Genomic DNA, 72,089 nt, shown 5'->3' with positions numbered 1-72,089 from the left:
ATTCCTTCCCTGAAGCAAGGATAAGTAGATAAGTTGTTCCCTTAAGGGCTGATTCTGGGTCTTGAACAATGTGGCGCCACACCCTCTCGTGGCCTGAGAGGGGTTTAGTCATAGTAGGACTATGATCTATTGTTCATTAGATGGATCAGTGGTACTTAAGGAGTTAGATGTAACTACAGGGGCAATTTGTGAAGGGGCATCGTACTGTTGATTGGATATTTAATTTCAGAATGAAAAGTTCAATAATACAAGTGTTGGCGTCAGATTAATTTATTGAGGATAATTATGTGAATTAGAAATCAAATTTGAACACAATACTTGTGATAGACAATTTGCGGTTTTTCTTAACCGAGGACTATCCTCCCATTCCTCGCTCTAACACAAACCGAAATGTTCGGGATATATATGACAGATGGGTTAAGGCTAATGATATAACATGTGCTTATATCCTTGCCAGCTTATTTGATGTGTTGACAAAATAAGCATCAGGATATGAGTACTTCCAAAGAGATTATGGAATCTCTGCGAGGGATGCCATTAAGCACGTTTACAACAGTCGCATCAAAGTGGGGACCAATGTTTGTGAACATGTCCTAGACATGATGGTCCACTTTAATATAGAAAAAGTAAACAGTGTTGTCATGAATGAGAGAAGTCAAATTGGTTTTATTTTAAAATCTCTTCCGAAGAGTTTTCTGCAATTTTGAATGCATTAATGATAAAATTTGACTATTATACTCATTGAGCTACAGGCTTACCAGATAATGTTGAGAACAAAGGGTCTGATGCCAGAAGTAAATATTACTACTGCCAAGAAATGAGGAATGTCCTCTAAGCCTGAAGTTGCTTCATCTTCAAAGAATAAAAGTATTCTTGTGAAGAAAGGTAAAGGGAAAGGGAAGAAGAAGCCTACTGGATTGAAAGACAAGGATAGCGCTGCAAAGGGAAATATTTCCATTACAATGAAGAAGGGCACTGGAGAAGACACTACCCTCAATATCTTGTCGAGAAGAGAGCAGAGAAAAGGTAACCAGGCTAACTTGACCCTGGGACTATTTGCAGCTCATCCAGTGGGAGAAGTTGCCACTTGTTTTTAATTGTTAAAACTTGTATAGAACAAATTGTATATTTTTGTGTTAAATGAAGTGTTCATTTTCAAAAATTATATTTGTTCAAGCAACCTCGGTTGAGAATCAAATTGCTAAAAGCCATTTGTAGATATTCAGATATCTAAATGGCTAGATCAAAGTATAGAAAGTTTAAAGATTTCGAGATCTGACTGTTACAAAGAGTTGTTGAGATAGGTCAGATGCATCTTGCTCAAAGAGTTGAGAGTACCCTAATTTAGTGGGAGGAAAATGTGCTAGCCATTATTGAGATTAAGATGCAATCCCATATAGTTTTATCTAAAGCCTATTGTATACTAACATGTTCACAATAATTCTCTCGGCTAAAGTGTTTGAGAATTACCTAGTAGGACTAGGAATACCGGATAATCTAGGGTAAGTGGGAGAAATATCGGGTATAGAGATACCAAATGATAAAAGATAGGTATGGGATGCCCTAGTTCATTGTATTTCTCTATAAAACTCAGAAACTCAGTCTTATATATCAGATGTATAAGTTACCACTGGAGTTTTAGTCCAAGTGGGAGTTTGTTGGGTTTTATGTCCTAAAACTTGTTGTATGTAAAAAATGGAGCTTATTCTGATAATTCAATAAAGGTGTTATTGAATAAACCTATTGATTGATTAGAAATCCAATAAATCTAAAAATCCCTTGACTATTGGATGAGTACTTGAACTTTATGTGGAGATATAAAAGTGGATCAGATTCGAGTAAATAGTCAAAATGATCTATAGTACATGGATAAGGTTGGGTACCTTATTCTGGTAACACTATTGGATACGGCCTACTCTGCAGTTGTTACAAGAAGTTGTAAAGTGCTACAAACGAAGTGATCCTAATTCATTCATGTTGGACATGAAGAGTGGAGGTGTCCTTGTGCAAAAGAGTTTGTACAAGATTGGACCACGAAATGAGTCACTCTTACTTTATAACGCTGTTTACTGTTTAAGACTGACTATTTCAAAGTGATGACCTAGGTAACTTGACCTTAATCCTGAGCTAACTATGAACTCCTGTTTATCTAGAATCGCCCTTAGATTTGCATAGATGAGGGTTGGCTCAACAGCGCTGGCTCAATATGACTGCCATTTCAGGGGTAAGACTGGATAGATAGCTGGGGACATAGGGTGCAAGAGGGAATTCACTCTTATCCGCTTTAGGAATAGTAGAGAGGTTGTTTCCTTAAGTGCTAATTTTGGGGCTTGAACAAGGGATCCCGCCCTCTCATTTGGTATGAAAGGGACTCGGTTTTGTGATTGGATCACAAAACAATTGTTCATTAAGGGATCAGTGGGGACTTAAGGAACAAGAGGTAATTTCGGGGGTAAAACAGAGATTTGACCCAACCGTTATTACGAACAATTTGTGAAGGGTTAACTTACTAATCATGGTTATATCGAGTGGACATAATATATCTACAGTGAGGGGAGTTCAACTGTGGTCTTTAGTGGAGTGACCCATTAGTTAACAAATGGGGGTTAGATCGGTCTAATGAGTTTAGCCAATTAATCTCGGATTGTTGGAGCCCATGATCTGTTGGTCCATGAGGTCCCCTTACTAGCTCGAAAATGGATTAGCTCTAGAGTAGCATGATAAGTTAATTTGAAACGTTCAAATTAAAATCAAACGAAATTGGAGAAAATATATTTAAATATGATTTAAATATATGAAGATGAATTTGTGTAAAAATTAATTTAATATTGGATATTAAATTAATTAGAATTATTTAAATTGTTTAAATAATTATCTATTAATTTTATTAAAAAATTAATTTATGAAATTAATTTGTAAAATTAATAAATTATGATTTTAGAAATAAAACATGATTTTAAAATAAAAAAGGATTTTGAAAATTGAAAAATTACACAAAACTTGAAAATGGGTTTTTCATGTTCATCTTCAACTTGCTCACAAGGAACCCACCACCTCTTCTTTGATTTACTCCAAGCATGAGTTGCATCCCATGCAACACTTCTCTTTGCATGATAGTTTTCAATATATTGAAGAGATTGGAATGAAAAAAAAGTAGGAGGAGCCGACTAAATTTTTGCTGAAAAATTCGGATGAAGAAAGTGTTCTTCAATGGGTTGGTTCAGTGAACTTTCTCCATATTCCCTTTGGTTCCAACTTATTTTGAGTCCCACAACTCAATCTAGAGCACCAAGAGGATAGTAGGGAAGATCTTGTGGTGGTCTACACAAGGATTTGAAGGATTTTGTAGCTGAAAATGGAGATTTCGTTAGTTCGGTCAAGGTATGTTCATGAAACCCATTATACTTTGTTTTAGCATGTTTTTTTTTTCAACCAAAATTAATGAATTAGAATGCTTATGGATCATGTTCCCTTCCGCTGCATGCTGGTATAGATCCAACAATTCAAATATATTTTCTATGAATGATATTCATAGTTATTAAATTTAACAAAAATATGATTTATATTAAAAATAAAGAAAAGAAACTATAATTTATATTGCATGTGATACAATATTAAAATTATAGGTTATATGTTATATTTTATATAACATATAGTTTAATATAAATATAATATGATAAGTTAGTTATCATATTTATTTATATTATTTTATTATTTTTAATAATAAATTCATATTTTCTCTCCAACTACTTTAGTGGGTGGTTATTGGGTTTTGTGGCAAAAAGAAATAAAAAGAAAAATAAGTTTTCTTCTTCTTACTACATGACATAACACCTACACGATAGAAGAGATTGCCATCCGATAGAGTTTCATAGAAACGTTCTGTGTTTCTTCAATCTTCTTCCTCCTCTAAACTCAAACAAACCCTCCAAACCAAAATAGTCAGAGCTCACCACTCCTGGGTTTTCACTGTGATAGTGTCTCCGTTTGGTTCGTGAAGTTCTTGAAGAAGGTCTTCATGTTTTTGCTGAGTTCGATGCTCGTGACCATTCGAAGGATATACATGAAGAAAGTTTCTTCAAAGATGATATCTCTTGAACCCTTTTTCTTTATAAAAAGCATGCTGTAATTTATTTTGAATGTATATCTTGTATGTTTACTATAAAATTAATTTTCAATAAAAATGAAATTTGAACGATCCGCTTTCGCTCAAGGATCTCCTGTAAAACGAGTTCCTTCATAAGTACCACTGATCCCTCTAATGAACAATAAATCATAGTCCAACTATGATTAAACCCCTCTCGGACCAGAAAAGGGTGTGGCGCCACATTGTTCAAGGCTCAAAATCATCTCTTAAGGGAGCAATTTATATATTTGCCTCTACATTGGAGAATGAGTGAATTTCTTCTTGTGTAGTTGTGTTCCCAACTCCCTAATTAGACGAATCCTCAAAATGGTTGGCTTGTTGAGTCGGCGATTTTGCCACTCTCACCCATACAAATCAAAGGACCGCCTTTATGGGCAAGAGTTCATAACTCACTCAGAATTCAGGTCATGTTACCTGTGGTCATCCTGGTGAAATGTAAGTCTCTATTATGAACAATGTTATATAATAAGACTAAACATTTTGTGGTCCAATCTTATACAAAGTCCTTTGTATAGAATATTCCCGCTCATATGTCTCCACATGAATGTTTAGGATTGGATCATTTTGTAGCACTTTACAACAATTGTAACACCTACAAAGCGGGCTATACTCATAGTGTCACCAGGATATCCAACTTATCCATCTACTACAGACCAATTAGGTTATCACTTAAACATGATCCACCCGTATGTCTCTATATACATGTTTAAGCTACAAGATAACCCTGGATGTTAGTTTATTGGTTTGTGGTTAATGCAACTAATTTTGAAATAAAACATCAAATATCTTATTACATAAATAAAATGTTTGTACATTACAATTACAAACTATAGGAACCTATGAGATTTAGGACATCAACCCCAACACTTTATATATTTATGTATAAGTAAAGCATAAATTTAATATAACTTTCTTGCTATATTTTGATTAAAAAAAGATTATTAAATAATTATATAACTGTATCCATATTAGTTAAGTTGTTAATTTAGATTAATTAGTATATCAGTTTTTTTTTGGACGAGTTTTTTTCTTTCTTTATTGTAGAGCACGAATGTGAGGGTTGTTTTGAGAGGAATATCTTTTTTTAGTATTATAGTAAGAGTTATAAACAAGTATATTTTGATATAAAATAGACATAAACTTTAAAGGCGAAAAATACATTTCGTCCAAAATACAATATAGAAAAAAAAAAAAAAAAAAAAAAAAACCGTCGGGACAACCTATTTTGACGGAATCTCAACCGTCGACTTTATCATCGAGAAAACCTTCCCAGGCCCAAGAAAGCCTCATTGTCGGGAAAAAAATATTTCTCGATGAAACAAGGATGGAGGCTTTCTACTAACCCTAAATGAAACCATTAGCAAAAAGTATTTCTCCCGATGGTGAAAATGATTTTTATCATCAGGAGAAGTAAACTTTTGCTAATGGTTCCTTTTAGTGCCGGGAGATGGTTACTTATCCCGACACTCAATCTACGATTTAACCATCGACAAATATTATCTTGACCTATTTAGAGTTACCTTTGCCAACGGTGACCTATTTTAACATTGGAAAAAAGGTAAAAAAAAGCATGAAATTACACTTTTTCCCAACCCCTATACCGTTAAGATTACATATTTAGGCGCGAAAATATCTTCTTTCTTTATTTACTAAATACTATATCTATTTCTTTTTTATAAATGTCATACATGTTTGAATCTTACAAATATCAAATAAACTAAAATAGAAACGGATAAAATTAATTAGATGTCTACAACATTAAATAATATCCACAAAACATGTTTGAATCTTACAAATTTGTCAAATAAACAATTACTAATAAGATTTGTCTTGAACATAACATAATATCCACAAATTCTTAACTTCGAAATAATATTACATAATATTCACAAAGTATCTATAAAATAAAATTCTACAACCTAATTTAGCTCGTCGGGAGATACATCTTCAACATAAATCTCGAGATACCTATAAAATACAAATTTAAATAATTTTAATGCTCAATATACCATATACCAATCTCAAAATGAATATAAAACTTAAGACTCAACTAAGAACATTAACAAATTGAAACAAACCAACTCATATTTACATATTTCATTCTTAAACTCAATGTAGAACTTAAAACTCAACTTAAACTTAAACATAATTATACATACATTTACCCCTATACCAACTTTAAATCCAATATAAGAACATTACCCCTATACCAACTTTAAGTCCAACATAAAACCATAAAAACCTCTTGGCTCTGAGAATCCCATGACTCATGAACCAAAATGCTTTGATACTACTTGTTAGGGATAACGACCCTCTAACTTGTTGGGGATTAATGTCCTAAACTCTCATTGGGTCCTATAATTTGTAAACAATGCATTGAACAAACGTTTGGAATGTAATAATATATGATATTTTTTTCATTGTTGTTTAAGAAACATGAGATGTTTTAATTGCTTTACCACAAACTAATAAACTAAGATCCCTAGTTGTCGTTGTAACTTAAACATGTATGTAGAGACATACAGATGGATCGTGCCTTAAGTGATAACCAAAATAGTTTTTAGTATATGGATATAAGAGGGAAACCTTATCCTGGTGACACTACGGATGTGGTCCGCTTTGTAGAAGAGTTACAAGTGTTGTGACTTGCTACAAATGGTCTGATCTTGATCATTCATGTGGAGACATGCGAGTGGAGGCGTCCTATACAAAGGAGTTTGTATAAGATCGGACCACGAAGTGCTATAGTCTCATTATATAATGTTGTTCATGATAGAGATTTCATTTCACTAGGATGACCATAGGTAACATGACATTAATCTAGAGTGAGTTAGGAACTCCTGCATTTGAGGGCGGTCCTTTTATTTGAATGGGTGCGAGTGGCCAGATTGCCAACTCAAACTTACCACTTTGAGGATTCATCTGATTAGGGAGTTGGGAACTCAGCTACACAAGATGAAATTCACTCCTTCCCCAAAGCAGGGGTAAGTAGATAGATTACTCCCTTAAGGGCTGATTCCGAGGCTTGAACGATGTGGCGCCACACACCTTCTCATGGCCCGAGAGGTGTCTACACAAAGTAGGACTATGTTGTATTGTTCATTATAGGGATCAGTGGTACTTAAGAAGTTAGATGTAACTATAGGGGCAAAACGGTAAATTGGCCTAGCTGTACTTACGAGCATTTGTGAAGGGTTATCGTACTATTGATTGATTATATCCGATGGACACAGAAATATATCTATGGTGAGAAAAGTGCAATTGTCGGTCTTTAGTGGAGTGTTTGGCAGTTAACGGATGGTGGATCTCATGGCTAAAGAGTTTAGTCAGCTATTCACATACCATTGGAGCTTCAAGCCACAAGTCCATCAAGTTCCCTTGGTAGCTCAATGGATTCAAGTTGAGAATCGGATTTTGGGTCAGTTTGAAGTGTTCAGATTGACAAGAGGGAGTTTGATTATTTATGATATGATTAAACTGGTCAATTATATATGATATAGTTAACATGATGTATGAGATACATTAATTGGATGAAAAGGATATAAATATGATTTATATCTAGTGGAGGAGAAAAGAACTATGGTTTAAATGTTGCATATGATGTGATATTAAAACTATAGGTTATAAATATAATATGATAAGTTAGTTATTATATTTATTTATAATTAAACAATTATGAGATAATTGTTGGTGGTTTTCCCTATAACCGTGCGTGAAAGTGGGAGGTTGCATTCAGTTTTTCATAACTGAAGGATAAAATGAAAATAGTTTTCATTTTGTAAAGAGATCGAACAACCGCTTCAGATTGGTACACTGTCCATCATATAGTTAACGAGAGCCTATATGATAGCTAAACGATCAAGCATCCGTCTATACGATAAACACAAAATCTCTTCTACTTGATGAGATCGAGAGAAAGACAGAAGAAAGGTTCTTCAAAGGTGAGTCTATTCTGTGATGCATAACTTGTATATATGTTTGTGAATGCGGTATTTCTGTCATAATGAATTTGGAACGATCTTACTTGGCTTTGCTTTTGGAACCACCCCAAAAGGCCTTATACCAATGGAGATAGTTGTTCTCACTTATATACCCATGATCACTTCCTTCTCTAACCAATACGAGATTTTGTTTGCACTTCTAACAATCCTCCCATCGAACAAAGTACCATATTGAGCCTCCCCTCAAACAATTCCATTTCACTCCCAACCATGAGAGTTTGCTCTAAATCCCAAGGCACCTCTCGTTCATCTTGGGTCACTTGCTCTTCATCTCAGACACGATACTTCATCTCGAGTCAACTTGCTCTTCTATCCCAAGGCACATCCCATTCATCTCAGGGAAACTCCAAATAGAGCACACAAGCAAGAGCACGGATCACACTTGCTCTTGTCAACCAAGATAGAGCACAGACAAAGCTCACTAAATTTCTTTGTTCATTATCTGAGGATATCACCCACGTAGCTAGGTTTTGATCAAGGCTCTGATACTACTTTTTTGGAATTTATAATTAGATATAAATAAACTGCGGAAACTAAATTATATCTAAAATTCCGACTTCCACAGGTTAAAGCCAAAAATTAACAACCATAAAATTACCAAAATAATTAAGAGAAGGGAAAAGAGAACGACACAAAAAATGATACTGGTTCGCTCCAAACTCGAGACTATGCCCAGTATTCTGCAACTGCAGATTCTACTATAATGAAGATTGCAAAGTTCCAAAACTCACGCTACAAATCTCTCTCAAATAACCCACAAATTATTTAATTCCCTATACCACAACTCGGTATCTTTGACTTAAAGTTAAAGAGAAACCCCAAAAAAAACTTGAGAAAATACAACTTGTATTTCTCGCAATTGCCCCTCACAGAAAAAGTGAATAAAAAAAGTCCCACCCTGCCTAGAAAAAAGTTGCTGCCAATTTCTCCTTTTTTTTTCTTTTTTTTTTTTTTTGCAGCACCGTTTGCTTCTTTATAATTTTGGCCACCACCCCTTCCTTTTTTTTCCCATGGGCTTCACACACATATAATAAAAACCTAATAAAATGTGTATAATGGGCCAAGCCCAAGAAGTCATCCATGACAAGTATGAATTTCTCCTTTCAATTTTGACATTTGGTCAAAATTATATAAATGTATATAGATGTATATATATATATATATATATATACGCGTGTGCTTCTCCATGGAGTTTTGTCTCCACAATCCCAACATTCATTTTAGCCTCAAACTTAATATAGCATATTCTCATCTCGAACTCAATATAAAACTTAAAACTCAACTTTAGAACATTAATAAACTCAATATACCATACACTAACTATACTTTACATAACTATTTATGTTGTTACCATAATTATAGGATAACAACATACACAGTCTTTTAATTAGTTTACTACGAAAGTTGAAGAGCTCATACGTAGTTCGGTTTATCTCTTGTGATTTCATGAGTTGTAAGATCATAGCTTTCACATCATCCTCTTAGTTTGTCTTCTTTCTTTCAGTTCGTCCAATCTAGCCAATCTAGCCTTTAAGGATTATATCTCTTGTTGTTGCTCCTCTATAGCTTGTGAGGAGGATGCACTCGACAATAATTTATTTTTTCTTAATTTTTTAGACTTCGGTGCCCTACCAAGGCCCATTCCTGTGACCAACACCTGCTCGTATATTTCTTCTTCTGATATTGGTTCATACCCTTCCTGGGTGGAAGCTTCTCTCAGCTCGACCATTTGATTCTACATCCATAATTTAAACAAATAATTGTATGACAATTGTATATAAATAAAGTTACATTGAGAAATAAAAACTTGCGTATTCATCATCAGCGGTCTGATTAACAAACTAGTTGTCACTCTTAGAGTACGTACGCTTAAGTAAGTCTGCTAGGTCCATTGCTTAGGTAAGTCTGCTTAACAAACTAGTTGTCACATAGAAGATTATTAATAATACTTTCTTACAAATCAAATATACAAATATTTTATTTCTACTATAGATTCTCGTATGCGTATGAAAGTCTTAGAACCAGCTGAATGAGTGAGCTTTAGAGCTACCCGATTCTTTTGATTAGTCTCTGCCACTTTCTAATAAAATGAGAAATTAAGAGAAAATGAGTAATTGAAATGTAAGTAAACCGAATAAACACAAATGTTCTTACTTTTCATTCAATGGTTCAAACTTAGTGCATAAAAAGTGCCAATCCTCAATGACATTTTTAAGTCGATCAGATGGATGTGTTCGTGCCTCTTCAGGACCTGAATATTTTTTATAGTGTTTGTGTAGTTCCGACCTATACTCTTTAAACAAAATTTCATCTGTTCATTGATGAAATCATTGACCAGTTGGTTGGACAAGTCAAACTAAAAATGGTTCTAAATTTTTTTTCTTTTTTAAAAAAAAAACTAATTAGTATTCATACACACACATATATAAAATCTATAAAATATTAAATAACCATCTAACCATGAATCGACTTTTCACAAGCTCTCTAGATTATATTGGTACCTCTCTCTATGTTCCATAACGAACAGAAAATGATTCTTAAACGTTGGTACCAATGACATTGCTAAACTTTGTTGCATTATCACAAATTGGTTTCTTCCATATACGGTCGATCTCGATAGGAATTCTCCCAAATGCTTGGACATGTTTATCCAAATCAATATTCTTAGAGTATCCACATGCCATCCTAGTAGTCATAGAATTGGCCTATGAAGAAATTATACGTTCGTTTAAATACAAATTATATAAATTATACGTTGTTTAAACATTGGTTTAAATACAAATTATACAAATTATATGTTAGTTTAAACATTATCATAAGAAAAAACATCTTTAAACATTGTATTACATAAACATCTATCAAAGTCTCTCTCATATTTGGATACCCCTTCTTATTCCATGCCATGTAAAGTTGTCACATTTATAACTAAGGTCTTTGAGTTTACAATCATCAAGAGCACTATAAAAACTTTCCATTAATGATCTTTCTGTCAAAGGACCCCTAAATTTTTCGTGGTCCCATAGAATTTCATTGAAATCGCCTCCTAATAGCCATAAAAAATTATTTGAGTTATAAAGGTTCATTAATAAATCCCAAGTTAAGTGTTTTTTATGAGTTTCATAGTATCCATACACACCAATAAAACTCCAACTAAGTTCGTTCCAGTCAATGGTAGAATCAATGTAATTATGTGAATGGGAAGAATATTGACAATAACATTTATTTTCTAGAGTAAGCTAAGCCCTCCTTTAGCTCCTAAGCTTTTAACCGTTAAGTAACCCTCAAAATTGCAAGCATTCTTAATTTTCATGGTAATTTATTTACCACATTTTGTTTTTGAAAAGAAAAAAAATTATAGGATCTTCTTGTCTCACCAGGGAATATAATGATCGAAATGCTCGAGGATTCCTTAAACCTCGAACATTCCAACATAATATTTTCATGGCTACGGGAAACTAGCCTTTGCCAAGTATAATAAAGTATTAGAGAAGTTACCGTTATTATTTCCTTCCCGTCGAGATTTTTTCGAGCTGTCAAATATAGTAGAAACCTCTTTTCTTTTAAGATTTCTTGGAGAACTAGGCATTGAGTTTGAAGAGATGTATGATTTTTCTCTTATTTTCCCATTTTTTGGGGAAGATGTTGGGAATGTCCTAAAACTCGCAGTTCGTAATTTTGAAAACATATTATATTAATCAATAAAAGTATTATTGAAATTGCATTCCATTATAAAATCCAATAAACAAATACAAGGCTATAGTATGAATACTTTAACTTTATGTAGAGACATAAAAGATGATCAAGTTATAGTATATAGCCTAAAAAGTCTATAAGTATATGGATGAGATTGGGTACATTGTCCTGGGGACACTATGGATGCGGCCCACTTTGTATACTGATACAAACGATGTGATCACAAAATTGTTCATGTGAAGACATGCGACTGGGGGCATCCTATGCATAAGACTGGACCACGAAATAGTCACTTTTCTTTATAAAGACTGTTTACTATTAAAACTAACTATTTCAATTCGATTACATAGGGTAACTCGATCTTAATCTTTAGTTAATTACAAATTCCTGTTTATTCGGGATTATCCTTTGATCTGTATAGATGAGAGTAGTTCAACAACATTGCTTAATAATCCTCCCATTTTGGGGATAAAATCGAATAGATAGCTGGAGACATAGTTTTGCAAGATGAATAGGGGAAGTAATTCATAGTAAGTGAGTGAAGGAAATATGTCAACATATCCTACGGTCTCTTCCATTAGTTTGAATTGTGAGATTCTTATGTTGAGCTTGCTGTCGTTTTTAGGCGACAATAGCTAGTTATTTTAACGGCAATCCCCTTAGAGGGTTGTAACGTAGGATTCGGAACAACCCAAATTTCATAAATGAATAAGGTTTCTTAGTTTCTGAACATTGTCTTCCAATTCAAGTGAATAATTATAACGTTTTATGAAATCTGAAAATGGAGGGTCACACTTATTGACCAAAAACGGTAACTAAATGACTATAGGAATAAGAGTTATTCTGGATATATTATTTGGTCAAGAGTGTCTTACTTTAGTGAAAGAGTATTTGACTGCCCCTCAGAAGCATCTATTCTAACTCATTAAAATATCGTTGAAAATAAATAAAGAAATATGAGTACTCTATTACTTTTGCTAAAATTTGATTTAGATAGAATTTACTCATAGAATTTTGTTTATGTTTCAACATGTCAAACTCGATTATACAACTCTTAGCCTTCGATAAGTTCAATGGAGAGAGTTATTCAAATTGGAAGTCAAACATAAACACAATACTAGTAGTTAATGATTTGAGATTCATTTTAACGGAGGAACATCCTCTTTTTTCCAATCCTAATGCAATCCAAAATGTTCGGGATATCTATGACAAATGGGTTCGGGTTAATGAAAAAGCCAAAACCTATATTTTGGCAAGCATATTTAATGTGCTTACCAAAAAGCATGAAACCATGGTCACTGCTAGAGAGATCATGGAGTCATTGCAAGGGATGTTTGGATAGTTGTCCTCATCAACACGACATGATGCTATCAAATACGTTTAAAATTCGCGTATGGTCCACTTCAATATAGTGGAAGTAAATGGGTTGTCATAGATGAGAAGAGTCAAGTTAGTATGATAATCGAATATTTTTCGAAGAGTTTTCTAATCTTCCATACAAATGCTATAATGAATAGGATTGGCTACAACTTGATGACTCTCCTGAATAACTCCAGACTTATCGATCTTTAATGAAAAATAAAGAAGGGGAAGCAAATGGTTTTTCCCAGAGGAAATTTCATAAGGGTGCTTCATCTAGTTCAAAACCCTCTAAAAAGAAGTATTGATCTTCAAAGGATAAGAGTATCAAAATGAAGAAAAAGGGAAAAGAGAAGAAACAGACACCTGCTACTAAGAGCAAGAAAAAATCTGCAAAAGGAAAATGTTTCCATTATAACATTGACAGGCATTGGAAATGTAATTGCCCTAAGTATCCTGCGGAGAAGAAAGCTGATAAGATAAATCAAGGTAAATTTGATTTACTTGTAATAGAAACATGTTTAATGGAAAGTTCTCACTCAACCTGGATACCGGATTCAGGTGCCACTAATCATATTTACACTTTCTTCTAAGAAACTAATTCCTGGAAGCAGCTATCAGAAAATGAAATGTCTTTGAAGGTGAGAACATGTGAAATCATTTCAACAAAAGTAGTGGGAGACATCAAGTTATATTTTGGAGATTCCTACATTTTACTAGAAAATGTATATTATATACATAAAATGAATAAGAACTTAATCTCTATATTTTGTTTACTGGAACTTATGTATAAAGTCACTTTTGATGTAAATGAAGTGTTAATTAGTTCAAAAGGTGTTCAAATGTGTACAACTAAATTTGAAAATAACTTGTGTTAAAACCAACTGAGGCAAAAGCCATTTTAAATATAGATATGTTTAAAACAGTAGAAACTCAAAATAAGAAAAGAAAGGTTTGTCCTAACACCTATATTTGGCACTTAAGACTTGGTCATATAAATCTCAATAGAATTGAGAGATTGGTAAAAAATGGTCATCTAAATCAGTTAGAAGACAAGTATTTACCTCCATGTGAATCATGTCTTGAGAGAAAAATGACTAAAAAATCTTTTTCAGAAAAAGGTCTTAGAGCCAAAGAACCTCTAGAACTTATACATTCAGACATTTGTAGTCTGATGAATGTTAAAGCTCGGAGAGGATTTGAATATTACGTTAGTTTTATTGATGATTATTCCATATATGGCTATGTTTACTTAATGAATCATAACTCTGAGAGTCTGAGACTTTTGTAAAGTTTAAAGAATATAAGAGTGAGGTTGAGAACCTATTAGGTAAAAGGATAAAAACCCTTCGATTAGATCAGGGTGGTGGGTATATAGATTTACAATTCCAGAACTATTTAGTAGAACGTGAAATTCAATCCCAACTCACTATACCTGGTACACCACAACAAGATGGTGTAGCAGAAAGGAGAAATCGAACCTTGTTAAACATGACTCGTTCAATGATGAGTTATGCCCAGTTACCTCAGTTCTTTTGGGGTTATGCGTTACAAGCTACTGTACATATACTGAACATGGTTCTCTCAAAAAGTGTTTCAGAAACACCATATGAGTTATAGAGAGAACGTAAAGGTAGTTTACATCACTTCATAATTTGGGGATGCTCGACACATGTGTTGGTGAAAAACCATAAAAAGTTGGAACGACGTTAAAAAATATGTCTATTTGTAGGACACCCTAAAGAAACAAAATGTGGTATGTTTTATGATCCTCAAGAAGATAAAGTATTTGTATTGAAAAATGCTACATTCTTAGAAGAAAATCACATAAGAAATCATCAACGTTGCAGTAAACTAGTATTAGATGAAATGTCCAAAGAATCTACAGATAAATCAACAAAATTTGTTGATCGAGCTGGTCCTTCAACAAAAGTTGTTCCTCTATCACATCCTTTTCATGAGTTGATAATGGCTCAATGTAGTGTGAGGGTTATACAATAGCCTGATCACTATATGGGTTTAATAAAAAACTCAAGTCATCATACCTGATGATGGTTTAAAAGATCCACTAACCTTTAAACAGGAAATGAAAGATGTAGATAGAGATCAATGGATAAAAGCCATATACCTGGAAATAGATTCAATGTACTTCAATTCTATCTAGAAACTTGTAGATCAACCAGATGAGGTAAAACCTATTGGTTCCAAGTGAATCTACAAGATAAAACGAGACCAAACTGGTAAAGTGCAAACTTATAAAGCCAGACTCATGCCAAAAGGTTTTACCCAAAGAGATGAGGTAGACTATGAAGAAACCTTTTCTCCTGTTGCCATGATTAAATCTATTAGAATACTTTTATCCATTCCTACTTTCTATGATTATGAAATCTGACAAATGGATGTCAAGACAACCTTTTTGAATGGCCATCTTGACGAAAGTATTTCTATGTCTCAACCAAAAGGGTTTATTGAATAGGGTTAGCAGCAAAACGTTTGCAAGCTTAATAGATTCATTTATGGATTAAAACAAGCATCTTAATCCTAGAATATAAGGTTCGACACTGCGATCAAATTTTTTGGCTGTGAACAGAACATTGACAAACCTTGTGTTTACAAGAATATAGTCAACAAGACTGTAGTTTTCTTGGTCCTTTATGGTTATGATATCCTGCTCATTGGGAATGAGACATGATTCCTTGCTGACATAAAAAGATGGCTAGCATCGCAATTCTAAATGAAAGATTTGGGAGACGGCCAATATGTTCTTAGAATCCAAATTGTTCGAAATCGTAAGAATAAAATGCTAGCGCTATCTCAAACATCTTATATTGAAAAAATATTGTCGAGATATAACATGCAAAATTCCAAAAAAGGTATGTTACCTTTTACACAAAAAAATCATTTGTCTAAGGAACAGTATCCTAAGACACCTCAAGAAGTTGAGAAAATAAAAAGAATTCTTTATGCATCAGCAGTCGAGAGGTTGATGTACGCTATATTATGTACACGTCCTGATATATGCTTTGCGGGTGGAATCGTTAGTAGGTTTTAGTCCAACCCTGGACATAGCCATTGGATTGCTGCTAAGAACATCCTCAAGTATCTTCAGAGAATGAGAGACTATATGCTCGTGTATGGTTTTAAGGATTTAATCCTTACGGGATACATTGATTCTGATTTTCAGACTAATGTAGATTCTAGGAAATCTACTTCAAGATCAGTATTCACTCTAAATGGAAGAGCTATAGTGTGAAAAAGCATTAAACCGAGTTGTATTGCTGATTCCACGATGAAAGCTGAATATGTAGCTGCATGTGAAGTAGTTAAAGAAGCAGTATGGCTCAGAAAATCCCTAACAGATTTGGAAGTGGTTCCAATATACATCTACCGATCACCCTGTATTTTGATAACAGTGGAGCAGTTGCTAACTCAAAGGAACCTAAGGGCCAAACACGAAAAACATATCGAGCGAAAGTACCATTTCACCAAAGAGATTCTACACAGAGAAGATGTGACAATCACAAAAATAGCCTCTGAAGATAATCTTGCTGATCTATTTACGAAGGCTCTCACGGCTAAAGTGTTTGAGAGTCACCTGGTCAGACTGGGACTATGAGCTTCATAAATCTAGGGCAAGTGGAAAAATTTCGAGGGTATATAGATGTCCTAGTTTATTATATTTTCTCTTTTCTCAACATTGTGTATTTGTAACCCACTGGAGTTTTAGTCCAAGTGGAAGATTGTTGGGAATGTCCTAAAACTTGCAGTTCACAATTTTGGAAACATATTCTATTTATCAATAAAAGTATTGAAATTTTATTCTGTTATAAAATCCCATAACCGAATCCAGGGCTATAGTATGAATACATGTAGAGACATAAAAGAGGATCAAGTTATAGTATATAGTCTAAAAGGTCTATAAGTATATGGATGAGATTGGGTACCTCGTTTTGGGGACACTATGGATGCAGTCCACTTTGTATAATGATAAAATCGATGTGATCCCGAAATCGTACATGTAGAAACATACGAGTGGGGGCATCCTACGCAAAAGACGTTTGCATAAGATCGAACCACGAAATAGTCACTTTTCTTTATAACGTCCGTTTAATGTTAAAACTAACTATTTCAATTCAATGACCTAGGGTAACTCAATCTTAATCCTGGGCTAACTATGAACTCTTGTTTATTTGGGATTAACCTTTGATTTGCATAGGTAGGAGTAGTCCAACAACACTGCTCAATAAGCTCCCATTTTGGAGGATAAAACCGAATAGATAGTTGGGGACATAGTTCTACAAGATGGAATTTGCTCCTACCTATTTTAGGATTAATAGATAGGTTGTTCCCTTAAGTACTGATTCCTGATCTTGAACAAAGGGGGGCACACTCTCTCATGGCCGAGAGAGACATGGTTTATTAGTTGGTTTATAAACTAATTGCTCAATAGAAGATCAGTAGTGACTTAAGGAGCAAGATGTATTTATAAGGGTAAAACGATAATTTTGACCTAACTGTAAATACGAACGACCTGTAAAGGATCGATTTACTGATTATGGTTAAATCAAGTGGACAAAAATATATCAATAGGGAAGAGAGTGCAACCATCAAGCTATAGTGGTGTGTCTCGATGGTTAACGAGTATTGATTAATTTGGATTAAAGAGTTTAACCGAATAATCTTAAATCGTTGGAGCTCATGATTTGTAGGTCCATAAGGTCCTTCTATTAGCTCGTAAAATATTAAACCTTGGATTAAAATATTGAGCGAATTTGAAATGTTCTAATTCGAAATTAGGGTTTGGAATTTGAAATGTTCAAATTTCAATTTAAGGTTTGGATAATTATATTTGATATAATTAACATTTAATTTTGTTAAAAATTAAACATAATTGGAGAGTTCAAAATGTTTAAATAATGATTTAAATATTGATTACATGAATGAGATTCATGTTTGAATTAGGTGTTTTATTAATTTAATATTTGATATTAAATTATTATTATTTAATTAATTAAATTTATTTAATTATTTAATTTTTTAAGAAATTCAATTTTTGGAAATTGAATTTAAATTATGTTTAATTTATTTTGAACTAAATATATTTAAAATTAGAAAATTGGAATTTTGGCATTTTGAGTGGATTTATCCCAAAATGGGATTTGAGTGGATTTTTCCACATTTTAACACCTTGCCCACTATCTAAGTGCTAATTGAAGTGTCAATTAGTTGAATTAGTAAGTGCTTGCATGAAATAACTTTATAAATACTTCAGTTTTCAGAGGATTGAAGTTCATGCATTCTGAAATTTGAAAAATTTCTGCAAAATCCCTCAAACTCTCCAAAAATCCACCTCAATCCCTCTCAATTCAAAGTTCCACTACTCAATTCCAAGGTTGAGAATAGTAGAGAAGATACTCTTGATGGTCTACTGAAGAAATTGAAGGTCAATTTCATGGATTTATCAAGGAGCAAGTGAAAATCTTCAAAGGTATACATGTTGAAGCCCTCTTTGTGAATAACTTATGTTTTAACATGCTTTTGACTCGAATTAAGTGTAATTGTAGTACTTAATGATTCTGTTAACTTCCGTTTTATGCATATTTACTCTATAAGAAGAAATATCTTTGTTTTCCTTCTAAAAGATATTGCCTTGACTTGATTCTTTATGAAGTAAGATATCCAAGGAAGGAGTTGTAGTAGTCTCTTCTAGATTTTTATTGAGATCTAAAGAAGAACAGAAGTATTTTGTTCATTTTAAATGTTGTGTTAATCTTTCGAATTGGTATCATTTTGATGAGCCTTTAACTTGCTTTCCTTGTGATGTTGCATTTCATTTTGATTTGGAAAGTCTCGATTTGGATCCTGATTAGTATTTTTATTGTGTTTGGAATAGGTGAGTTTTTCTTTATTTGACCACTAACACTTGAGAATTTCAACCATGACCCATATTGAAAATTATTTTCATTTTCTTGATCAATATTAGAGGGGATTGAGGAGCATTCTTTTGCAGTATGTCTTATGATTCCACATGAAAAACGAACGTTAGTGAGGCATTCGTATCTGATGAATATCAAGATCTCTCCAACTTAAAACAAGATCAACAGTCCGTGACTACTTATTTCACTCAGTTGAATACCTTATGGTATGAATTAGTCTCTTATCATCCCTCGTACACCGATGACAAGTGCACTTGTGGAGGAGTAAAAAACTTAACTGGTTTTTATCAGACTGAATATGTGATGTGCTTCCTTATGGGATTGAATGACTCTTTTGCTTAGGTTCATACTCAACTCTTATTGATGGAGCCTAAACCATCAATTAACAAAGCATTCACCCTTGTTACTTGAGAACTTGAGCAATGCTCTATTCCTACCTTCTCCCCTATTTCTCAAATTCTTGTAGCCTTTGCTGTTAGAGATACTTTATCTTCCTGAAACACCCATTCTTCGAAGCCAGAACACTCTATTGCATAGAATAAATGTCGAGATCATTCGATATGCACATATTGTAACATTCTAGGGCATATAGCAGACAAGTGTTATAAACTTCATGGATATATGCCTGGTTATCATGAACGTAGTAATCAATGTTCTACTCTTTCATCATCTTCTAAATCGGTAGAATCCTCCATTTCAACAATTACCAGGACTTGTTCTTCTATTTTAGGTGATCCTATGGCTTCTCTCTATTGAGGTTGATGCTCTAAATCTCGTGGGTTCTATAGTTTGTAATTGTAATGTACAAACAGTTTATTTATTTAATAAAATCTAAGATATTTTATTTAACATTTAATAGCATTAACTCACAAAACCAATAAACTATAATATACATGTATGTAGAGACATACGGGTGGATCATGTTTAAGTGATAACCTAAACGGTCTGTAGTAATGAATAAGGTTGGACACCTTATCTTGGTGACACTACGAATACGACTCGCTTTGTAGATTTTACAATTATTGTAAAGTGCTACAAATGATCTAATCTTGATCATTAATGTAGAGACATGTGAGCAATGGTGTTCTATACAAAAGGGTTTGTATAAAACCGGACCACGAAATGAATGGTCTCTTTATATAACACCGTTAATAATAGAGACTTGCATTTCACTAGGATGATCATAGGTAACATAACTTGAATCCTGAGTGAGTTGTATACTCCTACCTATGATGGTGGTCCTTTGATTTGTATGTGTGAGAGTGGCTAGATCACCGACTCAATAAGCCTACCATTTTGAGGATTCATATGATAGAGGAGCTGGGAACACAGCTACACAAGACAGAATTCACTCATTCCCCAATGTCGAGGTAAGTAGATAAATTGCTCCTTTAAAGGCTAATTTTAGGGCTTAAACAATGTGGCATCACACCCTTTCTTGGCGTGAGAGGGGTTTAGTCATAGTTTGACTATGACTTATTGTTCATTAGATGGATCAATGGTACTTAAGGAGTTAGATGTAACTATAGAGGCAAAACGGTAATTTTGATCCAGCTGTACTTATGAGCAATTTATGAAGGGTTATCGCACTATTAACTGGTTATATCCAATGGACACAGAAATATATCTGTAGTGTGAAAAGTACAGTTGTTGGTCATTAGTGGAATGACTGGCAGTTAATGGATGTTGAATAATTTAATTTAAGAAGTATAATTAATTATTCAAGTACCATTGTGAGGTCCCCTTTGTAGCTCAACAGAGATTGTTGAGAATTAATTTTGGATTAATTTGAATTGTTCAAATTAATTGAGGAAATTAATTATATATGGTATAATTAATATAATGTATTTAATACATTATGATATAAAGTTTATTTTGAGAGGAATTAAATATTTAAATATGATTCAAATACTAATTATATGGATGAGATTCATATAATTAAATTTAGTATAAATGTGATTTATATTAAATTCCATGCATTATTGAGAGAAATGCAAACTATAAGTTATATTGTATTTGATACAATACTAAAACTATAGGTTATATGTTATATTTGATATAACATATAGTTTATTATATACTATATGATAAGGTGGTTATCATGTGTGTGTGTGTGTGTGTGTGTTAAATAATTTGTTATTTATTAAATTTTTTATTTTATAAAATTAATTTTATGAAATTAATTTAGGAGGGAGTTGTAACTCCCTTCCCCTCTTTTCTCTCTGTTGGCAATACTATAGAGAGTGGTTGGTTTATTTACACCTTCATCTTCTTCACAGGAGATTGACAGAGGGTGTGTTCTTCTCTGGATGTTGAAGATCTCTCTGTAAAAATTTACCTCTCTCTCTCCCTCTTCCCAAAATACACAGAGCCCACACATCCTATAACTCTCATCTTCTACAGAGAATACAAAGGTTTACCTTTTGGTAGTGTCCAAGGTGTTGGATCTTTGGTTTTTTGTTCATGATATTCAAAGGGTTCATGATCGTGGTTGCTCGTGACCGGAGAGGAGGAATTATGCGAAGAAGTTGTTCTTCAAGGGTAAGTTAAATTCCTAACCCTTATTCCTCTTCTTTATCTATTAGCATGTTGTAAATTATCCGTATATGCATAGTTGTATATTTACTGCATTTAATTCTGTGCAACAAAAAAAAATTGAGAACGATCCCACTTCTGATGCAAACTTCATGGTTCCTTTACTCTCAACACTGAACAGTGTCGAAACCTCTTGGTTATGTTGCAGGTTCACTTAACCAAAACAACATCCTCAGAAACTAGTCAAAGCACTCCTCATGTTGCAGGTATATGCCCATTAGTTTCTCTTTTTGAATCTATGGCTGAAATTTGGATTTTAGACTCGGGTGCCTCAAGCCACATTTGTCGATCTTGCAAAAATTGCCATGATCTAAGGGTTGTTTCAGGGATGTCCGTTTCATTGCCTAATTCCTCTAGAGCTAATGTTGATTTTATGGGTGACATACATCTCAATAAACACATTACATTGACTAATGTCTTATACATTCCCACTTTCGCCTTTAATCTTATACCCATAAGTGCTTTAACTCATTAATTGCCTCTTGTCAATAAGTTTGTTGGTGATTTTGTTGTTGTTCAGAACAAGTCTTCTTTGACAACGAATGGTAGGGCTAGCGTTGCTCATGGATTGTATTTCTTGGACATTCATCCTCAGTCAGTGGATGTTGATCTGTTTCGTATGTTACTTGTCCTGTTGTTACTTTTGATACTTGGCATTGTCGTCTTGGTCATCCTTATATTAAACATATGACTGCTTTTAAGGATGTGATTCATATTGATCCTAAGACTTTTAATTCCCCTTGTTTTGTAGACCCCTTAGCCAAATAGAAGAAACTTTCTTTTGTATCACACAATCATGTTGCTACTCATATTTTTGAACTAATACATTGTAATATATGGGGACCTTATCCACATCATTCTCATGACAGTTATCGATACTTTTTAACCATTGTGGATGATCATTCTCGGTTTGCCTGGACATTTATGATGAAAACAAAAGGCGAGACTTTAGTCATTATACCTCATTTTTTTTTATTATGGTTGACACTTAATCAGTGTGCCCGTTAAAAAATTTCGATCAGATAATTCCCCAAAGTTGGTCTTTACAGATTTATTTCATTCTAAAGGTGTTCTCCATAAGTTTTCATGTGTTTCTCGACCTGAACATAATTATGTTGTTGTGCAGAAACATCAACATTTATTGAACGTTGCTCGATCTTTATATTTTTAGTCTCGAGTCCCTATTTAATTTATGGATGAACGTGTTCTTAATGTTTCCTTTTTAATCAATCGTGCCCTTTCATCTTTATTGCAACGGCATAGCCCTTATACTCGATTATATGGTAAACCTGCCAATTATTCTATATTAAGGTCTTTTGGATGTGTGTTTTGCATCCACTTTATCTTTTCATAGGTCTAAATTTGATCTTGAAGCTATTCCTGTTATGTTTGTTGGGTATCCTGCTATTATGAAGAGCTATAATTTATATGATATTGAACATATACAATTTTTTATATCTCGAGATGTTATGTTCCATGAGCATGTTTTTCCCTTTACTTCAATTGTTGATCAAGCTCACTTGAAGATGTCTTTTGATGATGTTTTCTACCTAAGTCGTCTTTTAATTTTGTCAGAGTCCTTGCTACTCTCACTAACGTTATTTCAGATGATATTGTTCATTATCATGATGCAGTGAGACCTAATAGTGATGATATTATACTGAATGATATTGGGCTACCTATCTTTGAATCTTCTCGAGCTCTAGACCATGTGGATGTCAGGAAGTCCTCTCGGACTACAAAACATCCCTCTTACTTGAGGGATTATCATTGTAACATGTTATTATCCCAAGATGTCTCGCTCTCAAGTGATGTCGCTTCCACTCCTATAAAGTATCCTTTACACAGTTGTTTATCTTATACTCATTTATCTAATGACTAACAAAATTTTTACTACAAATTTTTGCATCATATGAACCTCAGTTTTTCCATGAGGTTGTCCCATTCCCTTATTGGCAAAAAGCTATAGAATGTGAGTTAATTGTTATGGAGAACAATCGTACATGGTCAGTTGTTCCTCTTCCCTCCGATTAGCACTCCATTGGATGCAAATGGATATACAAAGTTAAGCATCATTCTGATGGCACAATTGATCGTTACAAAGCTGGTTAGTTACTAAAGGATACTGTCACACCCCCTCCCGAGCTCACCTCTCGAACCCAGAAGGAGGCGTGATGACTATAGACACTACCCTTTGTGATACCTACAGCCCATCTGAACCTATTTTGCTCACTAACTAAAAGCCAAGTAAATAAACGATAGTTGTTTGGCTTAACTTATTTTATTACAAAAAGTATAACGTTTATATAATGCCCAAACTTAGCTCAACAACTCTAGACTCTTAGTTACAGAGGTTTATAGCAACAACTTAAATTTCGTAAAAGTGCCTCTAGTCTGTAATACATTGACCTTAGGAGCACCATAGTGGTACTCTTAGCGGACCGCAGGCCAAAACATTTGGAAAACATGAGCTAGAAGCCTAGTGAGTGGCAAAAATTAGTGATTTTGAAGAAAAAAACATTTTGAGAAAAACATATGCTACGCATCCAATCATATAACCACAGCAAAGTATGCATGTCCTCAGTCTGGTCACTAAGCATATCCTGGCATGATCGCATGTATTAAATAACACTTTTTTCCATGAACCCAGGAAATCCTTCCTAATCACCTAAATTATCCCGCCGAATGTGCACATGTTGACAATATCCCGTTAGTCATACCCGGGTACGCTGACAATCCCAGTCAGTTATACTGACAATTCCATCAAAATGACCACGAGGTATGCTAATAATTATCCTCGAGTGGTGTTCCAATTCCTACCACATTAACAGCATACATGCGTCCATTCCCACACACAATCAAGTAGTAAAACGTATTTTTCGATCATGCCATAAGTTTTAAAATCAAAACCTACAACCAGCCTTGTATATTATATTACACATAAATATATNTATATATATTCAAATCATATATCACAAGCATAATAAGTAAATGAAAACCACTCACAATCCTTTGGACTAATTCTTTAGGGATTGCACGCCTCCTCTACATGTGCTTGTCCTTAGAAGACTTCAATCGTCTTCCCCTTTGAACCCTAATCTCCAAATTTAACTTCAAGCTCAGATTACTTATCTTTCAGACATTATTTTGAGACACTTCCTTTTACAAACTTGTTTAGAAATGTCTTAATTTACTTACTTAAATTTTGAGCTTCAAATTCCAACTCAAGAGTTCAGGAGCTCAAGATTACTCTACCTTGCTTGGTTGTCATAGATTCTGTGAACTCTTCTCGATTTCCTTCAATTTTAACAGCCCTTCTCTTAGAATTTCCTCACAACAACCCTCACACAAAAACTACACTCAGTTTTTTAGACTTTGGTTCAAGAATCACGTAATTCGCACAAGTAGTTTGAAAGAACTCCTCGTTTGACGTTGGTGTAGAAATCCTTATGCTGTGAGAAACTTTCCCAACACCTGGGTGTAATCTTAACGCCCAATCAACATCTTGGACGCCTAGAGGACCTTCTTCAACGCCTGTTCAATTTCCTTCAACGCCTAACTTGGTCTCCCTCTTCTCTCCTTAGTCCTTTTTTAGAAGGTTTCTGATCTGCATTCTGAATGAAGATCTCTAAGGTATTTATAGCCTTCAAAAAACTATCTTCATCATCCCTTAAAGCTCCAACGTATGACACTTGTATTGCATGAAAATCCTAAGTGTCAAGTCCTTGCAATGTCCAACACTTAACACTTCCCACTTCATACTTGCATGGATTTGCGTTGTCTTCCCCATATTTTGTCCAACGCATAGGTCATTCTTGCATGTCCTAATATGTGTCTACCTATTCCTTGCTTAAGCTCAAACTTTACTTGGTTCAGTCACTTGTCCCCATGTTAGCCTTAATCTCCAAGTTTCCCTAACTCATCGCATATTCTTCTTTTTTATCGCATAGCATCTCTTGAACGAATCCCCCTTGTCAACGCATGGCTTCCTTAAACGCCTAACCTCACTTGGCCTCACTTGGACTCATAGCCTTTGCCATGACCCATCTTGCGTCCAACTAACCTTTCAAGACCAATGCATAGTCCAATGGCTGCACTCTCATTCCAACGTTTAGCCTCATGGTTGGCACATACTTTCTTCAACCAATGCATGCCCTTGCGTCCATTGCGCCCAACGCTCTAATAGCTCACCTTATTAACACATAGCTATCTCATCACCTAGCCTAACAGCCTTGGCGTCGCATGGCTCACCAGCCTTGGCATCACATAGCTTCTAGTCGCACGCCTCACACACGCTCAGCACCCTCGCGCTCAGCGCCTTGCGCCCATCCTTGCGTGTAACTGAGCGTTCATCCCACGCATCGCCTTGCGTTAACTTGCCTGTGTGCGTGCATCCACCAGTGCCTTGTCTGGCCATTCAAGCTATCGCACACAGCCACATATCCTTTTGCATCCTTGTCCATGCACACTTCCATGTCCTATTAACGCATAGGCCAATGCTATCGCAGGCCATCCCTCTCGACCCTAGCTAACTCGTGCACACCTATTACTAACGCATCATCCATGCTAACACATGGTACCCTACTCGACCAACACTTATCATAAAAATCAACCTCTTCTTCCATGCCTACCATGCGATTTACTAACCTCTATTGAGAATTGCTTCTGTCCACAAGGCCCTATGCACCAACGCATCAAGATCTCAACACATGGCCACTTTGGCTTCCACACTTAGCCAATTTTTCTCCACCAAGTGCTTCCTAACATACTATCCGGGAGCCCTATTTTAACACTTTGAACTTTCTTCTTCCATTTTCTCAAATTTTTCCCTACAACATAACCTTAACTTAAACCTAAACTTGTTTAACATATTAATTACTTACTTAAGTAGGAAAAATAGGGTTCGGGTTTCACAGAAACACTCAGCAAGAAGTGTTGGGTTTTATGTCCTAAAACTCTTAGTTTGTAAATAATAAAACTTATTCTGAAAATTCAATAAGTTGTTATTGAATATATGAATTGTTTATTTCGTTTTAGAAATCCAATAAACTAAAAGATCCATGACTATTACATGAGTACAACTTTATGTGGAGACAGAAAAGTGGATCAGGTTCAAGTAAATGGTCAAAATGATCTATAGTATATGAATGAGGTTTGGTGCCTTATCCTGGTAACACTATTGGATGCGACCCGCTATGTAGTTGTTACAATTAGTTGTAAAGTGCTACAGACGATGTGATTCTAATTTGTACATTTTATGACATGAGGAGTGTAGGTGTTCGATGCAGTGGGTTTGTACAAGATCGGACCACGAAATCAGTCACTCTTACTTTATAACATTGTTTACTGTTTAAGACTGACTATTTCAAAGCGATGACCTAGGTAACTTGACATTAATCCTGAGCTAAATATGAACTCCTGTTTATTCAGGATTATCCTTAGATTTGCATAGGTGAAGGTTGTCTCAACAGCGTTGGCTCAATAAACCTCTATTTCATGGGTAAGACCGGGTAGATAGCTGGGGACATAGGACGCAAGATAGAATTCACTCTACCCGCCTCAAGGATAGTAGAGAGGTTGTTCCCTTAAGTGCTGACTTCAGATCTCGAACAGGGGCCCCACCCTCTTATTGGCCCGAGAGGGACTCGGTTTGTTGATCACATCACAAACCAATTGTTCATTAGAGGATCAGTGGGACTTAAGGAACAACCTATGAAGGGTTAACTTACTATGAAAAATATTGGATTAATTAGGGGGATTAGTAATTATATGAGACATCATTACACGTTTAAATTTTGGAATTAAAGTAGCTCACACTAATCCCACTTGACTTTGGATTCAATCTTCCAAGCATGACATTATGTTATGCAGCTTCTTGAATAGTGAGTGTCTAGAGCTTTAATCTAAAGGTCTATAAGGTCCCCTGATTAAAAGCTATGTTCATCCTCCCTTGCTTTGTCATCACTCACATGCATCCTAGGAAAATTCTCAAGAGGTCGCCCAACATAGGATTTGCTCCAAGCTAAGCATCCTTAATTTTAGAGTTCTTATGATTGAGCCATCGAAAAGGAAAGTGCACCTTGTTGGTATAGGTAGTAACTTTCAATTCTTTTAAGCATTTCTTAACCATACTTTCATATCCTCAGGATCCCTCTCGTTCGGATGTGATACCAATTCATTCATGTACCCCTCCTGAACTCGGGTTGTTACATAAATTTTATTAAAATTTTTAATTTAATTAATGGGAGGGAGTTCCCTGATCTTTCTCAACCTATACTTTAGAATATGAGTGGGCATCTCTAATTCTTCCTACAAGTTTCACAGAGAAGAGGACTCTCTCTGGAAAAACTCTCCTTTTTTTTCTTCCTCTCATCCTCTTTCCCTCTTCCAAAAGTTTGTGTAGAACCCACCATTCATGCACATTTTCATTCCTAAAAGAATACAGAGGGGTTCTCAAGTGGTGGTGCCCAATTGGGATTCCGTATTTTGGAGATCGAGATCCAGAACGAAGGGTTCGTGATCTGGATCGAGGGAATTGCGCGAAGAAGGTATTCTTCAAGGCTACGTGTCAATTTCTTCCTTAATTCATATATAAAAGCATGCTGTAATTTTATGTTCCTTAATGCATATTTTTATGTTATGTAATTTTTATGAATTCTGCGAAAATTAATGGGAACGATCCCTGCTTTCGCTGTGAAACATTCGATGGTTTTTCTTCACTCTACTATTCTCAGTCTTGGATTGAGTGGTGGAAACTCTAAATTGAGAGGTATAGAAGTTGGTTTGAAGGGGGTTTGAGAGAATTAAAAAAATTCTCATGATTTTTCAATGATTCAGCATGCCATCTGCTCCAATATCTAAAATTGAAGTATTTAACAAGTTTAAACATGCAAGCACTTAGATTTTTAGCTAATTGACACTTCAATCAACACTAAGTGAGTGAGCATGGTGTTGATTTGTGGAAAATTTCACTAAAAATCCCAAAACTGAGATAAATCCACTAGCAATTTCATTTTCCATTTTAAATTGATTCAGTTTAAGAATAATTTAAAACTTAATTCAATTTCCATAAATTGAATTTAAAAAATGAAAAATGATTTAATTTAAATTAATTAATTAAACAAATTTAATTAGTTAATTAATTAATAATTTAATATCAAATATTAAATTAATAAAATACCTAATTTAAAGATGAATCCCTATTCATGTAATCAATATTTAAATAAAATATTTAAATATTTTAAACTCTCCAATTACGTTTAATTTCAATAAATTTAAACATTTAATTATATTGAATATAATTATCCAAACTCTAATTTGAGTTTGAACATTTTAAATGCAAATTCTAATTCATTTATACACTTCAAATTTGCTCAATTTTCTAATCTAAGGTGTAATGTTTTACGAGCTAGATGGACCTATAGATCATGAACTCCAACAATATGAGATTAATTGGTTAAACTCTTTAAATCGAACTAACCAATATTCGTTACCACTATAGCTCGATGGTTGCACTATCCTCACTGTAGATATATTCCTATCTACTTGATTTAACATAATCAGTAAGTCGATCCTTCACAGGTCGTTCGTATTTACAATTAGGTCAAAATTATCATTTTATCCTTGTAAATACATCTTGCTCTTTAAGCTCCCATTTGATCATCTATTGAACAATTGGTTTATAGTCCAACTAATAAACCATGTCCCTCTCGGCCACGAGAGGACGTGGCCCTTTGTTCAAGACCATGAATCAGTACTTAAAGGAACAACTTATCTACTGACCTTAAAACAGGTAGGAGTGATTTTCATCTTGCAGGACTACATCTCCAGCTATTTATTCGATCTTATCCCCAAAATGGAAGGCTTGTTGAGCAGTGCTATTGAAATACTCTCACCTATGCAGATCAAAGGATAATCCCAAACAAATAGGAGTTCATATTTAGCTCAGGATTAAGATCGAGTTACCCTAGGTCATCAAATTTAAATAGTTAGTTATAATAGTAAACGGTTGTTATAAAGAAAAAGTGACTATTTCGTGATTCGATCTTATGTAAAACTCTTTTGCATGGGATGCCCCAGCTCGCATGTCTACACATAAACGATTTCGGGATCACATCGTTTGTATCAATATACAAAGTAGGCCGCATCCATAATGTCCCTAGAATGAGGTACTCAATCTCATCCATATACTTATAGACCTTTTTGGCTATATACTATAACTTGATCCTCTTTTATGTCTCTACATAAAGTCACAGTATTCATATTATAGTCATGGATTCGTTTATTGGATTTTATAACATAATGTAATTTCAATTTCAATAACACCTTAATTGAATAAATCCTTCAATAATACTTTTATTGATAATTAGAATATGTTTCCATGATTACAAACTGCGAATTTTAGGACGTTCCTAACAAGGTCTACGGGACATACCACATCTGGTCTAGGGCAAGTGGGAGATTTTATATTGGGTTCGTTTTATGGCATAGTTTATTGTTTTGTGTACTTTTGTATTAGGGTGACTTTTATGATGTACACCCCACTAGCTTTAGAACAAGTGGAGATTGTTGGGGTTGATACCCTAAATCTAGTGGGTTCTGTAGTTTGTAATTGTAATCTACAAACAATTTATTTATTTAATAAAATTTGAGGTATTTTATTTGATATTTAGTAGCATTAACCCACAAAACCAATAAACTAATATCCAAAGTTATCTTTTGTAGTTTAAATATGTATGTAGAGGCATACAGGTGGATCATGTTTAAGTGATAACCTAAATAGTCTGTAGTAGATAGATAAGGTTGGGTACCTTATCTTGGTGACACTACGAATACGACTCGCTTTATAAATGTTACAATTGTTGTAAAGTGCTACAAATGATCTAATCTTGATCATTCATGTAGAGAAATGTGAGCGGAGGTGTTCTATATAAAGGAGTTTGTATAAGATCGGACCACGAAATGAATAGTCTCATTATATAATACAGTTAATAATAGAGACTTACATTTCACTAGGATGACCATAGATCACATGACCTGAATCCTGAGTAGTTGTGAATCTACTTTTGAAGGCGATCATTTGATTTGTATGGGTGAAAGTGGCCAGATCGTTGACTCAATAAGCCTACTATTTTGGGGATTCACCTGATTGGAGAATTGGAACATAGCTACATAAGATGGAATTTGCTTCTTCCCTAATGTTGGGGTAAGTAGATAGATTGCTCCCTTAAGGGCTTATTCTGGGGCTTGAACAATGTGGCGTCATACTTTCTCTTGGCCCGAGAGGGGTTTTAGTCATAGTTGGACTATGACTTATTGTTCATTAGAGAGATCGATAGTACTTAAGGAGTTAAAAGTAATTATAGGGGCAAAACAGTAATTTTGGCTTAGTTGTACTTACGAACAATTTGTGAAGGATCATGCACCGTTGACTGGTTATATCCAATGGACATAGAAATATATCTGTAGTGCGTATAGTGTAGTTGTTGGTCTTTAGTGGAGTGACTGACAATTAATGGATGTTGGAAAATTTAATTAAAGGAGTTTAATTAATTTTCTAAGTACCATTGGAGCTTCAATCTACAGGTCCATAAGGTCCCCTTTGTAGCCCAACAAGGTTATTGATAATTAATTTTGGATTAATTTGAATTGTTCAAATTAATAAAGGGAATTAATTATATATGATATAATTAATTTAAATTAATTATATATTATATAATTAATGTAATGTGTTTGATATATTATAATATAAAGTTTATTTTGATAGGAATTAAATATTTGAATATGATTCAAATATTAATTATGTGAATTGGATTCATATAATTAAATTTAATATAAATTTGATTTATATTAAATACCACGTATTAAAACTCTTTTACATGTTTGTTTGTTTGGAGAAGATTTATTTGGAGGAGACGATCCTTTGAAAACTCTTTTACATGTTTGTTTGTTCTACAAAGTATTAAGTGTTTCAACATGGCCTCAGTTGAGTGAACATATTTCTTGGATGGTTTTACTATTATTTTTTTGTTAGGAGCGTATTGAACAAAATTATGTGGGAACGTCTCATTTGAGTAGTATAATTGACGATGCAATTAGTAGAGTTTCCAGTCCCGATCATGGCCATGTACGAGGATTAAGATTCGGTGTGACTATATCGAAGGTGATTACATCAACTCAGAAAGATAAGATTATTACATCTCTTGAAAGAAAATGCAACAATCTAACGTCGGATGTAGATGAACTGAAAAGCGTGGTAGCTTATTTGATATAAAGGACAAGATAAATTTGCCCTAACTCTCTTTATCTATTTAGATTGTGTTTTATATAACATTTTGAATATGTTGTTTATATAAAAAAAAATGGGCAAACAAAATTTTAATAATTCTGTTAGAGTGTCAACATCATCAGATATTCCAGCTTCAATCCTGAATTCTCCACCGGTAAATTCATTTATAAATTTTCTATCCATTTAGTAATCAAGATTATTATTGTTTGAAAAATTTCTATCCATATTATTGGTGAAAAAAAGTGTAACTACCAACACTCCCCAAAAGTGTTTGCTGCTAGATTGGGTCGGTTTAGAGAAGTCGTTGCTGAAGGTAGATGGTCTTCCAATGATCCATCAATCCTTGTCCATCACATACCTCTTGGCTCGAATGTAGTTCGTGTGTGGGTTGATACGGTAAAATTACCTAATTCCTTCTTATGAAGCTACATCCGATCCGATATTATTGTTATTGACGATGTTGTGGGCACTACTATTACATGACCAATGAATAAAGTCAAGCTAATTAAGAAAATTTATTTACTACTTTGTGAATGAAGTATTTATTTAGTTCATTAGCTAATTTATTCTTAGAGTTAAACCATGATGATTTACGAAAGCTATTTTGTTTTATTTTTTATAAGGTGATTGATATAACAACAAACATCAGAGCTACATATTTTTTGTGAGAGAATTTTGGTATTGCTATAATCTAACATCTCTTTTGATTGTATCAACTTTTTGGGATTATATATGTAGTCGTTTTATTTAGATTAAGAATTTACAACTTGTTCTATTAGGCAAGAATTTTGTTGGAACATAGTTTTGATGACTATATCTAACCTTTTGGATGAATATAGTGTTTTATTTCTTTTGTACGCTATAAAATTGAAGATTTTGGTTATAATTATGATTATAAATTTGAATAAAATGTGAATTACATCTTTCTTTGTCTAGACAATAATATGGGCGCGACTTCTATAAAGATCAATTAGTATTGTTTTTACTATTTAGATTGTAAATAATGTGTCTATAATTATATATTTATAATTTATTCTAAAATAATATTTGCTAAATAGATTGTAAAATCTAAAAAATGTTATTAAAAAGTGCTATTAAATATCAATTAACATTGTTTTTACTACTACAAAAAGTGCTATAGAAAGTTCATTAACATTAAAATTCATGCTTGAAGATGGGGTTTTTATAGCTTTTTTCCATTACGATGAAAAAATGCTAATAAAAATAAGGGACTTTCAATAGTCTGTCTAAAATCGCTATAGAATGTCTTTTATAACTTTTTTATTGTTATGAAAACTTTATTGGTACTTTTTCCAATTTGAAACATTTTCATAACATCGAATTAAAGCTATCATATGTCAACTTTCTATAGCTCTGTATAGAAACGCTAAGGAAAGTCGAGGACTTTTAATAACATTAGCTACAAAAACATTTATAAAACACTATCAAAATGTTTCAATAGTATTTTTTTAACGCTATGAAAAGTTTTAATAACATCATCTATGTATTATCAAAACATACATTTTAGAGCATTGATAAAACGCTATGGAAAGTCATAGACTTTCAATAACATGGGCTACGACAACATTTCAAAAATACTATAAAAGTCTGCGATAGCGTATTTTTTAATGCTATTGTATGTGATATTTGTTATAATGTTGAGTATAATATAATCCATAAGATAAAACAGACAACTCTTCCGTATACATTTTTCATATGAGACAGTTGATACAATATAAAGATACTCCATATTATTCTTTATCAGTCAACCATTGCAATGTATATCTTTAAAACTAAGTAAATTTCTCTTTAATTGGCTAGAGAACAATGCATTGTCAATTGTCAATTTCGTTCCTCTAGACAAAATAATATTTGTTTTTCCAAACCCTTCAATTAGGTTTGCATAATCTGATATTGTATTAATTTTTGCTTTCAAAATTGTCAATTTGGAAAAATATTTTCTACTTGTAAGTATTGTATGTGTAGTTGCACTGTCCGCCTAACATAGATCTTCTTTACTCATTTTTTTAATCACCCAACATATGAAAATGATCCAGGTTACTTCATTAAAAGAAAATAGTTACAATAAGAAAAACAACATTTGGAATATACAAAGGTTAACATCTACGAAGAGAAAAAAAAGCATGGAGATGAATAAAAAAACAACATTAAGTCTAGATATTTTCAAAGTCAAAAGAAACACTTGATGCTCCATCAATTCTGTCAATTTTCTCTTCAAGAGATTCAAAGAAACCTACCACATCCAAATTTATCATATGGAATAGGTCAAATATGTCATTATCCTAGAATGCAAAATTTGCTTTCATATTTTTCTCTTTTTCTTCCAAGGATGCTTGATAAAGATCAACTAAGTGTTTTGACATACTACAGATACGTGAACAATGCCAGTCATTCTGCATCAGAAACATTTATTTTCAACACTTTTTAAACTTTTATCTTGTGGAGTTTTTCCTTTGTGATCATTATTTTGTGTAGTTCTTTTGAAATTTGAATGATTAGAACAACTACCACAAAAATAATTATTATTTCTTCATCTGCCACGGTCACGACCTTGACCATGATCACGATTATTATTAAAATTCACAACATTCACTTCAGGGAATGATGTTGTCCCGGTTGGTCGAGATTCATGATTTTTTCATTAATAACTCGTTATTTTGTTCGGCCACGAGAAGACATTAAATTAGTTTAGAATATTGTTTAAAACCTTTCTCTCGATATTGTTGCAGGAGCATATTCAAGACATGAAATGTAAAAAATGTCCTATCTAATATATCAGCATCAATAATTTTCTCTCCGCATAACAATAGTTTCGAATTGATTTTAAATAATGCGGAGTTGTAATCGCTTACTACTTTGAAATATTGTAGCCTCAAGTGCATTGACTCATAACGAGTTCTAGGAAGAATAACTATTTTTTGATGATCGTACATCTCTTTTAAATTTTTCCACAAGATACGGGGATCTTTTATTGTAAGATACTTCATTTTCAATCCCTCGTGGAGATGACGACGAAAGAAAATTATTAGCTTTTGTTTTGTCATGATTGGATGTCATATTTTATTTTTTTAATAGTCTCTCCAAGATTCATAACATTAATGTGGATTTCAGTATCAAGTATACATGACAAATAATTTAATATCAAGGGCGGAAAATTCTAATTTTGTGAGATTTGTCATGGTAGCACTATCATAAAATATTGTATTTATATTAGAAATTTAATAGATATTGAATATGAAAAATAACGTTAAATTATTAATTATACCGAAGAGGAAAAAATTGACATACCTCTAGGACTTACCTTTAGTAAGGAAAGCAATAGGAGGAACGCATGCTGGTAACATATTATGAATTTGAGAAGCACAACGGCGCACAACGAGAACATGAATATGGATAAAATATAATATAATAATGATAATATATAACAAAATAAATATAATATAATATATAAATATATAAAATAAATAAATAACAAAAAATAAATAAAACAATAAAGAATGGATTTTTCCACTTTTTTCAAATTTTTTTAGTTGATCACCAATATGTGTGAGGTGGATCTTAAATAATGTGGAGTTGTAATCACTTACTGATTTGAAATTTTGTAGTCTCAAGTGCATTGACTCATAACGAGTTTTAGGAAGAAGAATTGTTTTTTTATGATCATACATCTCTTTCAAATTTTTCCACAAGATACAGGGATCTTTTATTGTAAGATATTCCATTTTCAATCCCTCGTGGAGATGATGACGAAAGAAAATCATTAGCTTTTGTTTTGTCATGATTGGATATCATATTTTACTCTTTAATAGTCTCTTAAAGATTCATAACCTTAATGTGGATTTTAGTATCAAGTATCCATGACAAATAATTACTACCGTTAATATCAAGGGCGGAAAATTCTAATTTTGTGAGATTAGTCATGGTAGTACTATCATAAAATATTGTATTTATATTAGAAATTTAATAGATATTAAATATGAAAAATAATGTTAAATTATTAATTATACCGAAGAGGAAAAAATTGACATACCTCTAGGACTTGTCTTTAGCGAGGAAAACGATAGGAGGAGATAACGTGTTGTGAATTTGAGAAGCACAACAACGCACAACGAGAACATGAATATGAAAAAAATATAATATAATAATATATAAAATAAATAAAACAACAAATAATGGATTTTTCCACTTTTTCTAAATTTTTTTTGGTTGATCACCGATATGTGGGAGGTGGATTACATGGACACTAACACTGTATAATTTCGATAGACATAGACAACACATGGGTAATGGATAAGTGACACATATCTAATGAACATTTATAATAGGCATCTACATTTCCCCTAATTTAACATATTTATATTATATTCGACTTTTTATTTATTTATTACTATTATTATTTTATATTTTCAATACTTGTTGGGTTTTGGCATCTCATCCACCTGGTCGCGACGATGGTAAAAGGAAGGAAGGAAAAAAAAAAGAAAAAAGAAAAAAGAAAAAAGGAAAAAGACCCGAAATAACCGCCATTCGGGTCTTTATGCCGATGAAAAAACCCTAGCAAGCTTACTTGGAGCTGTGCGTGTGCCATACGCTTGCTCGTATCTCTTCTTGGCTTCTCTGTGCACGTTGTTCTTTGATTTCCTCCTTGTTTTCCTATCCGATAATCATCCTTACCGTGATTTCCTTATTCTGGTGATTTTTTTCCGTTCTTTTTTGTTTATGTTTGCTGAATCCAGGATTTTTCGATTCTTTGATTTTGATTTGCTTCTCTGCTTCTCCTGTTTTTGGAATATTGTTGCTGGATTCTATGCATCTAATTGCTTCTGTAATTCTGCGCAGTGGTTAGATGGCGGATCGATTGACGCGTATAGCTATAGTGAGTTCGGATAGGTGCAAGCCTAAAAAGTGCCGTCAGGAATGCAAGAAGAGCTGTCCCGTTGTTAAGACTGGTATTCTATGTTCTTTTTCTTCTTATTCTGTTGGAAATGAGAATCTAATTGTGATGGATTGTAAATTTTTTGATGTCGTTGATCTGATCTATTGTCGGACGGAAATAGGAAGTAGTATTTTCCGCTAGACGGATGCTAACTTTGTTGTTCTTAGTGGGGTTGTAGATTCCTGTATTACTGTTTGTCTTTGATGACCGTTAACACCGAGCTAGAGAGTTCGAATCAACTAGTTTGTTCTCTGGAGTAATCCGATTATATAACTTTATTCTGAAGCCTAATTTGCGTTTGCCGAAAAATGTAGAATAACCTTGCAAGACAGTTGCCAACCACCCAGCCGTTATTACTTGATTGCTCACCTATCTTCATGCATGTTTTGATATTTGTTTGCGCCAGTAATTAACTTTTAATTGGCTCGAATTGGGTCTCTATTTTTATAAGCAGTCAGTGGTATGGTGGCTCTGCCGTTATTACATAATTGCTCACTTATTTTTTTTCTCTCCTGGGCAAATTATTATGTTTATTGGCATAATTTTTCGGTCTTTTCTTGAGAGTTCAATTTTTTAATTTCATTTATATATGATAAACAAGTTTATCCATTTGAATGTTTATTTTACATGAATTATGAACCATTCCTTTTTGTTATTGTAAGAAACAGACGTAATATTAACCGTCATCATCGACTCATGCAACAAATTTCTTGATTAGGGTTTCTTTATTTGCTACTTCATTAATTTTGATCTCTCTGCAGGTAAACTGTGTATTGAGGTTACCCCAGCCTCTAAGATCGCCTTTATCTCAGAAGAACTCTGTATTGGATGTGGTATATGTGTCAAGGTTTGTGCAAGTTGTGGCTTATGTGTGTCTATGGATAAATTATTTTAGTATTCTTGTAATATGTTAATGAGTCATTATACTGGACTATTATGCCAAATTATTCTGACCAAATAATACAATGATACAGAAATGCCCATTTGAAGCAATTCAAATCATCAATCTGCCAAAGGATTTGGATAAAGATACAACACATCGATATGGCCCCAACACCTTCAAATTACACAGGTTATTTCTTTACTAAGCTTGTAAATACATAAATTTGTTTCATCTGGTTCAAAATTGAAGGACAATGTGGTTGTAGGCTGCCAGTTCCTCGGCCTGGGCAAGTTCTTGGTTTGGTTGGAACCAATGGTATCGGGAAGTCCACAGCACTGAAAGTTTTGGCTGGGAAGCTGAAACCAAATCTTGGTCGTTTCAATGTAACATTCTTTATTGCCTTTTATGATTCACTTTGTTGTGTAATAAAGCTCACCCTTTTCATGAATATTTGCAGAACCCTCCAGATTGGCAGGAGATATTGACTTACTTTCGAGGATCTGAGTTGCAGAATTATTTTACACGTATCCTTGAAGATAATCTAAAGGTAACTTAGAAATGCTTTACTTCATAATCTAAACTAATACATAAAATTATCATTCGTTCATATTGCGCTTATTTCATTATGTGAAAATAAGACAATCTGCAACACGTAGTTGGAATATGGTCGAACTTAATATCTGTGTTCTTTGCATAACTATTTGTCCTGACAAGCCCTAATGAAACTTAGATCTATTGTCTTAATTGCTTGGTTTTTGAAGAATTCTTCATATTGCCTCTATTTTGTCTCTTAAGTTGTCCCACACACACTCTTTGGGTTTTTGTTGTTTTCTAATGGGACGAGAGTCTTTCTAGGTGGTGGGTTCTGTTGTCTGTCTATGGATTTTTCCAGGGAGAAGAGATTTGGGAGTTTCGTATCCTCATCCTTCCCGGGGGGGTTTATTTATTTATTTATTTTTATTTTCAATCCTTTGTTCCTTTACTCCCATTCAGGGGTCTCAAGTTTCTCCTCTTTGTGGAAGATTAAATTTCTCAAGAAAGTGAAGTCTCATGTTGCAAAGGTCTTACATGGCAGAGTAAACTACTAGGATCGTACCTAGTGGCACACTACCTTGGTTATGTGCCCTAGTGGTGTGTTATTTGTAGATAGCAGGAGGATCTTAATAATCTCTTGGGGGTTTTCCTGTTTACTTAGTCTCTCTGGAGCCAGTGCTTTAGTTGGTTTGGGGCTGTTGTATTTTGTATTAGGGATTGTTGATCTTTGTTCGAGTACATCGTGATGAACTCTTCGTTTTGTGATAATTGAGGATCTTGTGGCAGGTTTGTTGTTTTACTGTTTTGTGTGGAGTGTGGATGAAAAGAAACGATATAATTTTTTAGAGGGGTGGAGCAGTCTTTGGATGAGGTTGGGGGTGGGTGAGGTTAGTGCCTTGTCATGGGTGTGCGTTTGTCGGGTTTTTTAAGATTTATTTTCGTACAGATAAAGTTTTTCTGAATTGATGAAAATGTACTAGGCAAGGGTGACTGAAGCAAAAGTGGTTGCCAAAACCTTCTCCTATCTTTGCTGCATGTATTAGCCTATGCCTGGAATGGGTGATCTAGTTTGGTTTATTCTTGAATCTTCTATGGTGGATGTATTGATAACTTTTACTTGTCAACTTTTTTTTTTTTTTTTTTTTGAAACAGAAACTAAACTTTTCATTTGATATAAGGAAAAGATATTACAAAATAGAATAAAAATATAGAGGATCAGGAGGTGCACAACTTTTACTTATCACTAATAATGACCCTTTTTTTAACTTTTATGTCAGGCCATCATAAAGCCCCAATATGTTGATCACATTCCGAAAGCAGTTCAAGGAAATGTTGGCCAGGTGCTAGAGCAAAAAGATGAGAGGGATATGAAGCAAGAACTCTGTCATGATCTTGAACTTAACCAGGTTATAGACCGCAATGTTGGTGATCTATCTGGTGGAGAACTTCAAAGATTTGCCATTGCTGTTGTTGCCATACAGAATGCAGAGATATATATGTTTGATGAACCCTCGAGTTACCTTGATGTGAAACAGAGGCTTAAAGCTGCCCAAGTTATTCGATCTTTGCTCAGGCCCAATAGGTACTTTTGCATTCTTTTTATTATATTCCTAGTATTTTGTTTCTCTTATCTTAGTTTGACACAGTTCATGCATCCTTTTGCAGCTATGTAATTGTTGTGGAGCACGATCTTAGTGTGTTGGATTACTTATCTGACTTCATTTGCTGTCTTTATGGGAAACCGGGTGCTTATGGAGTTGTGACCCTTCCCTTCTCGGTTAGAGAAGGGATCAACATCTTCTTGGCTGGATTTGTTCCCACAGAAAATCTACGATTTAGAGATGAATCTCTTACATTCAAGGTGAGAATTCTGCGGACTTTCAACACCAGAATGGAATGTTTATACCATCACAATTTATCCTTATTTTTCTTTTATTCTTCTAGGTTGCCGAGACTCCTCAGGAAAGTGCAGAGGAAATTGAAACATATGCGCGATATAAGTACCCAACCATGAGCAAAACTCAAGGAAATTTCAAGCTCCGTGTGATAGAAGGTGAATTTACTGATTCACAGATTATTGTGATGCTTGGTGAAAATGGAACCGGGAAGACAACATTTATTCGTATGCTGGTATTTGGTCTTTCCATTACTTATTTTCTAGTTCTTTTCTCTTTTTTTTTTTCTTTTTAATAGTAGTAAATAGAAAATGTCCAATTAGTACGTATCTTTCTCTTCCTAAGCATTTATTCCCTGATTGACGACATTTGCAGGCTGGTTTGTTGAAACCTGATTCTGTCGAAGGCTCTGATATTGAGATTCCTGAGTTTAACGTTTCCTACAAGCCCCAGAAGATCAGTCCTAAGTTTCAATCCACTGTCAGGCACTTGCTACATCAGAAAATAAGGGAGTCCTATATGCATCCGCAATTTGTTTCAGACGTAATGAAACCCTTGCTTATTGAACAATTAATGGACCAGGAAGTCGTGAATCTTTCTGGGGGAGAGTTGCAGAGAGTTGCATTGTGCCTCTGCCTTGGAAAGGTACAATTACATTGTTTCTTTAGTCCTGTCAAATAATAACCTTTTCATCCAATATCATCAGCAAGCTGTATTAGCAGTTTAGGTACTATGCATTTATGGTTAGGGTCAGAAAGTAATCTGTATTCATGGAACCTTATTGGTAGTATGTATATCCATGAGACTTCAGAATATAGATTTTTCTGTGTCAATTATTTTTTTAGTTCTTAACCCTTTTTTTATAAGAAAGTTACAAAATATTTACAGTGAAATGATTAGTATATTTGTTTTATTCTAATGCTTGCAGCCTGCAGATATTTATCTGATAGATGAACCAAGTGCTTACCTTGACTCTGAGCAGCGTATTGTTGCTTCGAAAGTCATCAAGAGATTTATTCTTCATGCAAAAAAGACTGCCTTTGTGGTTGAACACGATTTTATTATGGCAACTTATCTCGCAGATCGGGTTATTGTTTATGAGGGTCAGCCTTCAGTTGATTGTACTGCTAATTGTCCTCAGTCGCTGTTGACTGGAATGAATCTCTTCTTATCTGTAAGTCACGTTTCTTCTATCCCCGGTTCTCACATCCTTTTCTTTTGGATTATTCTATATCTTAAAGAGGCCAAACCATGGTTTTGACAATCGTAAAACTGATTGGAGCAATGCTGTAGATTTAACGATAGTCATTGACGAGTCTTTTTACAAGTCTTCTTTTGATCGATCGCAGCATCTTGATATTACGTTTAGAAGAGATCCAACAAATTACAGGCCAAGAATTAACAAGGTCGATTCAGCAAAGGATCGGGAGCAAAAGTCAGCTGGCTCATACTATTACTTGGATGATTAAGAATTTTGTAGGTGTAATTCTTCATTCCTCTACAAATTCTCTCGTCTTACCCTCCATTTTTCCATAATAAAAGGTAGTTTTCTTATGTTTGCTTGCAAATACAGGTGCAGATGCTGGTTTTTTAACCTATGAAGAGCACTTTCGAAGCCGAATCATCGACTTTGCTTCTTCGAAAGAGGTGCAAAAGGGGAGGATGTTTTCATTTTGTGGAATCTGTGTTTTTGGCTTATTGCTTTAATTTAAAGCAGGCAGGGCATGCACGTTCTTGATTCTGCCATGTAGTATATTTCTCTTATGACCTGCTCTTGCAAATTCGACAGTTTTCTCGGCCATCTTAAGGCAAGTTCATCTGAATGTCGTTCACTTTTTTGTCCTGCTCCTAAAATTGTATTTGATTATTAGATTTGCAGACATTTTGAGGAACAAATAGTAATTGTGCACATTTTAGATTATGTAATGCGGCAATTTCTTTCGCTCAAGTTTTAGAGGAATGAATAGATTTTATTATATTAGAAGACTTGGATTGATTTCCTTATTTCATCTCAATCCTCTTTTTCAGATGATATTTTTTTAACATTTTTTTCTCTGAAAGATTGAGTTGTGATGGCTTTTTGTAATGTTTTTGTTGATTTTATGTAGTGGAGTTTGAGATGTGATTCAGAATTAGGCAACAAAACGTATTGCGTCTGCATGAAGATCTATTAGATGCATTCTTGATTTATCATATTTGGAAATTTCGAATCGGCCTTCTGTTTATGAGATTCAAAACTTTGAGAGAACGAATACTTGCAATAGAAATATATATATTAAAAAGAAAAGGAATATGGTTAAATATGATTACTACTAAATTACTAGATCCGCTACAAAAAGAAAAAGAAAAAGAAAAAAATTTTACACAATAAATTGTTGTTCACTAAATTTTTTTTGGGTAAGTTGCAAAAACTGCTTGTACTTACAATTATATCCTTAAAAATTTGAAGTGTAAAACTTGAACTCTCAAATTTATACAAATGTTAAAATTGGACTCTTAAACTGGTAGAATTGAACTCTCAAATGATAAAGATTGAATCAATAATCATGTAAGTTTGTGAATTCGGTTCCAACACTTGTATAAATTGTTCAATGAAAAAAGTTGAGTCAACAAATTTTACCATTATTATAATTTCTACAATTGTATAAGTTTGAGAGTCCAATTCTAACACTTGTATAAGTTTGAGGATTCAATTTTTACAATTGAAAATTTGAAGGTATGATTGTAACCACCACCATATTTCAAAGGTGGTCTTTCTAATTTGCTCAAATACTTAAAAATGTGTGAAGATTGATATATTTTTTTTTTTGCCATATTTCAATTGATTGAAAGCATCATAACTGATCAATTGTTAGATTAGTACGTCCTTGAAATCTATCAAATAAAATAAAGCATTCATCCTTTGTGAAACATTGTGCATTTTACTTCCTCTCTCTTTATTGGAGTGTATAAAGTCAAAACTTCCCTTCATTCAGAGAGCATATATCATATTTCTTTGTGAGCTTACAGATGCAACTTTTTCCATCTAACATAAATAACAAGTCTGCTCACCTATCAGAACAAGTGGGAACTAAATTAAATCTATCTGTATTCTTTTAACTCTACTGTGAATCTGTGATCCATGAGAACACAAATTAAAAAGGTAGCCTCGACTTCGACCTCCAATCATACCAATACTCGATTTCGACCTCCATTAATCCCGACTAAGCCTATGCTTTGGATTCTTCACAGAGTAATAAATAAAACATCCTCGAGAAATTGTCTTCATTTCTTCTAGATTTAGATAAATGCTCGCATCAATGACCTTATAAAGGTGGTCGATCCTCCTCGGGTGTTTGAGGCGGGTGTGGTTTCCAATCAGGTTTCTCATCCCAGTACATGTCATAATATATGTGGCCAGGGGTTGCATTCTCCACACAACACCATATGCCGACATAACGCTTGACTCGGTTCCTGAACCTCTCTTCCCTTTTCTGTTAATCAAATTGTAGTTCATGTGTATGAGACTTTACATAAAATCTGTTAGTGCATGTTTGTGAGTGATTTTGAAATCATTAAAATCATTTTTTTAATATTCAAAATCAGTTCAAAATACATTTAATCACACGAAATCAATTTGATGTTTAATTTTATATTTTTAGATACAATTTTTATATCATCAAATTGATTTGAATGATTAAGAACATGTTTTGGAGTGAGTTTGAAAATGACAAAAGTGAACATGATATGCCCTAATTAGTCAAATGAATCAAAAGGGTTTTGGTTACCTTATCAGAGAAACCAGGGAACGCATCTTGCATTGTGGAGAACTGGATGACTTTAACATCCTTGAATGTGGAAAATATTGCTTTGAACTATACAAGAAAAACATAGAATCTAATACAGTAAGTTCAATGAAGAGATGGACTTCTTATTATAAGGTTTATATAGCTAACTTACAACAAGCAATAGGAGATCCCTAGAATGCATCAACATCTATGAAACAAACTGAAACAGCGATTTTAACAGATAAACATTCTATTGCGAGCATCCTATTTCATGCCTTTTCAATTAATATTAACAAATCTGAACCTTTGGAGAAAGATAAGTTTTAGTTTTGTTTTTTTGTTTTTTTTTTCCCAGGGGATTGTTGGCTCCAAAAATTTCCCAAAAGATATACCAAACACAAACAACCTATTCTAAGGCTGCAGTAAAATGTGAAATCTATAATCTGCAGTCTACATGTTCCTGTTATGTTGCTCTGGAATTGCAAAAGTAGTTAAAAATTACAGCAATCTAACTTCCAGTCTCAGTGTTGTACAATTGATTCACAACACCAGGAAAATGGTTGGAAGTACAAGATTCCTGTTATCCAATTTGTGTAATACAGCTTCGTATTACTAGATGACAATAATCTTTTTGATTAGGGTGAACTTGATTAGGGTGAACTCTGAGCAGTAAAAGTGGTCAAATGTAATGTAAAAAAAGCTAATTACCGTGTCTTCATTGCTGCCTTTAGGAAATTTGAGGACACCTGGTAGTACTGTATCATTTGATGGACGACAATCTTCATTTTCTTGTTTACAGAGTCGAACATCAAGCCATGATTCTTTCACCTAAAGACATATTAACAGTTCCTCAGAAAATGCTATTAATTAAGCAAAACAAACTTTTTTTTCTTTTTTTCGTACAATAAGGGTTGGGGGATTCGAACAAGATACTTCTTTGTCGCTATCACATACAAATGCTAGTTGAGCTATGCTATCTTTGGCAGAACTGACCGTTTCTAACAAGTGACACTGACCTGTTTTGGGAGTAATGGATTTTCCAAGAAAGAATACTCTCTAAAGCTGATTCCTGGGCCAAACTCTTCCTCTGGTAATTCTTTTAACATCACATTGACCTGCTTGGCATAAAAATGAAGGAAATAAATAAATAAATATAAATATAAGTGCATTCTTTGTTTAACAAATCTCACGTCTTTAATCCATATGTTACAGAAAATGTACAGCGGACTGTATAAATGAATACCTCTCCACCTCATTTGGGATCTATGGGTCGAAATGAATAAAAGATAATCGGGCTTCTTAAAGTTATTATGGCCCCGAAAAATTAAAAGAAAAAGATTATGTTGAGCACCATACAGATAACACACTGATCATTCCTATGATAATTGCGTGAATTGATATGATACTGAGTGCAAAGTTGGACACCACTAGGTATAGTTGATTTTGCATTGGTCAAAAGGGATGGGAGAAAGAGCCTTGAATGTATTGAAAAAGGGAAAAAAATAACTTATAAATGTATATACTCTGCTATATCTGTAGAAATTAAGCTTAAATCGCTAGATACCAAGTTTAGTAGTTCTTAGTGATAGGAATGTTAGAGTCCAATATGCAATAATTTTTTTTTAAATCTTAACATCCGCGAATGTCCGGACCAACTTATGTGTACCTCGACTAATCTCTGGGGACAACCCACCTAACTTTATAACATTTGGGTGTCAAGGAAACCTATAGGATATTAAATCCCAAGTAGGTGGACACCATGGATTGAACTCATTGCCTCTTAAGCCTTTTATTTACCACTAGGTCAATCCATGATGGTTTACAATAAATATACTATCACTTTTAACTTATTGGTTCCAGAGGGTCAATCAGTAGTCTCTAGTTTCCAACCAATCCCAGAAACAAAGAAAGCTTCAGCATCACATTTGAAGTCAACCCGAAAGGTTAAAGCCTGGACTTTGTGGTATAATTTCAATTTAATTCATATGTTGATTGCCTGGTTCAGTAATAGATTAGCTGAATATGAACATATTTCTCATCTAAATTTTACTATGTCTGCCAATCCCACAAAAGTAAAAATCCTCACTATACTTATAATCTTATCCAATTAGGATTGGAATTAGACTAATATGATGGTGAAAAGCTCATCAAGACAATATTAACTGTTTCAATCAGTTCAAAATTTTGGAGGTACCTCGAAAACATGGTCCAACGGGCAAATAAAAGGTTGTCGAGTCACAGAACCCTGCAGCACTCCAGGATGTCCAAACCAAAGCCTATCTAACCGGCACCACAGTGGAGGCATGATCTGGAGTTCACGAGTGAGACAAAATGAAAAAAATTAGAGACAAAATTTCATAAGTAGCTGCAAAGACGAGCATCAAGAAATGTGGTTTCAGTCTATTATACACACATAAAATAAATACTCATTTCTCCTATATTTTTTATGCATGTAAAAGGAACTTCTCACTGTTTATGAGCATGTTTAAATTACATATCATCCCCTTTTATCTTTGACTTCATTGTCGCCAGAATTCTCAACCAATTTCTCTCTAGAAAGGCTCAACTAGCATCAAGGTGGGCAAAATTTCCTTAGAAATTAGTAGGTTAGATCATGAAAATAACGTAAAAGTGTCTCTAGAGAGCCTGGTTATTTATAAAAGAAAAAGAGATATTCACAATCTCCTTCCTTCTCTCCTATAAGTTCTCACCAAAATGTTTTTCCCCTCTTTTCTACATAATATCGTATTTGCTCTGAAGAATGAATGTGTCCACAGTAAGTGTTCTTACCAGTGTACGATTCAATAATGAAGCAATAGCAAGCGCAGTCCTTATTTGTTTCAACTGAACATAAAAAACAAATAGAAACTCAGAAATGGGACATTTTAGGACATCGTATGAGGAAAACATAGGTTTATTGTTAGAACACACAACCTGGTAGTTAATAAGAGTAAAGTGAGTATCAAGGTTATGCTCTCCTTCTAATATTAGGTTCTTAGGAATTGATGGCTTAAATGATAGGTAACCTCCTGTAGAATTTCCCAAGAAATGAAGCGTTATTAAACATAAAAACATCAGTCACACAATATCTTCAATGGTGAGGAAGGCTATTCAGTTGATCATGAGGCCACAAATAAATTTGTAAATCTTCCCTAGAAACTCCAACTCCAAGCAGATTCTGTTATGACCCATACAAAGGGAACACAAGAACAATCACAAAACCACATAAAAGTACTCAAAGGCGAGGGACAGAAAATAAGACAATTTGGAAAATGATGTGCATAATGCATATCATGCAGCAAAAAAGAATGATCCATGAATCTCATACAAAATTTACCTGGTGCATCGAAGTACTCTGGAGGATCATAGAAAACCATGGCCTCACGCAGTCTGTGGCGCTTTCCTTCAGTACCCGCGTACTGAAATGTTGTATGAACAGCATATGGCTCCAATCTAAATTGTTGATACATTGCCTGCCATTGCAATTTGATTAGATCAATGAGAATACATTAACATGGCTTGTGTTATGATTAATAGGATGTTGAGACCCAAACACTAATGGATACTCTAAAAAACAAAATGTTGAGGCAAAAAGTGGAAGTCCTACCTGGACAAAGTAGGTGTGTCCACTACAGAAAATACTTGCTGGTAAAACTCCTAGTTTGAGATTGCCATCATAAGCATAGACGAGTCCACTGTCTTCATCTACAGATGGTCCGTATTTCTTATGAACAAGTTCGTTAAAACCAGTTTGATCCCAAATCTTGTCATCGGCTAGGAGCATTTCCCTCCACTCCTTTGCCAATTTTTTTGATGCTTCTGTGGGCCGCCAGTGGAAAATTCCAATATTCAAGGCACCAGTAACTGTTTCAAAAGCATTTGCATCTTTAATATTGATATGCCAGAAAGTGTAGGATACTTAATGTAGACACGTAGAGTGCAGAATAAACTAATTATTCAAGTAAAGATAACTAAAGAATATTTCGAAGAGCAAAATTCCAAAGAATAGGGTGCTTCAGATAGAGATTGAAACTTCAGTTGCACAAGGCAATATCCTGATAGCGTTTGAACGTCTTTAAAGACATGAAGATGGAACCAGTTCAATTATGGCAAAACTTACAAATTTATAGGCATTAGCTGTATCCAAATGAACTTCAACATTTTCAACTAAGAAATGTCCCTTATGTTTTCTTGATTTCATGAAGATTCATGAAACCAAGGATTAAAATATTGAAATCAGTATCGATATTGCCATTTCAATTTCATGGATATACAATATTGCTGTGAATGAAACTAAAAGTTAGTTAATAATTAACTTGTGTTTAATTTCAAACTAGTTTAAGGATTTATATTCATATTGAGAGTAATGGATGGTATTTTCATATTTTATGGGTGATTATAAAAGATATCAAAGATATCTTTGTCAAACCCTCCGATTTATAGATATAACAACATATTGGCGAGGCGAGTATTATAATCCTTGCATGAAACACATATGAAGAAAACAATTTGAAACAGCTATTCCAGCTCCAAGAAGGAGCTATTGCCGTAGACTCCTTCTGTAGTTGTCAAAAATTTTCTGTTGAACAACCATTCATGAACGGTGATTTAAACATCAATGACCAGCAAGTCTTCATGGGTCAAAATGTATGAAATTAAGAACTCGTGATATAATCAAGCATGGGTCAAAGAGGCATGCCCTAAAAGTATTAAAAACACGTGCTTGTACATAGTTTTTAGTTTAGGCTGGGAAAAGTTAAGTAATTTTGAATCAATGCCATGGAAGAACAGAGAAAATTTAATTCTTCACCTTCGTTCCATTTATCCAACCTGTCATCAACCACTGTTGGTACAACCTGATCACTTGAAGTTAAGATATCTGCTTCAGGATAATGAGCAAGATATGGGAGCGGATTCTGTTACATTAAAAAACTAATGAGGTGATTATTTTCTCAAATAATAGCACTAAGAGAAACCCGAATGGACCAATGAATTTGAATACACAAACCCAACTTTGAACTCTTAAAAATCTGAAGGAGGGAAAAAAAACCTCCCTCCTATCCCAAGATCTCCCCACCCACCTTTGAATAAGAATAAAACAAGATTATTTTCTACCACATATATTAATAATAATAGAAGCTTTAGTAACCAAACACGTCGAATACTTGTTATACTATTGAGATCTGGCAGTTTTTATCAGTAAGGGCAGGAGAGATTATACTGAGTAAAACAAGTTTGCGATAATATAATGAGTCAATAGATTGCCAATATTGTTAGTGCAAACGTATGACCAGAAATTAGATGTAGCTTGATGGTGAAGGAACAACCAAATAACAATCCCAAGAGTTACCTTTAACCACACCATGTCTGTATCACACATTAACAACTCAACACCATAAGGGAGAATTGAATCGATGAGAATCACTTTTTCTCTTCCCATCTTATGAAATGTAGGCGATCCCCAGCCAACATCTACTGTGCTCATATGGCTTCCCATGTCAAAAACTGGAATACCTTTCCAATACAAAGCTTCCAACAGTTTGGTGTCCATTGCACCTGAAATAATCACCCAAGCTTCCTAAACATATTTTCAACAGCAGGTTACCACTAAAAATGATATTAAAAAAGATTCAGTAGCTTACCGACAAGAAGATTCGAAAGACCAAGATCTGTCAAGTGCTTAACCCAACTGAGGATGAAGTCCATAAATGCATAGTTACCAAATGTCACTATTATTATGTTATCTTTTGCCCTTCCCTGAACTAGCTCCTTGCTTAGATGAAAAGTCTCCGGCAGTGGCATACCTTTGGTGTCTGGAGCTTCCCATATCGGTCTTTCCCCCTTGATGTGAACATTTGTGCTGCGGAAATCTGGACTGGGCACTGTACTTGGTTGTGATACATTTGATCTTTGGTCCTTGATAAGAGTTGAATCGGAATCTAGAAAGAGAGGGTTAAGTCGTAAATGAACACAGACAATGCCAATCAATGATAAAATTAAGAAAAGGGGAGGTGCACAGAGGAAAAAAAAGTTGCATCAAGACCAATAATATGTTTGCTGCTTGGACATGAAACAGGGAAAATTCATTAGAGAACCAGACTTGGGGTACGGAAATCAAACTTCAGCTCATATCCTTTTTTCTTTTTTTTTGGTAAAAGAGACTGTTGAAACTTCAGCTCATTATTCTATGGGAAACAACTAATTAGCCAATGCCACAATTCAATGAGAGGAAAAAATGAAGCACTGAAGGGTCAGTTTAAGAATGAACAAAAACCAAACGTTTATCTTACAAGTTGGTTGGAACAGCGACAATGTTGGATAACAGCTCCAATAACTAAAATCTGAAGATTTATGGTGAGAAAGGTTTTATCAAAAATGTCACAGAGAGAGGAAATTTCAATCCCACCGTTGTTTATAGATAAAATTGAACAAGATCATCAGCTCAAACCCGATTTAGCTTACAGTACATAAAGTCAACCAATCCATTTAAATGCCGTCAAATAGAGCAAGTAAATCAGTTAAATTTCTATCCATCATCAATCACAATCTACCATTCATCCCAACAACATAACAGGAACATAATCAAGTGTAATTACACTACAAGAAATAGAGAGAAACAGAACACGTACTGGTAAATTCATAAGAAGGGGACGAAAACCAGGAGGAGCTGGAATCAGAGACAGAATTTGAAGACGAGTAAACAGCCGAAAATACATATAACGATGAGAACACTATGCCGGCAATGACCGTCGCATAGATCACCAAGAACAGAGGCCTTGTATTGACTCCATCTTGACACCCATTACCCAACCCCATTTCTCCAGAGCCTTCAATCTTCCAATTGCTGCAACTCTTGAATACCCAACAAGAAATTAGTCACCAATTTCACCTAAACCGTCGCCATCGCTCTCAATTCCTGCTCCAAAAGCTGCAGCTCTCAGAAGAGAGAACAAAGAAATGGGAGTTTTGGGGGATTTAGTGCGGTTTGTGTATTCGTCGAATCAGTGAGCCATTTGTGGGTTTAATCTAGGGAAAGTCAACTCTCTCTGTTGTTTGTGCTTCACAGAGGCTGCCATTGACAAAAACTTTCTTTATTCAAGGGACAGGTTGGTAGTAGTAGACAGCAGATCTATATGGCTTTACGAATTACGATCCATGAGAAAGAAAGAGAATGAAGAGAAATATTTTACGTAGTTCGTTCGGAAATTGATGAATTATTCTCCCACTCATAGCCACCATTGACCAAATCTCGTCTTCCTTCGCCACTATTTTTATACTCAATCTTACATTTATTTGAAAACAAATGGGGGCTAATTGCAAAAATCAAAAGTTAAAGTTCGTTGAACCCTTGCAATGATCGAAATAAATTTGACGATAAAAATTTAACTTTTAATCTTATACACTTCGTTACAATTTCTATAATCAACAAAATTTTTAGAACTCCATTTTTTAACTATCAATAGTGTTTTTTTGTAATTTACTCAAAAAATAATAATTTTGGCCACCAAACTTGTTAGTTGTATCAGTTTTGCTAAAAATAAATATGATTCAATTGTGGGTACTAATCTATTCTAAGGCTAGAGGTTCGATCACTTCACTTTAAATATGTTAAAAAAATTGTATCAATTTTGATGATGGATTGTATCAAATTACATCTTAAACTTAAATAGATGTTGTAATTTAACCATTAAAATATTATAATTATCTAACAAAATTTTGTTCTAATTATCATTAAGATGATATCTTTGATAAGTCCATGATTTTTTTTAAAAAAAAACATTTGTAAGATGTGAGTTTAATAAAATAGGGAGTAGTAGAGTTTTCTTTGTCAAAATATATGAGTTATGATAAAATTATTCACTAGTTAATTTGAGTATTCATCGGGCTTTTTTTTTGTGCGACGCTTTGTTTCGTTGAAATTGATGAATTTATAGAAGTTTGTATATTGTTTTCTATTGAAATTAGTGAGAAAATTGGCCAAAAGTGGAACATTGAGTAAAAATTCTATGCCTTCAATTTGTATATAGTAGTTAGAATAATATTTATGTACATTTTAAGTCGCACCTATCTTTGTCATCTATTAAACTGTCTAACCATAATTTGTAATTGTCAAATTTTATTTTATTTTTTAATGTAAATGATAAGAATAGATGCATAAAGATTAATGTATTTTTTAACGTTAATGGTTATTATTGTATCTAATCATTAATAGACAACGTACCTCATTGAAAATGTCATGATGTATTGAGAATAAAATAATCATCCAAGCTTACTAAAAATATTATCAAAGTAACGAACATGCATGTTCCCATTATAGGAAAGAAAAACTATTTATCACATATTTAAATGTTGTTTTAAAATGGTTAAAATTATTTTTGACATTTTCAAGATCATTTTGAATCACACGTTCAATCGTTTATAATCAAATTTGATGATATGAAAATTTTATTTAAAAGTGTAAAATTAAATATTAAATTATTTTTTAATGATTAAATACGTATTTAAAATTAATTTTAAATATGATAAAAGTGATTTTAATTATTTTAAAATTAAGAAGATAAACTTGAGAGCAAGAATTCCTCTGAAGACGACAAAATTTGGAAACAATCAAATAATTAGCTATCATGAATTTTATTCGTACGTCATACATAACCACATGGGGAATTTTAACTAAAATATGAAACTAAAACATATGTGTATAATGTATCTTTTTGGAATTTTTTAATTCATTATTTATATTATTTGGAAAACCTAACCTTGATAAAGGCTGCCTAGAAAAACCTGTAATAAAGGAAATAGTTAAACTAATAAGTATGTATTAAATGAGGAGAGAGATACAATAATAAAGTTAAAATTTCCGACATCTTTTAAACTATTGTTGTGAAATGATTTTTTTCCAGGTAAATTTAAGTTATTTTAAAATGTTTTTAAATTAAAAAGTAAATTATTTTTAAACACCAAATATTTTTTAAGACTTCTTTGAATTGGCTTTTTAAGTGACATTTTTTTTACACTTGAAAATACTAATTTAAACAATTAGAAAATAGAAAGTCAATCTAAACACGTCCTTAGTTAGTAAAATAAAATAAATATGCTTCAGTTAAATCTAAATATTTTTTTTTATGGTATGAGCTTAATTTCAATCACACCATTATATGGTTAAAGGTTAATTTTTAGCTAAATAACATGTGAATCGGAGGAATTTTGAACTTCTAATTCTAACCTTGAGTCGAAGTCTCAAAGGTATATATTGCAACTAACTAAGGTTTTTTTAGATTTACCATACTTTCAAATGTTAGTGAAGATTAAATTTGAATATAGCTTAGTAGATAAAACATCCGTTGCAATCTCGAAGTTCATCAGTTGGATTCTTAGTTAAGGCCCATTCAGCCTTTTATGAAACTTGATAATGTTTTATAGCGGGCTGGGCCCATCAAGTTAATGGCCATTTGGCCCAAATCAAAGTCCGGGCCGTCAGCCCAATTCGAAGAATCTGGCCGCAGGATGCTCGCGTTGTGCAGTTGTGGAGAATCCTCACCTGGCATGGTTCCTGTGATTTCGGGTGGGTTATTGGGGGTTGGTCGTCATTCTAAAGGCCGGAACTGCCGGCTGCCAGCTCCGGTTACCGGCCGACGGAGATCATTTATCGGCTTAATCACAATCGATCGTTGCAGGAGTTCGAAAATCCCATCGCTTGATGCGAAATGGCCATTCCAGATGAAGAAGACGAGTTCTTGGCTCAATTTCTCGAATCAGAGGTTCTCTCGGAGGTCTCCGACAAGGTTTCTACCTCTTCACTCGCTATTTCTCCCATGTTATTTGTAGAGTTGGATTGGTTGGGGTTTAGGAAAATTATAGGCGTATCGTTCAAACATGTTCGTTTGTTTCTTCAAATTTTATCATGTTCATGCCGATTTAGGGTGAACTACGGATGAATTTGAGTGCGGGTATTTGTAGGAAGAGGGGAACGCGCAGGAGGAACCAAAAGCTAAGAGAGCTCGAATCGAACAGATTAGCCCTAACGAACAAAGAGAGGTAGTTTCCGTTACAAATTCGTCCTCTCAATCCAAGGGCGTCGTTCCCGGGAGGATTGAGACTGGAATTTTCAGTAAAATTCCTCCGGAGCTCTTCCGTCACATCCTCAAGTTTCTCTCATCAGAGGTATTGCGGACAGGGTTTTTCCCCCTACTTTGTATGCTCCCTCTCTGTTTCTGTCTTTCACTTAACTGTCTTTTGAAGCAGGATCTGGTTTCTTGTTCACTGGTTTGTCGGTTTTTAAATTCTGTGGCGTCTGATGAATCATTATGGCACAGATTGTAAGTAATGGCATCTTATATATCCATATACATCCATGTTTGAGCTGTACGCTATTCTTCAATGCTACTACTATCCAAGCAATGAATAGAAGTGATATGAAATTCTGCACTACTGCAGTACTAGAATTTGACACTTATGCCTGCGATTCATGTGCAGATACTGTCTGCGTTGGGGTCTGTTGCCCACGACCAAGAAGTTGCGCCAATGTCCTTGGAAAAAACTTTACATTCAGGTTCTTCTTTCACCCTCCTGTTATTTGAAACATGAGAAATGTTTTTAAATTCTTTGTCCTGTTTGAAACAGAAAAGATTTGAAGTGAGAGCAATTACATTCTTTTGTTAGAAAGGAAAAGAAAATAATAGGTTCACGAATATATATATATATATATATATATATATATGATATGTTTAAGTAAGTGTGATTTCGGCAAAATTATATGAAATCTAACACATTAAAATCCGTTAATATTTAATATCACTCTGGGAAAGAAAGAGCTTGATCAGATTCTCTTAAATCTCACGTCATTCTTTGGATCTGGTAGTACTATGGGGGTTCCCTGTGCCACCATATTCATTTGGTTAGTTGATTTTATTCCTATCTTAGAGATGAACTACTCATCGCCCATTTTTGCCATCATCCCAGCGTGACGAGGAAGATATGACTCAACTGGTTCGAGATTGCTCTTCTGAATTTAAAGAGTACTACATCCAAATGCAAGCAGCAAAAAGAAGTCAAGCTCCTCTTCCTTCTCAGGTATGTGATTTTCTCACATGCTTTGAATGCTGGTAAATATTCGCTAATATAGTTTCTGTTTCCCTATCCTCTTGTATAAAATAGGGTTGAACAAATGGTCTTTTATAGACTTGTTTTATGGTTTTGTAGGATATCTCCCTCCTGAGTCTTTACTAATTCCATTTTTCTGGTGACTAAAAAAACCATTGAGCATTTGCAGGTTCAAGATGACCAAATAATTCTTGATAGGACCGTGGCTGATCAAGTTTCTACATGGAAAAGCAGCAGGGGCTTGACTGACAAGATAGTCATTGATCACACTTGTTCTGGAGAAACATGTACATATTACCAAATTGGGGATGCATTTGTATGTGAAAAGACCGGACTTGTTCATGGTAAGATATTTTTATTTGGTATTATTCTCTCTTTTATAACAAATTTTGTTAGAAATTGCCCAGTAACTTTAGTACCTGTGTAATGGATGAGTCACATGTTTTTTTTCTTAGTTTGTGACGACACTTGCAGAGAAGTCATTATGGATCCCAATGATGAACAACTTGTCTGCAGAATATCTGGACACTGCTTTGATACTCTACTTTTGCCAGATTCTATGGAACCAGATACTGTGAGTACAACCCTCCTTTTATTGTTACCAACTTTGAATTGTCTGATCTTCCTTCTACTGCCTAACAATATTCTAACTTCCTATTAGAGAGCTTACTACTGATTACTGAAAATAGAGCGAGACTATAAATGGTCTCTTTTATTCCTTGTTCAGATTAAATAGGTACATAGCAGGGATTTTGTAGCTGCTTTCTTAGTTAGTGTTAGTTGAAGGCCTCTCATTTATGACCTCTTCTTCTACTGACCTCTACATTGAGCTTCTATTGACCTCTTCTTCATGTTTTGATACCCAAAGCTTAAACTGTTCGGTGTTAGCATGATTCACAAGGTCCGGTATCGAGATATATGAAAAGATGCCGAAAATAACATTGCAAAAGTTTGGAACTTAAGACCTCTTGTAATACCTTGTTTCACCACTAATGTTTAAATTATTAGATTAAACCTGATGTTACTGTCCTGTTAGATAGCCAAACCTCTCGTTTCTTTGTAAGTCAAGGTGAACACCTTCAATCAGGCGCTTGCCTGATTGGATGAAGGTGTGGAATCAATAATGAGTTGAAAACTACGGTTTTATTTCCAAGTTTAATGAATCAAAACTAAATCGGAAAAGAAATTTTTCGTATTTTTAATACTTATTTAGCAACTTTAAAGTTAGTCATTTTTAATACTTTATTCATTTGAAATTGGTCAATATTTTTTTCACGTTAATCTCTTTAATCCCTATGTTAAGTTTTTGTCATACATTTGATTTTATATAAATTAAAGACATTTGGGTGTGTATACATTCTATATATACTATTTACATATTTATTTATTTATTGTGTCTCAGCACGAGGTGATTAAAGAGATTCTCGTCTTGATTTAGGAACATTGAATACACACACACCCATTGGGGCCTTATTGCTTAATATTGGGCAAAAGTCATCAATTATAGACACTAATATAGCCAAACTTGAAATTTGCTATCCAAGTTAAGATCGGTTGTGATAATCCTATATCTACCATCCATTGATAGAGAAAGTCATGTAATGAAGAAATGGTTCATAAAATGAAATCATGTAATGATACTATTTATTGTACAAAGGGTTTTTATCTCTCTCTCCAATCCAGTTCTTTATTCCACAATGCCTGCTTACTATCTGATCCCTTTGTACATGTTTATGCCTTGACTGATTTCTGTTAAACTCACGTGATGGTAATGTTAATATCAAACTTGTAGGAACAGCAACAAGGCGGTGTAACCGACGAGGCCGAACCATTCATGGGTTCAGGGCGTTTTGGTATAAAATCTGATATTTCTTTTTTCAGTTTGTTTGTTTGTTTATAGTTCTGTTTTGAAGAATGCATGTTAATATGTATGGCAGCTCGGGCTTACTTGTTGGGGTACAATTGTGTTGACGAGGCAGAACTAGAAGCTACTTTGAGGTTCTGTTGATTTGGAACTGCAACGACTTTGGTAGGTGCAGAGCCAATGTTTGATTCAACACTCCTTTGAGCGTGAGATCCAATTGACTGCCTGTCTGTGTGGCTTATATTACTCAGTTTCATTTCCTGTAGAAGTTTGTTAATTAGGTAATATATAAATATATATATTTCATATATATTTAATTCTAACAAATTTCTTACATCCTACGGTTGGTATGCCCTCTCTCTCTCTCTCTCTCAAGTAAGCATATAAATTATATATGTATATATTGGAAAAATATTCACCATGTGGTTCTTTTAAGTTACCCATATATTTTGAATTTGGGTTTTATTTTGGTCTTTCGGTTTAAAAAAATTTAAATTTTTATTTTTCGGTTTTTGAATTTTTGAGTGTCTATTTGGTCTTAGATTTCTTCAAGTTTTTTAGTTTAGTTTCATATGATCATTGATGTCAATTTTCAGTTAATTGATTTATAAGTGAGCATTAGTAAAGTCTGTGCAAAATCAATTAACTTAGGATAAGTGTGTAATATTTTAGGAATTTAAGGATCAAATAAATATTTAGGAATTTAAGGACGAAGTAAATGTCATATTGAAAAATTGATGAGCAAAGAGGTCTTTGCCCATATTTTTCTTGATTGAGTTATATGTTAGGGTGGGTTTGGCGTTTCTATATTTGGAGGGTAGAGTTATAGTTGAGTTGAGTTAAATTATGAATAAAAGCATGCATTTTTATGATTTTTTTTTTGTTATTGTTTTTTCTTTATATTTTTGCTGAATTTCTTGTTCCATTATTTAACTATATACATACATTCTCAAATTCTTAACACTCAAATGAGATGTGAACTCAATAAATAAAAACATATTTTACAATTTTCAATGTAACTATTATACTTACTATTACTTACTTAGGTGAAACACTATTTTTTTTATATAATTAATAATCTTACAACATACCTTAGCAATGGTAGAATGTATGGGTAGAATTTGCCCAGGAAATAGGGTTTTTATCAAGGGTTTATTTACATGTTATAATGTATGTATGTATGTATATATGTATGTATATATATATATCTACTATATTAAAAGGGCTAAAATGGGAGAATCTTTGTGTTTGCTCTTCATTCTTCAGCATATACTTATTATACCCTTGAATTTTATGATTTTTTCCTAAATGGAATTAGATTTAATGATCAGTTGTGATTCAACTCATCCTTCGTAAAATTTTCACCCTTTCATAATTCTATATTTAAGGGTTAACAATTTGATTTAATTGTCATCCTTTTGTGATTGTTATGAAGTATGCTTACAAATTTCTCATTTAATTCTCACCCTCTAATTCTCTACAATGAGAATATTTTATTTTTACTTTTTCCATTTTGCAATGTATTTTTCTAAGTTGTCATTAGTTTTTTAAACAATGCATCGGTCATGGGCGAGGCATTGAAAGAGTAGAATTGTAGAAGTAGAAACTTAGTTTTATAAACAAAGAAGGGAGGAAGACGAAAATGAGGATTCGCTCTCAGATTCTCTCTGTTTCCTTATTTATACAAATCAATCGTGGAAGCATCTCAATTACTTCTTGATCGAGTAATAAATTTTTAGTTTTTTTTTAATTCAATTTTATTTAATTTTTGAGATTTTTATCAAGAGAAACACTTGAATCTTGAATTGACATGGATTTAGTGAAAGAAAATTGTTTTTTTTTTTCAAAAATCCATTCGCTTCCTTACACAAATCAATTGTGCAATCGCCCCACTATTACTTCTTGAAGTTTATAGTTTTTCTTGATTCAAATTTATTTAATTTTTTTTATTTTTATTAAGAGAAACATTTAAAAATCTTGGATTGACATAGATTTAGTGAAAGAAAATTTAGTTATTATTATTATTATTATTATTTTTTATTGTTGCAGAAACTCAATCGCATTCTTACTCACATAAATCAATTATTGAATTGTCCCACTATTACTTACTTCTTGAAGTTTTTAGTTTTTATTGATTCACTTTTGTTAATTAGCTAGATTTTTATCCTGAGAAAAACTTAAATCTTGGATTGGCATGGACTTAGGGAAAGAAAATTTATTTTTTTGTTGTTAAAATTTTCAATTTGTATTTGTATTTGTATTTGTAATAATCATTCTATTATTACTTCTTGATTTAGCGATAAGTTTTTATTATTATTATTTTTTTTTAGTAAAACACTTAAATCTGGTTTGCATGGATTTATGGAGATAAAAATGGTTTTGTTTGTTGAATCTTTCATTTGTGTTTTTTTTTTTTTTTTGAAGAAACTCAATTGCTTCCTTACTCGTACAAATCAAGTGTAGAATCATCTCACTAGTACTTCTTCAGCCGTTGTTAGTTTTTCTGGATTAAATTTTGTTCAATTTTTTAGATTTTTATTAAGAGAAACACTTAAATTTTGGATTGGCATGGATTTAGGAAAATAAAATCGAACTTTTGTTTTTGTTTTTGTTTTGTTTTGTTTTTTGTTTTAGAAACCTAATCGCTTCCTTAATCACATAAATCAATCATGGAATCATCCCACTATTATTCTTGATCTAGCGGAGTTTTTAGTTTTTTTTTTTTTATTCAATTTGTTTAATTGTTTAGATTTGTATGAAAAAAAAGTACTTAAATCCATGCATAGATTTAGGGAAAGATTTTTTTTTTCTTTTTTCTGTTGAATCTTTCATTTGTATTATTATTATTTTTTTTTTTAAAAAAAATTCAATTGCTTTCTTACTCATACAAATCAATTGTGGAATCATCCCACTATTACATCTTGATTGAGCAGTAAGTTTTTAGTTTCTTTTAGTTCAATTTTGTTTAATTGTTTAAATTTTTATTGAGTCAAACACTTAAATATGGTTTGCATGGATTTAGGGAGAGAAAATTGATTTTTTTTTTTTTGTTGAATCTTTCATTTGTATCAATTACTCACACAAATTTATTATAGAATCATCTCACTATTCCTTCTTGATTGAGCAGTAAGTTTTTAGTTTTTCTTGATTCAATTTTTTTTAATTTTTAGATTTTTATCAAGAAAATTGATTTTTTTTGCCGAATATTTCATTTATGCCAACTTTTTTTTTTTTTTTTTTAAAGTTAAAATGTTTACAATGATAGTCATTGAAATTAAACACATCAATGCGAAATTTTGTTTGTTAAATCTTAACTAGATGGAGATACATTTGATTAACAATATTTTTCTAAAATATAGAGTAAGAACGAAATAAAATAGACATAAATTCAAAATGAATTCAATACAGGTTGATCTGCAAAATTAAAAAATTAAGATATTTTGTCCCATGTTTGTAGTTTTTTTTGTTTTTTCTTCAAGGGATTTTAGGGGAAAAAAAGAATAATTAAATCTCTTGTGAATACGACACGTGGTGACGTCAACTGAAATTTTAAAAGGATGTTCAAACTTCAAGTTTGATTTTGTTACTTAAATGAAACAATTGGATTGGATATCAAAATATTTATATTGTATATTTTTTAAATATTTTTTTTAGAATTGTTTATTTATTGCCTTATATATAAAAAATATAAAAGAAAGGACAATCTAATTTAGGGAAAGAAATATTTTTTAAAAAACTAATTTGAAGCAGTAACTACTAGCTAGCCATTATTTAATTATTTATTTTTTAAAACACATTACTTGTTTCAGGTAATTATTCTCCGCAATAAATTTACAGAAACATGTAATTCTTTTTAACTTTTATTGAATTAATAAAATTGAATAGCATTATGATTTTTATAGGTATTGTATTATTTGAGATTTCATGCACATATATTAAATAATTATAATTGACTTTTCAAATAAAAAACATGAAAAAAAACTTGATGAGAGGTTTTATAAAAGAAACATAACAAACAACCTTTTTTTTCCTGAAAAACTACAACGTTCATTTTTAAAATAAAATTGGCTTTTATTTCTTTTCTTTCATTTTTTCTCAAGTCTATTCATTCACTTACCTATTATTAGGTCGTATCACTTTTATTCCAATTATATCATCTATATTTTAATTCTATTCATATATTTTTTTCTCTTTTTATACTTTTAAATTTCATGTCAACTATTTAAAATTTAAATTCAATTATATGAGTATTATTTAAAAATTTTATTTCCTTTTTAAAAATTTCTAAAATTTTTTTAAATGACATTCAAAATATCTCATATTCATGGTAAATTAACTTAAAACATAGTTTAAGATACTATAAATTACTTCCTTCGATGTCAAATATTTATTAATTATACTCAATGTATATTGAATCAAAATATCATGATAAAGAATGATTAAATCACAGTTTAAATTTTATCACAAAATTTACATAAACATGGCCAACTATGTGCTAATTTCGTGCAAAAAAAAAATATTGTGTTTATTGAGATAGTCAAGTTAGTCCATCTCAGTCCTACCAAGTTGATGCAAACGATATGTCTCAGTCCTACCAAGTTGATGCAAACGATACCTATTCTTAGACTATGAATGGACGGTTATGAAACAGTCTATAAGGATGACCCAATCATCCTTAAACAAACCCCTCAATATCAAATTACTCTAAAAGATGATTACTAAACACAATAAACGAACAATTTCAAATTTATATTTAAACACTTCCGCCAACCAAGTCTTTCTATTTTTGTTTTTTATTTTAATATATTATCAGACGAGTTGGTTGTTTTGGAGTTGGTCACTCGAGGTGATTTTGGNTTATTATTATTATATAAATATTACATTTAAATTTCAAATTTGATTATTTATTGGGAAAAATAATGAATATGTTTAAATTGAATGTTTAAATTTAGATTATATATGTGAATAATTCTATTTATATTTATTTCTTTCTACTAAAAAAATTAATTAGTTTTTTTAAACTAAAATTGGAGTAATTTACCTTTAAATTCAAATTGTCATATAAAATTAACTATAATAAACAATTTAGTGATAAAGTTAATTATTTAATTAAAATTTACTCACATTAGTAATTTAAATTAATTGAATTTTTACAAAAAAAAAAAAAAGGTAACTGGAAAAAATTCCCCGCAGGGAACCCGATCCCCGTGAGTTCTCTGCGGGGAATCCCCGCCCCGATCCCCGAAGAATTTCACGAGGATGGGAAATGAAATGGGGAGCGGGACAAGGATGGAAAATGACATCCCCGACCTCATCCCGTGGACATCTCTACTCGAAATATTAGAAACTCCAATTGAAAAAAAAAAAATTATTAAAAAAATTGTTACAGTGTGTCGAATATAAAAACAAAACTTACTTTTAAAAAATTAATAGGTTTATTTCACCAAATTAAAGTTTGGATTAAAAAAATAATAAAAATAAAAAATGAAATAACAAAAACAGTATCAATACAGTAAGTAAAACTTAAAAAAAGAAATAGAAACACAATTAAAAAATGCAAATTTTCTAAACATTTTATATGTTCATATAAATAAAGTATATCTTAAAAAACTAAACGGGACATGTTTGGAGACAGGGCATAGATACTCTCCCCATCCCACCCTGTTCTCGATCGAAGATCCTACTTTAATCCTCAATTTAACCCCTATCTCTAGTTAAATTGGGAATTTCTCACCTCGGACCCACCCTTGCAGGTTTTTTTACCATTCTTATCTTCGCCATAGTTGGCCTCCTAAGGTGAATATCAATGTTGGTCGTCATAAGTAGTCGTCACTAAAGTTGGTCATGTCATGTGAGGTGATAACCAAAGTTAGCCATCCAAAGGTCTTCGTTAGAGTATATCACCAAAGTGTTGTAAAAGTAGTCGCCAACGATGCTCGATAGATGGAACCAATTAGAGCATTGAATGGAGAGTTGTGTTGAATTGGAATGAATTGGGATGAGTTGGTAAAAATAACCAGCTCCACAAATATTTAAAGTTGATGGACCAAACATTAAATTAGTAATCTAGCTAGTAATCGATAGAAGTATGATGAAAATGGATGTTTAGAAATGAGCATATTTGATGACTAATTTTCAAATTTTTTTAGGAGACTACAGGGAGAGTATAAATATGAGGGAATTCATGCAATGGATTTGTTATCATGTCAAATTTATGGCCAAAATAAGGAATGGAAAAATCCTCCAAATTTAAAGAGAGTGGGGAACCTCTACTATTATGTCACAGGTTACGTTCATAAACGAATACTGAATACTAATTAAATTTACATAACCTAACATTTTAATTATTAACAGTCCAAAGTAAAGAGACCATCATAAACTGTTCTCTCTCAAGACGGATAATGTGACGACGAGTGACTTCCTGACCCAGAAGAAACTCACCCCTCACTTCGGAGGTTTTTCCTTGAGATTGTATTTAATTTTTATTTAAAAAAAAATTAAATTAACTTTTCTGCTCACTCGTATGGTCTGGACCCCCACAAAGTGGAAGAGAGTCGACTGAACATCTCAGCCATTGGCGGGAATTTCGCCGGTGGCATCCGATCCCCAATTCTTGTTCACCTCTGATGATCATGTTGGGTGAATTGTGACCTCGTATGATCGTGTCGGGTGAGCAACAGCCACTTCGTCACAGTACTGACTTATGGGCTAACGTGTCACACTTTGGCCAAGTATCCTACAAAGAGACTCCCGAGAGCCAGAAATATTGAAGGAATGGCTATAGGAATGGGCGCATCATGACACCCATAATCTAGATGTTTCGCCCAAATGAATTAAATTAGTTGGTACTACAAAGGTTAGAAAAAGTGAATGAAAAGAGTAATAGGAAGTGGACAGAGACACTTCCCAACCAGAAAGCAAAGTTCCCACATAACTATTTCTAGGTTAATAGTGATCAAATACTTGAGATTGGATGATCAATGAAAATCACTTAATAAGGGTAAAGTTGAATCTCAGGTCACATATTTTACCACGTTATAACAATCAACGAACCAACTTTACTTTAAACTAACTCTCCTTCATCAAATCTCAATAAATTAATTTCCTGTGTGCAATTTTCACACAGTAGCTTGTTTGACCATATTCCCATGTGTAATTTCATCATATATTACCAGTAATAGATATCAATTAATTCAAATTTTTGAGACATTACCTGCTAGAAACCAGCGCCAGTCAGTCATCTTACTTTGAAATGCTAAGCTCCAACGAAATTCGGAAGGCTTCTTCACATCTTTGCTCTTTGCTCATTTTGTAATGTACATTACACGTCCATGGAACCAACCAAATCCAGTCATGAAGAACCAAAAACTGATATTCATTATTATTTTGAAGTCAGAGTCCCCCAAGGTTCTGAATATATACACAAGGTAAGATACACTAATGTCTTGTCTTCTTAACTCTATCATGTTTCTCTCGATCAGAATCATCTGGTGAGTAATAATTCTTTCGGCCTTTGCTTCTATGATGCCTGTTCAATTCAGAATCATCCGACGAATAAGACTTCCTGGGTCTCATTTTGCTACTTGAATGATGTCTACCTAAGTGCAGACCTTTGGATGAAGAATGTTTGGATCTGCTTTTATGTCTCTCAAATTCGGAATCTTCAGATGAGTATGATCGGTTTTTTCTGCCTGATCTGTGTTCTAATTCAGATTCCAGCTTTTTACATGAATCAAAATCCTTGCGTTTCCTCCCTTTATTATGCCTCTCGGAGTCTGAAATATCTGTTGCGCTTGGTTCCGGGCAATATCGATCAGCAATAAGAGGCCGCTCAAAGCCGGAAACATCAGAAGTATTTAAACGCTTCCTTCTATCCTTTTTAGTCTTATGATGCGTATCAAAGTCGGAATCATCAGACAAATACAAAGTCTTGTGCTTGTTCCTTCTATCTAGCCTATCTAACTCTGAAGTTTCTGAACTTGATTCACTACTGCTGACTTGTTTCTTTCTTTTAGATTTATGTTTCTTCTTTGATATTCTCTCATCGTCTTCTAGGTCCTTTACTTTTCTACTAGTTGATGATTGAAGCTTTTTCCTTGAAGACTTCTTTTTCTTGGGTTTGCTTGAAAGATTTGACAGCAATTCAGGGACAATACCGCCACCACTGAGAAAGCCTACAAATCACATGGGGAATAATAAGTTGCCAGCTAAAAACGAAAAAGAAAAAAAAAAAACCAGAATTAAAGGATTGTCACAGTGGAAAAAGCATCTACCTCCGTACTCGTCAAATATATCCTCGGCAACTATTTGCTGGTTTGGATCATCCGGATTAAACCCTCCACGAGGAGGACTAATTCCTGGTTTCTGCTTCAACTCCCACTTTAGAGGCTGTAAATAATGCAGAAAAGAAAGCACGTGAGAACGAATGTTAAAAAATGCTATATTCAGGTTGCTAATTGATTGTAGAGCAAAAGGCAAAGGCAACAAGTAGTGATCTTTTTGAGACAGTTAATGAAAGTAAAGAATGACAACACCAATGTCAGCATATTGCAAAAAGTATACACACTGAAATATTATATAATACAATATGGTTACGTACAAATAAAAAATATTAAACTAGGAAATAATGGAAGGTAAGTTTCAGATTAAGAACAGATCAAAAAATACTAGCCTCACTAATCTCTGCATGGGCAAGTATGGTGGTTAAGGGGTCATCTCTTTTCAATCGGCTTTCTTCATTTGGCATTATAGCATCCTTCAACGGACATTCACGGTCACCACTTTGATGACCATAAATCCCACATCTTACACATTTTACATTGCGTACTTCTACCCCAAATGGTTTTACTCTCGCAAAAACACCTGTGTCCATCCTGAGAACAGATAATAAAATAAAATAAAATAAACCCATAAATCTCTAAAAACAAGAATTCTTATATACAGGACTTAAATCATTAAATTTAGATTACATAACCCAAAATTAACCGTGAATTTGACTACATCAATTATACCCTACAAACATGAACTGTTCATTGGCTGCTTGGCAGCTCATTTCGTGGACTACTTTTTAAACTCCTTGAATATAGCATACATTATCTGATTCTTTACCTATGAGAACGCTCCAATGTGTTTTAAGTACAAGTGTACAAAAGAACAGGCAGACATTCATTCTGAGGCACAACCAAACTGTATAATAATAACGTGAAGAAATTGATGTTGCATAAAATCAACTGAAAATCTAATTACAGATGTTCTTGAAAGCTATATAAACAATCAATAGCATTTTTTCCTTTTCAAGCAAAAATAATGAGCCATATACAATTATTGCTTTCATGCTAAGTGTTAAACTAAGAAGCACGGGTACGGATACAAGACACGGATACGGCACAACACTAACACGGCGACACGTCATTTTTTTTTTTAAAATTTTGGACATGGACATACCAAGGACTCCTTTATTAAAACATATATTTTTTAACATATATATTATTTTTAAACAAGAAGAAAACTTAAAGAATGAGTTTATTTATTTCTATGCTTAAAAAATCAATTCGATGTATTTCACTCTCAAATTTTATTATTTTTGTTATATATATGTTGACTTAGTATATGTAAGAAGAGTTTGATGCATGTTTACCAAATGTTGGTCCTATTTTGGATTTGTACAACTAGTGTCTAACATATCTAACAAGTGTTTGATACGTCTCCAACAAGTGTCGGAGTGTCCAAGTGTCCAAAACGTGTCGGACAGACATGCTAGTCAAATCAAAGTGTTTGTGCTTCTTAGGTGCTAAATAAATAATTTCATCCAAACATGAGTTGCAACATACAAAACAAGGTGGTACAAGAAAAAGAGAAAAAAAGAACGTATTCTCACACAGTATCAACTTACCGAGGAGCATTTTTTAATACTTCAAATTCTTCTTCAGTGGGCAATGCACGCCCAAAAACATCTTTTGGCCTCGGTTTCTTACCATTCTCCCTACCAACTGTGCCTGAGGACTCTGGTGGCCTGCAAGAGGTATCGAAAACTTACTTCCTTCAAGTGGAAACAGCACTTCAAATCATGCTCAATGAATCTTCGTTTTCCACTTCCATAAGACAAGAACTGTATAAGCATGATAAAGATGAAGTACCTTTCATTTGCAGAGCCATCCTTGGGCAGATCCTGAGAGGGGTTATCACTCTCTTGTTTCTTCCTGTCATCAGCGATCTCTGCAGCTTTTGCACTTTCAGCATTGTAACCAGGTGGTCGTACGTACATAAAACTAACCGCTTTCATCATCTCCAACTAATCATCAAACAAAGGTTTCAGAGTGCATGGCCAAAAATTATCCATAAATAATAAGCAGAGTGAGTTCGTCAGATAATAAATGGAAGGAAAATTATAGACTACTATCTATTCTCATAAATAAACTACAAAAGCTGCCGCCGGAATCGAAGAGAAGACAGATCTACGTTGGGAGAAACATTTGAGGTATGCCATCATCATCATTAAGATCGAGCTTGGCATAGCAACTGTCAGCGGAGTTTTCTTTTTTGTTCCAGAAAATATATAGATATAAAACTTAAAAAAATGAGAGCCACTCCCACAAAAACCTAACCATGAACCATAGAAAAAACGTTCTCCAATTTGCTTCATAAGAAACCAGAAAGTGGAAGAATGAATGAAAAGATGATGACAAGCTATGAAGGAAATATCAACCGATCACTGAAAGTTCATAATTACTACATGTCACTTACCTATACAACTTCAAAAAATACGAAATGAAAACTGCTTCAATTCAAAGTGTAAACGTAAGAAAGCGGGGGGAACTAGGTAAAAACCTTTTCCTTCTCTTTCTTGGAGACGAGAGCAGTCTGGCGAAAGAATTCCTGCTCTTGAGCATACTGCAAACAGAAAAAATGCACCGATTGATGAGAAAACGAAGAAGAAAAATCTTGTGAGTTCGATACAACATAAATGAAGCATATAATTGACCTCGCGAGCAACTTCCTCGGCGCGCTTCTCTCGCTGTGAGTGAGTCTGCTCGGCGATCCATTTGCGACGCTGATTAGGGTACGAGAGAGGATGCCATGGCTTCTGGTTGAGATAGGAATGGCTCCAGGCGGTGCCAGCCTTGGTCTTGTAATCGACCTCGCCGGATCCAGCTTTATCAGAGAACCTTTTGCTTAGCCTTATCCCTCCTCCTTCTTCTCCGTCCATTCTCCTCCGTCGTCGTCGTCGTCGTCGTCGTCGCCGCCGCCGCTGCAAATTCCACGATTTGTCGTCCGGCTACCACTTCGATAGTTCGCCTATTTCTCCGGCTTGCCTTTCAAGATCTCCAACTCCAACGTGTGTCGTGGCCCATTGACCTAATTTGGGGCCACAAACGCATGGGCCTGTAGCCCAGTCATAACTAATCTGGGCTCTAAAATGGGCCTGTGGCCCAGTCATTACTAATTCGGCCAGCTTTCATTATGGTTATGGGGTTCCAACACTAATAGGCCTAATTACACTAATGGTATAAACCCACTATTTTTTTCCTTTAAATAATCTAACCGGCTAAGATTTTTCAAAATAGACAGGCCCAAATGTCATATAGACGCTTGCCTTATTTACGAGGGTTTCGAAAATTTAAAAAAGAATGATAATAAAATAAACTTAGGTCTTTGTGTATCTCTCCTTCATACTTAACCTGTGATTTTTTTTTTTTGGACCTCCATTTCTTTCTCCTTCTTTCTCCTTTCTTCCTCTCTCTTTTTCTTCTGTCTGGCGGCATGAGTTGCCAGCCGTGTTGTGGTGGTCAACATTATTGATGGAGGTTATTGACGGTGCAGTGATGGGCGAATCTGGACAACAACGTAGTGGATATAAGTGGTGTAGGGTTCTAATAGGCCTACGCAAGCATATCTAGTAGGTTGACGGCGTAGTAGCTAGGTGCGGATCTAGTGCCAGTGAGACGTTTGGCAGAGGTGTGTGCGAAATTGAAGTAAAGGTTGGGCAGTACGAGATTATTCCAAATAATCCATATATATATATATATATATATATATATATATATATATATATATATATATATATATCAGGGTTTATTTCAAATAATTTATATATATTTACGAGTTCGTTTCAAATAATTCATATATATAAATGGTCGATCTAGTTTGAGGTTGAAAATGGATGGACGAAGGATCTGAGTGTATTCGTATATTTTGTTTTCAATTTCAATTACAAATATATATAGATACGGCCACAATATCGTCTACCATAGTTGTTTTAATATATACTGCTGTTTAAATACAGTTAGTATGCGATATTTGACTGCATATTGTAAATTCATACAATCCTCCCTTACAATATATATCAAATACACTCGAATATATGTATATATATTATAGGAGAAAAAGATTACTAAAATATTTCAGAGCTGCGACTTAAGAAATTGAACTTTGTGAATTTTGTTTATTTTTTTTAATAATTTAATCTAAATTATAGTATATAATATGAGGTATATATTTGTAAAATAACTGAATATACATGTGAAGGAACTCTTATTCAAGAGTACCTACAAGTGGAAACGGATTTTTCCAATTCATTGTGACATAATTTCCACATATACATTCAAACATACTAAAATGCATTCATAATGGTAAATTATTGACATGCTCAAAAGAACAGTAAATAAGAGATCGAGAGATCATACCAGTTGAAGACTTCTTCTTCACAACAAATCTTGCTTTTGCTGAGACGATAAGCTATTGCTCAACAAAACCCAATCGTCTACCTCGAACAGTCCCCATATGAACAGAAGGAAATGGAGATGATACCACCACTCAAAGCCCTCCGTATTCTTGGAGTGAGAATCCAAAGGGTGGATTTTGTTCGGATTTGGTAGAGGGAAGGGAAAAGAGAGATCGTATACAACGATCAAGCAAGTGGGAGATAGGCTCGTCTATCGTATAGACAAGACGCTTGATCGTTTAGGTGAAGTATACCATCATGTAGGAAAAAGGTAAGCAATCATCTAAACGATCATGTAGGAAAAGGTAAGCGATTTGTCTAAACGATCGTGTAGAAAAAACTAACGATCGTCTATATGTTCGTTTAGTAAATATCGGACGCTAAACGATCGCTTAGGAAAAAAGTAAATGATCGTTTAGTAAATAGCGCTCACGGGTATAATTGTTAAGCGATTGCTTAGCACTATCGCATAGGTAAGCGATCGTTCAAACACTATCTATAGACAGATTTTCCAAGCGATGACACACTTCAACACAATGTCCGCACATATCATGCTTAACAAATCGTGAGCTATTTATGCGTCTCAAAGTGATCTTTTAACTTACGCATCCATTATTAAAATAGAAGAGACGTCGTCCCATTACCCTTTTAATCGTCCAATTAATAAACAATGAATATGATCACATCATATTCATAATTTATGAATTAATATCATATATTAATCATAGTATTTTTCCTCCACTAGATATAAATCATATTTATATCCAATTTCCTCCAAATTAATTTATCTCATACATAAAATTAATTATATCATATATGATTAACTCGTTCAATTATATCATATATAATCGGACTCCCTCTCGTCAATTTGAACATTTCAAACTGACCCAAAAACTGTTTCTCAACTTGTATCCAAGCTACCAAGGGGACCTTATGGACCTGTAGCTCGAAGCTCCAACGGTACGTGAATAGCTGACTAAACTCTTTAGTTATGATATCCACCATTCATTAACTGCCAGACATTCTACTAAAGATCGACAGTTGAACTCTTATTGCCATAGATATATTTCTATGTCCATTGGATATAAACCAATCATTAGTACGATGACCCTTCATAGATGCTCGTAATTACAGCAGGCTAATTTACTGTTTTGCCCCTGTAGTTACATCTTACTCCTTAAGTATCATTGATCCCTCTAATGAACAATACAATATAGTCCTATTATGTGTGAACACCTCTCGGACCATGAGAAGGTGTGTGGCGCCATATCGTTCAAGCCCCGGGATCAACCCTTAAGAGAGCAATCTATCTATTTACCCTTGCTTCGGGGATGGAGTGAACTTCATCTTGTGAAGCTGAGTTCCCAGCTCCCAAATCAGACGAGTCCCCAAAGTGGTAGTTTTGAGTCAACTCTCTGGCCACTCACACCCATGCAAATCAAAGGACCGCTCTCAATGGCAAGATTTTCCAACTCACTCAGGATTGAGATCATGATACCTATGGTCATCCTAGTGAAGTGAAGTCTCAGTCATGAACGGAGTTATATGACGAGATGTTAACACTTCGAGGTCAGGTCTTATACAAACTCTTTGTATAGGATGCCCTTGCTCGCATGTCCGCTACACGAATGATCAGGATCAGACCTCGTAACAATTCCATAAAGTGGGTCGCGTCCCTAATGTTACAAGGATAAGGTTTCCCTCATGTATCCATATACTACAGACTATTTTGGTTGTCACTTAAGACATGATCCACTTGTACGTCACTACATACATGCTTAAGTTACATAAAGACAACCAGTGATATTAAGTTTATTGGTTTGTGGTAAAATAAAAACATCTAAATGTGCAAAGTCAAGAAGTGAAGTAAATGTCATATATATTATGCATCACAAGCGTTCTTACAAAGTTGTTTACAAACTACAGGACACGAGACTTTAGGGCACAAACCCTAACAACATGGATATATATGAAAAAGTATGCAGAATATATAACTCAATACAAACATCTATTGCATTCTTCTAACATAACGTATATTTAAAAATAACCATGAATCTAAACTGTAGTATATATGAGATAATAACACAAAATATAAACAAATGCAACAGAAAAAATGAACTATAATAGATAAACTCAAATAAGTTATACCATCATATAAAAATTACATTATAATGACATAAATATCAGACATCATGAGAATATATTAGAACTGCATACATATCAGAATACCTGAGATATATATACCAAATAAACAATGAAATATATTATATAAAAACAAATAATACTCAAAATAAACTATGGAAGATATCACATAATATAAAAAATCAAACATGAAAAACGAAGAAGACA

General features: G+C 33.6%; 4 protein-coding genes across 6 annotated transcripts; 2 read left to right on the top strand and 2 right to left on the bottom strand.

The window, feature by feature from the left end:
* Window positions 1-36,509: 36,509 nt before the first annotated feature.
* On the top strand, window positions 36,510-42,288 carry LOC120086698 (ABC transporter E family member 2). Of its 2 annotated transcripts, none has more exons than XM_039043460.1 (13): window positions 36,510-36,732; window positions 36,880-36,989; window positions 37,738-37,823; window positions 37,951-38,048; window positions 38,125-38,242; window positions 38,317-38,406; window positions 39,671-39,975; window positions 40,059-40,254; window positions 40,338-40,523; window positions 40,664-40,933; window positions 41,217-41,462; window positions 41,638-41,768; window positions 41,862-42,288. In XM_039043460.1, exons 2-12 carry the CDS (start codon window positions 36,887-36,889, stop codon window positions 41,755-41,757), a joined length of 1,818 nt encoding a protein of 605 aa, XP_038899388.1. In that variant the 5' UTR covers window positions 36,510-36,732; window positions 36,880-36,886; the 3' UTR covers window positions 41,758-41,768; window positions 41,862-42,288. The 2 variants fall into 2 exon arrangements, with proteins under 2 accessions (XP_038899388.1, XP_038899389.1); XM_039043461.1 differs by having other exon boundaries at window positions 36,511-36,732; window positions 41,638-41,764.
* Window positions 42,289-43,189: 901 nt separating this feature from the next.
* Window positions 43,190-50,871, bottom strand: LOC120086226 (arabinosyltransferase XEG113). Its single transcript, XM_039042772.1, has 13 exons — window positions 50,685-50,871; window positions 49,698-49,994; window positions 49,406-49,611; window positions 48,866-48,971; window positions 47,663-47,919; window positions 47,393-47,528; window positions 46,990-47,084; window positions 46,846-46,899; window positions 46,250-46,363; window positions 45,072-45,170; window positions 44,764-44,883; window positions 44,056-44,142; window positions 43,190-43,761 (listed from the first exon to the last, which is right to left on the bottom strand). The coding sequence occupies exons 1-13, from the start codon at window positions 50,869-50,871 to the stop codon at window positions 43,594-43,596; spliced, it is 1,926 nt and encodes a 641-aa protein (XP_038898700.1). The 3' UTR covers window positions 43,190-43,593.
* Window positions 50,872-53,582: 2,711 nt separating this feature from the next.
* On the top strand, window positions 53,583-57,360 carry LOC120085121 (F-box protein SKIP31). 2 transcript variants are annotated; one of them, XM_039040983.1, is made up of 9 exons: window positions 53,583-53,837; window positions 54,013-54,216; window positions 54,298-54,371; window positions 54,529-54,604; window positions 55,015-55,125; window positions 55,325-55,499; window positions 55,611-55,729; window positions 56,954-57,008; window positions 57,093-57,360. In XM_039040983.1, the coding sequence occupies exons 1-9, from the start codon at window positions 53,760-53,762 to the stop codon at window positions 57,161-57,163; spliced, it is 963 nt and encodes a 320-aa protein (XP_038896911.1). In that variant the 5' UTR covers window positions 53,583-53,759; the 3' UTR covers window positions 57,164-57,360. The 2 variants fall into 2 exon arrangements, with proteins under 2 accessions (XP_038896911.1, XP_038896910.1); XM_039040982.1 differs by having other exon boundaries at window positions 53,584-53,837; window positions 56,948-57,008.
* A 6,628-nt stretch (window positions 57,361-63,988) lies between these two features.
* Window positions 63,989-68,352, bottom strand: LOC120087215 (uncharacterized zinc finger CCHC domain-containing protein At4g19190). Its single transcript, XM_039044126.1, has 7 exons — window positions 68,001-68,352; window positions 67,847-67,909; window positions 67,156-67,310; window positions 66,912-67,031; window positions 65,691-65,892; window positions 65,293-65,407; window positions 63,989-65,193 (listed from the first exon to the last, which is right to left on the bottom strand). The coding sequence occupies exons 1-7, from the start codon at window positions 68,223-68,225 to the stop codon at window positions 64,457-64,459; spliced, it is 1,617 nt and encodes a 538-aa protein (XP_038900054.1). The 5' UTR covers window positions 68,226-68,352; the 3' UTR covers window positions 63,989-64,456.
* Window positions 68,353-72,089: the final 3,737 nt, after the last annotated feature.

Source organism: Benincasa hispida, chromosome 9 (assembly GCF_009727055.1).
Source record: "Benincasa hispida cultivar B227 chromosome 9, ASM972705v1, whole genome shotgun sequence".
Lineage (NCBI taxonomy): Eukaryota > Viridiplantae > Streptophyta > Magnoliopsida > Cucurbitales > Cucurbitaceae > Benincasa > Benincasa hispida.
Note: the sequence above shows the minus strand (reverse complement) of the source record. Positions and strands in the feature narration are given on the sequence as shown.

Coding starts and splice junctions, on each gene's coding strand:
- LOC120086698 (XM_039043460.1), top strand. CDS start 36,887: ATGGCGGATCGATTGACGCGTATAGCTATAGTGAGTTCGGATAGGTGC. Junction 38,049..38,124: donor AACACCTTCAAATTACACAG/GTTATTTCTTTA, acceptor ATGTGGTTGTAG/GCTGCCAGTTCCTCGGCCTG. Junction 38,407..39,670: donor TCCTTGAAGATAATCTAAAG/GTAACTTAGAAA, acceptor CTTTTATGTCAG/GCCATCATAAAGCCCCAATA.
- LOC120086226 (XM_039042772.1), bottom strand. CDS start 50,871: ATGGGGTTGGGTAATGGGTGTCAAGATGGAGTCAATACAAGGCCTCTG. Junction 48,972..49,405: donor CAGACATGGTGTGGTTAAAG/GTAACTCTTGGG, acceptor TTAATGTAACAG/AATCCGCTCCCATATCTTGC. Junction 45,171..46,249: donor CGTTGGACCATGTTTTCGAG/GTACCTCCAAAA, acceptor TATGCCAAGCAG/GTCAATGTGATGTTAAAAGA.
- LOC120085121 (XM_039040982.1), top strand. CDS start 53,760: ATGGCCATTCCAGATGAAGAAGACGAGTTCTTGGCTCAATTTCTCGAA. Junction 55,500..55,610: donor AAAGACCGGACTTGTTCATG/GTAAGATATTTT, acceptor TTTTTTTCTTAG/TTTGTGACGACACTTGCAGA. Junction 55,730..56,947: donor ATTCTATGGAACCAGATACT/GTGAGTACAACC, acceptor TCAAACTTGTAG/GAACAGCAACAAGGCGGTGT.
- LOC120087215 (XM_039044126.1), bottom strand. CDS start 68,225: ATGGACGGAGAAGAAGGAGGAGGGATAAGGCTAAGCAAAAGGTTCTCT. Junction 67,910..68,000: donor CCGAGGAAGTTGCTCGCGAG/GTCAATTATATG, acceptor TTCTGTTTGCAG/TATGCTCAAGAGCAGGAATT. Junction 67,032..67,155: donor GATGGCTCTGCAAATGAAAG/GTACTTCATCTT, acceptor TACCTCTTGCAG/GCCACCAGAGTCCTCAGGCA.